Source organism: Sorghum bicolor, chromosome 9 (assembly GCF_000003195.3).
Source record: "Sorghum bicolor cultivar BTx623 chromosome 9, Sorghum_bicolor_NCBIv3, whole genome shotgun sequence".
Classification (NCBI taxonomy): Eukaryota; Viridiplantae; Streptophyta; class Magnoliopsida; order Poales; family Poaceae; genus Sorghum; species Sorghum bicolor.
The window spans coordinates 47,773,943-47,834,890 of NC_012878.2; the positions used below are offsets into that span (position 1 = coordinate 47,773,943).

The following is a 60,948-nucleotide window of genomic DNA, read 5'->3' on the forward strand; positions in this document are numbered from 1 at the left end:
TTAAATCTGACGAAAGTGGCATATAAGATAAAAGAGTTCGGAGTAGTGGCACCTATAAAGCTCAACTTTTTTAATAATTCGTAGGCAATTACCAACTTTTATAATAACATACACAAAGCCTCGTGATAAAAATGTCCCTCTCAGTACCGTTCTACAGTGTCAATACAGACGAGCCACCACGAGATTCCTCGAATGAAGGTGGACTGGGATAGTATCTAGGAGAGCTCCCGTGCGTACAGCCGTAAACACGGCAGGTGACGATGCAAACTCGCGTGAGAACACGCGCGGTACGGGCGATGGGAGGAAACTAGTGATGTTTAGTTCGCAAAAATTTTCAAAATTTCCCGTCGCATCGAATTTTTGGTCGCATGTATGAAATATTAAATATAGACGAAAATAAAAATTAACTGCACAGTTTACCTGTAATTTGTGAGATGAATTTTTTGAGCCTAGTTACTCCGTGATTGGACAATGTTTGTCAAATAAAAACGAAATGCTACAGTAGTCAAAAACAAAAAATTTTGCGAACTAAACAAGGTAGTTTGCCACCCAAAATTTTTTCATCCATCCCATCACATGCATGGAACATTAAATATACATAAAAAAAATAAACTAATTACACAGTTTGGTTGAAAATCGCGAGACGAATCTTTTAAGCCTAGTTACTCCATGATTAGTCTTAAGTGCTACAGTAACTCACATGTGCTAATGACAGCTTAATTATGCTTAATAGATTTGTCTTGCAATTTCCTGACGAGCTATGTAATTTGTTTTTTTTATTAGTTTCTAAAAACCCCTCCCGACATCCTTCCGACACATCCGATATGACATCCAAAAAATTTTTATCAGCAATCTAAACAGGGCCCAAGTTAAAATTGTTGAGAGAAATCTCTGGTTGCTACTGAATTCTATAACAGCTAGAAAAGAAGGGCGCGGTTTTGCCGCGCCAGTGTTAGATCAATTGGTTCTAACGGCCTGTTTCCGTTTTGATCTTGCTGTTTTTAATATGCTAACTAGGCATCCCTGCTAACTATTAGCACCTACTAGCCTCATTTCAGCTATTAAGATATGCTAATAAAGTTAAAGGTAAAAAGATGGTGTATTATCACATCTTGTTTGGATCCATGTTTGCTAATTTTAGCATGCTAGCTATCAGCATCAAGAATTCAAGAGGCAAATATGCCCTGCATAGCAATGTAGTTATATGGTGATGATCGGTGTCATGATTCTCGGTTTGTGAACATGACTGGGACTTTTACCTGAATTCCAAACAGTCAGCTACGATATATTAAAAAAGAGTATATTTTGATAATTCATTGACCCAGTTTACAAATTGTGGTTTTCCATTTCCCTCTCAACAGACATCTTCTTGTGCTCATGTGTTGGGTGCTGCCACCTGAAATGGATGCTGCCTTGGTGTATAGATACCTGTAAAGATAAACCACATAGTATATGTATGTACTTGCAGTTAGACATAGTGTAACGTCCCAAAAATTCACATTCAAAAATCACTCGCATTAAAAATTATTTTCAAAATATATTTTAAAAACTATAAAATAATTTGAGCTCATCTAATCCATCCATATTTTTTTCGTGCATAAATAACAGCGAGTACCAGCAAGCTTACATGCAAGAAAACATAGCAGTGCACCTACACGAATATATATCTCATGCATGCATGCAGGACATGCCACCGTCTATTTGCATGCACCTGCATGCAAGGACACGGTGATTAGGCACCGTCCATTTGCATGCATCGTGCATGCAAATTAGGCACCGACCATGCGCTACAGTAGCATTTTTAATGGCACGCAGCTGAGCGCTTTGGCCTATAAAAAGCCAGCCTCGGGTGCTCACTCTCACCACCCGAGAAGCACGTTCACTCACTCGCTCACTCGCTCTCACTTCGGTATACCGTATACGGCCATACGCACAAACCGAGCTCGACTGTCGTCGCAAGACGAGGTGAGCAGCTCATGAGCATCTCCTTGCTCTTCTCTGTCTTTCTGTAGTATTTTCCTGTATTTTTCCTTGTATTTATCTGTACCGATTCACTGCCAAGAACTCCACGAATAGAACCATGACATACAGAAAAGCTCTAATGACTCCTGCTAATTTCTCTCTAACCATGCATGCGTGGGCCATAAGCATTAACTCCACCAAATAGTACATGCATGCATGCACTACCAGCCAAGCAAATGCCCACGTGAAGCATCCATTTCTTAATCACCGTTATCCTTTTTCGCATGATTAAATTCCGGCCATTTCACAAATGCCACATGCTAACTCTGATTTCAATAATTCTTTTTCCTAAATTAATCTAAAATCATGATCTACCTCCCATATTAATTTCATGATTTTTGGAGCTCATTTGAATTTATGTGATTATTTATCTGTGCTTGTTGTCTGAGTCGATCGTCGCGTATTTTAGCTGACGGAGTGAAAGAGCCGGAAAACGAGAACGTTGGAGACGAGTACCGCGAGTTTGACGCCGAGGACCCGGACTGTCAGCAGGAGTTTGCCGGGGACGCCGACGGAGGCAAGTCCAACCGATCCCCTTTGATGCATATTGATCCTATTTTTAAACACAACCCGTAGAAGCCGTTTTAAATATTGCATGTACGAAGTATTTTCGCTGCTTAGTTAAAACCTGTTGAATAGTCATCCTTGAATTGATATTACTCGGTAATTGTCTTGTTCGAACCTAGGAACAAATAATATGCTATGACAGAAATATTATTATTTAGTATGCTTAGGACTCGTTACTCATCCTGGATACTCATCGCTATATTTTATTAAATATAATGATTTTAAAAGTAAAAGGTGTGAGTGGTGAAAATAAATTGTGGGTATTGTGAAAGGGTTAATGAACAAGTTATAGATGTGATTACTATGGAGATGGGGCGGATGAGATCTCTTTTGGGGATGCCCTGGTGTTGTGGCTTATACCTTGCGGGGTTAAGCGTGAAGATATACGCCTTGTCTCGATTAAGGACTGAGTTGATGATTCATCTTGCCTAACTCATTTATCGTACAACCACTCGCCTTGCATGGAAAAGTCTTAGTCTAAATCCCTCTAGTTAGTATGGCAATCACCTGGAGGCAGGTGTGCAACGGGACACTAAGTGATGTATGTGAAATTGTGGAAATATATGACAAGAGCTTTGTGAATTATTGTGGTATCATGAGATGTGGCCTTAGTGTTCCCGTGGTGAGCGCCATTACTTAGCTATGGAGGGTAATGACTTTGATGGATCTGTGCTTGCCCGACGGTGTAAGTTATGGTATCCTACTTGTGGGAAAAGTATACAACCCCTGCAGAGTGTAAATCTATCTGGATAGCCGTGTCCGCGGTCTCGGACGGGTTATGGTTTGGTTTCAACAACTAGATGGGTTGGTATGAGTGAAAGCATGTGAGAGAGTGTGATTTTGGAAATAAATGGTTGACTGCCATTGTGTTGTGGGAACAAGAGTTCAACAACACTTAAAATTGTGATCAAACCCCCATTTTCAGAAATACTATCATATGTGGAAAAAGAGGTCTTTTACAACAGTATTTGTGAAATGAAACATTGCATGTGTAAAAAGATAGCTTTATGCAAATAAAACTAAGCCTCATCCTTGATTTATCCATATGCATATATATTGTTAACCCCTTCCGTAGGGTAAGGTTGGATTTGCTGAGTACTTTGTACTCACCCTTGCTTTATTAAACAGAGGAAGATCCAGACTTCGATCCCGAAGTGGCGTTCGAGTAAGGTCGTGACTGCACCCAACTAAGCCTGTGGCATTGGGACTCGTCAGATGTTCGATTGTGATATCGTTTGTTTCTGGGTCCTTTGGACCTATGTTGTATTTTGGTGTCTTATTATTATAGCGTGTCTTCCTTGTCCACGCTTACCGAGACTACTGCGCTGAAACTTATCTGATGTAATAAATGTGTTACTAGCCTCCTAAAACTAGTATTGTATCACATTTGAGTTCCTGGTTTACCAGAGGCGCTTCACATAGCAGCCGAGCTCACTTCCTTATTACATTTATAATAATCTAGCAATGTAAAATAAGATGGGTGACGCAAAATTTCTGATAGATCAACATTAGTAAGATCAGCCGAAAAATATCCGAACTGTTAAACATATTTTACTCCTAGTCCCAGCAGCGGAATAATATGTAGTTAACAACGATCGTTTTATGTTTGTAGAGCAGTACCATAGAGCTGGAAAATTATCCTGGCACAATGTACACAAAAAAGGTCTTGTTTACAGATTGTTCAGAAGCTAAACATGTGTTGATCAATATGTAAAGTAGATCATTATAGTATCTTGTTTTATAGAGCACTTAAAAGTCGATACAAGTTATATCAAGCTTTCAGCAAATTAAAGGCACATTATGTTAATTTTTATTATAAGAACTTCCAGCAAGATAGGAACTGTAAATAAATTTCACCCTGCTTACTCTATAAAAGTAGGAAAAATATATACAGTACTCTGTAATAGCATTGAGGCCTTAATGCAATTAGCTAAATGACTCGACAGACAATTTGATTGATCGCTAGAGCTTGCTTCCCACTTTGTCCCATGTGCCTACCTTCAGTTTACACACGTGAGGTCATAAGTTTCAGAATCATTCAGATCACATAACGAGGTCATAAGGTTCAGAGAACAATATGGTTGACTACGTCTATCCATGCTTAATTGTTTCCAAGTAATATCATATTAATTCATAGGTTTGGCACTTCAAGCACAATTTTGAGTAAATAAACAGTAAGCAAGAATTCCGAATTCGAGTTTTGGAGTTAGTAATCTTGCTACTCATGGATTAAATTTATGACCAAAATAGATGATCCCATATGTCTCAGAAAATTTGCTACACCCAAACAAGCTTATGAGCTTCAAAGAAAAGTATGGTTGGCTCTATATGCAATTATGCAATTATGCGATTATGCAATTATGCATCCAATGATTTTAATCCATGACTAACTAGGCTAAAAAGATTCATCTCGTGATTTACAGGTAAACTGTATAATTAGTTTTTGTTTTTGACTATATTAATGTTTCATGCATGTGCCGCAAGATTCGATGTGATGGGGAATCTTGAAAAATTTTTGGTTTTTTGAGTGAACTAAACAAGGCCTGTCATGTGGGGACGCGTTTATACGTGTCGGACTCGGGCACGGGATGTGCGTCGCGCACGGGAACGCGCGGAACACGATCCTGAGCCAGGCCGCGAACCCTGGGTGGTGTTCAGCAACAGCCAACCGACAGGGGCTAAAGTTAGGAAGGATATTTAGTTTCTATTTATTGTTATCTATTCCTGAATTTTAGGGGATTTGTTACCCCTGTTAGTTGAGGCTAAGGCCTTATATTCTTGTAACCGTGAACTTTGGAAGATAAGCAAGATTATTATCCTACCTCTATCTCTAAACCCTAAGCCTGCGGTAGAAGGGCATAACCTCACCGGAGAAGACGGCCGATAACTCGGCCCTGCACGTCGGGGGTTCGATGCCCTTGACAACCTGGTATCACAAGTCAGCCGATCCTCTCACGCTCGTTCTGAGCCATCTACTGCTGTCGCACCTGACCACCACCAGCCGCCGCCACCATCTACCTCTGTCACACCCACCATGCAGCCCCCCATGGCCGAGCCAACCATCGCCGATCTCCTCAAGGAACTCAAGACCATGTCGACCGAGATCTCGGCACTGAAGACCAACGTGGCCTCCATCAAAGAGAAGGCCTCGACGGACGAAAGCAGCGAGAACCGCCGCCCTGAAGGACCGTGCGAGCAGGATTTCCACCCGAAGCATAAGAAGTGGGACTTTCCCCACTTCGACGGCATGACCGACCCGATGTTGTTCCTCAACAAATGCGAGGCCTACTTCCGCCAACATCGCACCATGGCGGAGGAGCGCGTGCGCATGGCGTCCTACCATCTGGACGATGCTGCACAGCTGTGGTTTATCCAACTACAGGAGGATGAAGGCACGCCGACATGGGTTAACTTCAAGGATCTCGTGAATTTGCGGTTCGGCCCTCCCCTCCGTTCCGCCCCAATGTTCGAGCTCGCGGAGTGCTGCCGTACAGGAACTATGGAGGAGTATGCCAACCGGTTCCAAGCCCTCCTACCCCGCGCCGGCAGACTCGACGAAGCGCAGCGGGTTCAGCTATTCACTTGCGGGCTCCGGCCACCGCTCAGCAACACCGTCCATCTCCATAACCTAGACTCCCTCGCCGCCGCCATCAGCTTGGCTCGCCAGGTCGAGTTGATGGAACTGGAGCGCCCGACGCCTGTTCCTCCACGAGCACCTCCATGCGGTCTGCCGGCGCCCGCGGCCAGGGCCGCCCTGCCACCCCCACCGCCTCTCTTGGCACTACCAGCGCCGGGGGCGGCTGCACAACCGGGCCATGTCGAAGGCAACCAGCGTCGCCTTACTCCCGAGGAGATGGCTGATCGCCGACGCCAAGGGCTGTGTTTCAACTGCAATGAGAAGTACTCCCGTGGCCACAACAGATTCTGCAGGCGTCTGTTGTTCCTCGAAGGCGTGGAGATTGACGACGCCATAGTTGAGGGGACCGATGCCGCAGCAGACATCGTGGCGCGGGAGGCGCGGATCTTCTCCCTGCACGCCGTGGCTGGCGTGTCTGTGGGACGGACCATGCAGGTCCGCGTCTTGGTGGGCTCAACCCCGCTCGTTGCCCTCCTCGACACAGGCAGCACCCACAACTTCATCGCTGAGACAGCAGCGGCGCGGTCTGGCTTGCCCATCCAGTCCCAGCCGCGCCTAACAGCCATGGTAGCCAATGGCGAGAAGGTCCCGTGCCCAGGAGTCATCAGGCATGCACCAATTGTGATCCACGACGCCGCTTTCACCGTCGACCTCTTTGTTATGCCTCTTGCAGGACATGACTTGGTGCTGGGGACACAGTGGATGGCCACGCTCGGCCGTTTGGTGTGGGACTTCGTCGATGGCTCCGTATCCTTCCAGCGTTAGGGCAGCACTGTCCGCTGGCCCAGAGTGGCGTCCACGAGTACACGGGAGACATGCGCCACGACGTCCAGCGCCCCCCTTCTCGATGAGCTCCTTGCAGAATTCGTCGACATCTTCGCCGAGCCCCACGGCATGCCACCCCAGCGCGCCCGCGATCACTCCATCACCCTCAAGCCTGGCGCGCAGCCAGTGGCGGTCAGGCCCTACAGATACCCTGCTGCCCACAAGGACGAATTGGAGAAGCAGTGCGAGACCATGCTGCAGCAAGGCATTATTCGGCGCAGCGACTCCGCTTTCTCCTCCCCGGTGCTCCTTGTCAAGAAGGCGGACGGCGGACGACGCTTCTGCATCGACTATAGGGCGTTGAACGCCCTCACCGTCAAGGACGCCTTCCCGATCCCCGTTGTCGACGAGTTGCTGGACGAGCTGCACGGCGCCCGCTTCTTTACCAAGCTCGACTTGCAGTCGGGATATCACCAAGTATGCATGCTGCCCGCCGACATCCACAAGAAGGCGTTTCGGACGCACAATGGACTCTATGAGTTCCTCGTCATGTCGTTCGGTCTCTGCAATGCTCTGGCCACGTTCCAGGCATTAATGAACGATGATCTCCGGCCATTCCTCCGACGGTTCGTGCTTGTCTTTTTTGACGACATCCTTATTTACAGCGAGACGTGGGTCGATCATCTTCGCCACCTTCGTGCTGTCTTCTCCGAGTTGCGGCGCCATCGGCTTTTCATCAAGCGCAGCAAGTGTGCCTTCGGCGAGGCCACGGTGTCCTACCTCGGCCACGTGATCTCTGCGAAGGGAGTCACCATGGACCCGACAAAGGTGCAGGCCGTCCGCGTCTGGCCTGTGCCTCGGTCGGTTCGTGCAGTGCGCGGTTTCCTCGGCCTCGCTGGCTACTACCGCAAGTTCGTCGTCAACTACGGTTCGATCGCCGCCCCGCTCACCGCACTCCTCAAGAAGGACGGCTTCGCGTGGACCGATGTCGCGGCCTCCGCCTTCGACGCTCTCAAGGTCGCGGTCATGTCAACACTTGACGGGCACCAAGCTGCAGATGACAACAGCCTTCCACCCTCAGTCGGATGGCCAATCGGAAGCTGCTAACCGAGTTATTATCATGTACTTGCACTGTCTCACAAGTGATCGTCCTCGGCAGTGGCTACGGTGGCTCCCGTGGGCGGAGTTTATCTTCAACACTGCCTACCAGTCCTCGCTCCGCGACACCCCCTTTCGCGTGGTGTATGGTCGGGACCCCCGTCGATTCGGTCGTATGAGCCTGGTGAGACCTGGGTTGCTGCCGTCGCCAAGACTCTCGAGGAACGTGAAGAATTCCTCGCTGACATCCGTTACCGCCTCGAACAGGCGCAGGCGGTCCAGAAGCGCTTCTACGACGCCGGCCACCGTCCCGTGGCCTATCGGGTGGGCGATTGGGCCCTTCTTCGCCTTCGCCAGCGTGCAGCATCCTCCTTGCAGCAGCAAACGAAGGGCAAGCTTAAGCCGCGTTTCTACGGGCCCTACCAAGTTGTGGAGCTCATCAATGAAGTCGCCGTTCGCCTCGCCTTGCCGCCCAACGCGCGCCTTCACGATGTTTTTCATGTAGGCCTGCTCAAAAAGTTCCAGGGTCCACCTCCGGCTGCTCCACCACCTCTACCGCAGGTGCACCATGGCGCCATCGCCCCTGAACCCGAGCGCGCTGTGCGCTATCGCCTGGCCAGAGGCGTTCGTCAAGTGCTGATCAAGTGGAAAGGAGAGTCCGCGGCCTCATCCACATGGGAAGACGTCGACACGTTCCGCGCCAAGCACCCTACTCTCAAGCTCGAGGACGAGCTGAACCTCGACGGGGGAGATGTCATGTGGGGACGCGTTTATACGCGTCGGACTCGGGCACGGGATGTGCGTCGCGCACGGGAACGCGCGGAACGCGATCATGAGCCAGGCCGCGAAGCCCTGGGTGGCGTTCAGCAGCAGCCAACCGACAGGGGCTAAAGTTAGGAAGGATATTTAGTTTCTATTTATTGTTATCTATTCCTGGATTTTAAGGGATTTGTTACCCCTGTTAGTTGAGGCTAAGGCCTTATATTCTTGTAACCGTGAACTTTGGAAGATAAGCAAGATTATTATCCTACCTCTATCTCTAAACCCTAAGCCTGCGGTAGAGGGGCATAACCTCACCGGAGAAGACGGCCGACGGCTACGAGTTACGTAGCCGAGGCCCTGCAAGTCGGGGGTTCGACGCCCTTGACAAGGCCTGAGCTAGCGGTGCACCAGGACGGTCATCTACGTTCGGCAATGGCGTGACCAGTTAGGGGACAATTGTTGTCTACTGGTGTCCTCCTTCGCACCTTAGGGTTTAGGGTTTCTAATTAGAATACCGTTACAACTTAAAAGGTGCTCAAAACAGGTAAGAAACTAGCATTTCAATTAGAAGTCTAAATTCAAGAAAGTAAATATTGGTTTAAAGTTGCTAATTTGTAGTGCTATTGTCTATTGGCTATATTTTAAGTGTATGAATTTGACTTTTTTTATAACGCGGAAGTGGGAATACCCAAAATTCAAATCATGGCTCCACCACGTTAAGGTGTTCGTAACATAGGATTAACTCCGTAAATGATGTTGATAACTAAATTTGGTCATTTTTTATAGTCTAGGCTTGATAGTTAGTTAGGTGATTTATTATGTTAGATTAATTAAATTCAAGTTTAATTTAGCTTAATTACTAAACTTAGTTGTTATTATTAAAACTCTCATGATTTGTAAAATAGTTAATAGGCTGGCCAGTATTGCTAGTGACTAATTAATCTAATTAGAAATTAATGATCATGATATATTTTGGATATACTCACGTGTTTAATAGACAAATAAAGTTGGTTATATATTAATTATGGCTGATATTACATTAATATTGGACAAATGAGAAATACAAACTCCAACTTTGTACGAATACTAAAATTATAATTGCTTTCGTATATTTGGCGCCTGTAACTTTGATTAGCATATATTAATAATCAATATAGGGACAGAAAAAGCTACCAGTGAGAATTTATATTATAATCAACAATCCTTGGTTGATCATTTTTTGTTCCTCATATTACTGTTGTATTTTGTTAGTTGGTGGTTACTGCCTACTACCTTAGATTTTTAAGAGATAAAAAATAGATAATGTGTACATAGAGATATAATGATTTAAATTTGAATTTAATTAATTCAGAAAATAAATTACCTAAGCAACTATCAAACCCAGACTATAAAAGATAATCAAATTTAGTTTTCTATAGTGTTTACGTAGTTAGTCCTATGCTACGAACATCTTGTAACGGTGTTCTGTTCTCTCGATGGTATTGAAGGGAACAAATTATCTATTTGGATGGTAACCAAGCGAGTAAAGCTTGATCACGCAACGGTAATGGCAATGAGGAGATCAAAAATTCTAAATGGATGGTAGTGAGAGAAATCTATATTTTTTTATAGAAGTGAGGGGATTGGTAGGCCATGTACAGTGCACAGGCTCTTACAAAAACGCTTAGAGGGAGAGAGAAAAAATTACTGCAGCAAGCGTCTCTCAGATAGCTAAACTTACAACGGAAAAAATAAAACAAAGGCGCTTAGCTCGTTCGGTACGAACCGTTTTGTGTGGCAATGAAGCCTGGGATCACGCAAGAGCCGGTCTAAGCGTCGCTGCTTTTCCGAGCGTTGGTGCCGTCTGTAAGCACCTGATTTGGATCAGGCTGGAGTACACGTTGGCAAAAAAGCAGCCCAACGGCCAATAACTGCCCATAAGCGTCGACCATTATACAGGCCACTATAGATTTTAGTGGCAATAAGGGAATTCTTTTAAAATTGTTTCGCACCCGAGAAATGATTTTGACATTTCTCTTTCTCTCTCTCATCATTCACTAGAGCTAGAGTTTTTTTTTTGAAAGTCTACAGCTAGAGCTTTTTGGTTTAGTTAGAAAAAATGGATTCAAATTTAGTTTAGCTCAATTATTATAGATTAGGACTAGGATTTGTCGCGAGGAAGAAGAAGCTTGAGCTTTTTTTCCTACTCGTGGGGTCAAGATGAAAGTAAAACGAAGATAGAGCTAGAGCTATAATTAAGCCATTCTACGGTGGGATTCACGTGAATCTATGATTAAGCTATTCTACGAATCTAAGATTCAGATTTATTTATTTTTTTATTTATTTTCACCCGTGGAGCTCTAATCCGAATACTCCGTATGCCGCGGCACTAGCTACGGACGCTAACGTAATAACTAGCCGTTCAGCCGTCACAGGGCACGAGCAGTTTATATTTTTTTTAAAAAACGTAGATACACATCAGAGGCCGTACAGCGTACTGGCGAGCGGGAATAGACACGGGCAGTCGGGCACGGCCACGGCCACGGCCACGAGAGGATTTCGAAACCCTGAATCGGCGCTCGCTCGCTGGCGGACTGGATCCAGCCATCCGCCGCGCGGCGTCGAACACGCGAACCTCGCACATGCACGGGTGTCGCTGCACCTGCACGGCTTCCTCCTCAGGTCTGGTTCAGTTTGGAAAAACTTTAGGTTTTTGGCACTGTATCACTTTCGTTTTTATTTGATAAATATTATTCAATCTTGGAGTAACTAGACTTAAAAGATTGATCTCGCGATTTACAGATAAACTGTACAATTAATTTTTATTTTTATATATATTTAATGCACCATATATATGCCGCAAGATTCGATGTGATGGAGAATCTTAAAAATTTTTTGGAACTAAACAAGGCCTCAGCCAGGCAGGCAGGCAGGCAGGCTCCACGAGCACGAGGGGGCCAACCTTTTGGATGAGCCTATCATGATGGCCCGCGGGGCGCGGCCGGTTGCCATGGTGCGTGGGCGGCAGGGACCGGGAATGCGGAGCGGAAGATGGCTGGCTGGCTGGCAGGCTGGGCCACTTGGTCGCTGCTCGGTCTCGGTCTCGGTCCTCGCCGTTTCCCCGTAGTCTTCTATCGTCTCGTGGCGCCACATGCGGACAAGCTGCGGTTCTTGGTCGTCACGCCGCTACAGCGCGCTGCCTGCCCCCAGGCCCCAGACCCCAGACCCCAGACCCCAGCAAAGGGCTTGACTGCCGAGCTGGATCTCGTGGGCAGCGTGGGGCCCATTCAACGGCTCTGTCCTCTTCTTCGGCTCTTGAGTCTTGACTTTTGACTCTTCATCTACCAGGCCGTACTTTTACCGCGAGTTTTCTTTCATGAGAGAAGCAAAGAATCGATAAAAAATGTTGCTATGGCCTTGTTTAGTTCATCTCGAAAACCAAAAAATTTTCAAGATTTCCCGTCACATCGAATATTTCGGCACATGCATGAAGCATTAAATATAAACAAAAATAAAAACTAATTGCACAGTTTACCTGTAAATCACGAGACAAATCTTTTGATCCTAGTTAGTCTACAATTAGATAATATTTGCCACAAACAGACGAAAGTGCTACAATACCGAAATCCAAAATCTTTTTGGAACTAAACAAGGCCTATGTTTGTCTACTTCACTCTAAAATCCATTTTTCAAAATTCTCAATTACATCCAATCTTCTAACATATACATAAAGCATTAAATGTAGATAAAAAATTTAACTAATTACATAGTTTATGTGTAATTTACGAGACAAATCTTTTAAAACTAGCTATTCCATAATTAAATAATAAAAATTGAATACAAACAAAAATACTATAATAATCAAACTAAAAAAATTTCACCAACTAAACCAGGCAAAACGGCGTTCGCTCATTTAGGGTGTGTTCAGATCTATTTTTTTTTGATTTGATACCGTAGCACTTTTATTTGTATTTGATAATTAGTGTTGAATTATAGACTAACTAGACTCAAAAGGTTTGTCTCACAATTTACAGGAAACTCGTGTAATTAGTTATTTTTTTATATATATTTAATACTTCATACATGCGTCTAAATATTCGATGTGACGAGAAATCTAGTAAACTTTTAAAATTTTGAAGGCATCTAAATATGCTCTTATTATTATGAGAGAAAAAATATTATTGACTAGAAAAAAAAGTACATAGGGCAGTCCCAATGTTGTAGTTTCTATATTTATTAATTTTTATAGACACTAGTATATAGAAATCATGATTTCAATGAATAGGTTTTGTGAATTTTTTTTTGGTCCAATCATATTGATTATCTCTCCATTTACAACCAATAACATCACTTCATGTCTTGGTTCCCATATAGACATAACTTCTATCTTAGACCGGGTTTCTATAGTTTTTGCTCTCTCTTCACTAATTAATCTACCAAATCAGCAAAACACTTAGGTGACAATACAATTAGGCCTTGTTTAGTTCCGAAAACTTTTTGGTTTTCGGGACCGTAGCATTTTTGTTTTTATTTGACAAACTTTGTCTAATTTTAGACTAACTAGGCTTAAAAGATTTATCTCGCGATTTACAGATAAACTGTGCAATTAGTTTTTATTCTCGTCTATATTTAGTGCTCCATGCATGTGCCGCAAGATTCGATGTGACGGGGAATCTTGAAAAGTTTTTGTTTTTTGGTGTGAACTAAACAAGGCTTTAATGTCCATAGAAATTATGATGATTTCGGTATTGAGAATGCCCTTATGAGCCAGTTTGCTTGACTTGTAAGACATACTTTTTCTATCCATCAATAATGTTTTTCTCTCATAATAAATCAATGAACAATATTTGTCGTTATTAGAGAAATATATAAATGAACCATACAAACATTATTATAGAAAAAATACATAATTCCTTTATATACAAACGGCTTTGTTATCATTTTCCAGGCTTGGCTGTGGGCACTACTGGCCCTAGCTTGCCGAATAAAAACAGGACACTGAAACCTCCTCTACACCTACAGAAATTTCTGATAAATAATTATATTATAATAAAAAACACTAGTTATATCATAATAAAAAATAGGCTGTTCGCAATCTTTTTCATTTAGGCCCTATTCATCCAAGCTTATATGCTAATTTTTTCTACTACCTAGTAATATTTTTCTTTCAAGATAAATTAGCAAACCGTAATTTTTATCATAGCTTTTCACATGCAAACACCCTGTCGCTCCACTGCATTCAAGCAGAACAAGAAACAATAAAAAGTATTTCCTTCATCGCATTAAAATTGTTTTTTTTTACTTTCGAACTTTTGACTGTTTATTTTTATTTAATTTTTTATAAGTAATAAAATAAATAAATTATTATTAAAGTATTTTATGATAAAAAATAAGTCATAACAGAATAAAAAATATTTATAGAAAAATTTGAATAAGACGCATAATTAAATAAAAATTTTGAAAGTTAAAAATAATATTAGAGCAAGGTCAATAATAGAGACAAGTGATTAACTATAAACCAAGTGATTAGAGCTAAGTTATACAGTAAGTTGTCTCATACTTGTCTCTAAGATATCTTCTCTTTTTTATTCATTCTCACAAAACTTGCTATTTAGACCCACCACTACCTATGCATCCGTGTCTAACTTAGTGTTTGCATAAGGTCATTCTCAGTGGGGGTTTCATCAGGATGTCATGCACATTTATTAGAGTGTCATGTCAGCAAAACTGCACTTTTTGCATGAAATGAAGAGGAGAGAGAAGAAAGTAGTTTCACCATGGTGAAACCCCGCGGGCGTTGTTTCCCACGCGGTGAAATGGGATGAAATGGCTAAATCGTTTCACCATCTTGCATGTGATCTAATCATTTTTGTAGTAATTAAATGCTTTGCCCAGCCTAAGAAACGTCAAGGTGAAAATCATGCATTGTGGAGGTTGTTTCATTATTCGTTTCATTGATGCCCTGTCAGCGGATTTGTTTTGGAAACAGTACATTGAAATTGGCCACTGAGACTGGCCTAAAGCCGGTCTCAATGCATAGTTTCATGACATAGTTATCAACTACATAACCGAGCCACATGAGTTTTATGAGATAAAACTTCTCTCTCATATGATGAAACTGCTTCATTTAATGACTCTGCCAAATCAACAATTTTGCTTATGTGGCACCATATCTAATGTGCATAACATTCTTATGAAACATGCATTAAGACTAGCCTAAAAGCTAAACTGTCATCTCTCTTATATCTTCTCTCTTCTACAGTAACATTAGCTTGGCTATAAATCTATTAGGCTAGTCTAAATGCATGTTTTATGACAGTGTCATACACATTAAATAGGGTGCAATATAAGTAAATTTGCTGACTTGACAGAGTCATTAAATAAAGAAGTTTCATCATGTGAGAGAGGAGTTTTATTTCCATAAAACTCATATAACTCGGTTAACTAGTTTATAGTTTTGGTAACTGTCCCATGAAACTATGCATTGAGACCGATCTTAGACCCTGTTTAGTTTCCCACCCAAAAATTTTTCATCCATCACATCGAATCTTTGCACACATGCATGAAATATTAAATGTAGATAAAAAAACAAACTAATTACACAATTTGGTTGAAAATCACGAGACGAATCTTTTAAGCCTAGTTAGTCCATGATTAGCCTTAAGTGCTACAGTAACCCACATGTGCTAATGATAGATTAATTATACTTAATAGATTTGTCTTGCAGTTTTCAGACGAGTTATATAATTTATTTTTTATTATAGTTTATAAATCTCTTTCGACATCTTTTCGACACATATAACGTGTCACTCAAAAAATTTTAATCTCCGATCTAAACAGGCCTCCTCTCTTGGGACGTTGGGAGGACGTAGATGCAAAGGATAATTTTTTAATGCAAGAAGTAAAGGACTGTCGCGGCGAACGAGGCCGCGTTATTGCGTACTCCTACATCAAACTCCACAAGGCAGGCAGTAGAGGACGCCATTATTATCGGGCTCTATTATCGGACGAGTAACCATCCAATCAAACAACATTCAAATCGACGCAAGGACGCATCGCATCGGGCAAATTTACCGAACCATCTCTCTCTCTTCTCTTCCTCCCTAGCGTACGTGTAGCCGAGCTACGCTAGCGTCTGAGGAAAGACGAAGGAAGCTACAGCGGCCGAGGTCCCCCATTCGCGCCCACCGAGGCGGCGAGGCGTCGCGCATGCGGCCACCCGCACCCAGGCGCCGTCGCGGGGGAGTGAGGCGTGCAGGCGGAGCAATGGCGAGCGGTCTGGGCCGATCCGTGGATCTGTAGGCGCGGGGGGTGTTGGCTGGTGCTGGTGCGTGATGGGATCTGGGAGCAGCAAGGCCACCACCACCTCCTCCTCCTCCTCCTCCTCCTCGTCATCGCGCACGTTGGCGGAGGCGGCGGGCGGCGAGGTTAAGAGGCCGAATGGGAGCGGGAAGGGGAGGAGGGGGAGGAGCCTTTTGCCGAGCTCCTCCTGCTTCCGTGGCTCCACGACGCCGCCGTGCGAAGGCGACGCTTCCGCAGCACCGGTGGACGTCGAGGTAAGGGTGTTTCATTTCCCTCTCGGTGCTTCGTGTTGGAATCCGCTGAATCGCCAAGGAAGGTTGTTTTCACAAATGGAATGGGGATACGTGGTAGATCTTGTCGCTGTCAATTTGTTGCTTCGTGAATCGAGCATCTAGCCTCGGTTTCTGAGCGAGCATTCCTGAGGGATTTGATATTGTTCGATGGCTTCGTAGTTTGGTTTTCAAATTTCAGAAACTCAGTTCTGAACTTCTGATTGGTTGGATGTGCCACGAAAATTTCTTTCCTTAATTTGTCCTGTTTGGTTTCGATCATGTCAAATATTTTTGAACTCCTTGTGTATGAACCATAAAGCACTAAAGTGTACTATGGTATATGAATGAATAGTACAACTTGTTGGAACTACATATGTTGCTGGGTTGGAATTCTGATTTCTGAAACTTCATCCATCTGTACTTTCCTGAATTGGGTTGCTGTTACAGTTTTAGATCAAAGGCTCCATTGCTGCTATAGTTAAATGATGATGCATTTGTATGTTTCTAGTGTAACAAGGGAGGGGAGACTGCAAGCCTGCCTTCACTCACTCACACTGCAAAGTCTGATGAAGATGTTCTTGCAATGCCTAAGTCTTATCCCGGCGAAGGGGTAGCAGTACCTTCATCAGATAGTGAAAGAGATCAAGATGATGATGTGCTACAGAATGCTGCTGCCACTAGCACATCAACAGCGGCCAATCAATTGCCAAATCCTTCTGGGAGGTCAAGGCCACGTTTTGGTGTCAACTTTGGGTTGAGTAGAGCTGTCAGCTTGGGATCATCAGCAGCCTGCTCTATTCTGTCATCTGGCCTCCCGACTTCTGCTAATCCAGGTGAAGGTCGGAGAGATGTGGATGACTCTTCTGATACAGGCATCTCCCAGCAGGGTACTGCACCGACTGCTGGGATTGATTCGACTCTGGATATGCTTAGAGATAGTGTCACGGCACAAGCTAGAGCAGCTCGTCAGGCTAGGAGAAATCTGCTAGAATCTGAAGATGCTAGCTTGAGGAGCTCCTACAGAAGGATGGGGTCTCAGGAACCTTTTGAAGGCAGTGTTCGGTTTAGCCGAACATTAAGTGTTGGGCGGCTTCGGGACAGAGTTCTCAGGCGGCCTCCATTCTCAGATGGGCTATTCACCCCTTCGCTTCTTTATGATAGGGCAGTATGGCCATCTGGAAACGCTAGTGCTAGGCAAGATTCAGCAGTAATGCAAAGGACTAATTCAGACAGGAGTTCAGAACCGCGATCTGATCCTTCAACCAACGATATGTACAACTTGAGCTCTGAGAGGCAGGCCAGTAATAGCGACCTACTGGAGCGCAGATCAGCTTTTCTTGAGAGGAGGAGGAGGATACGATCTCAGGTAGTTTGAAGTTCAACTTTATTTCAGCCTTGGTTATTACCTCTAAGAGTTATAAGTTTATAACTTTTGCTGTCTTAATAGGTCAGAGCTCTGCAAAGGTTGGGCAGCAGGTTTGAAAATTTATCAGGTCATGAGAGGTCCTGCATATTATCCGGTCAGCATAGAACAGGAAATTGCAACTGCAGAACAGGTAGTCGACAAGGCAATCCTGATGAAGAAACTAGCACAAGGGCTAGCATATCGAGAATTGTTATGTTAGCAGAAGCACTTTTTGAGGTATGTTTTTTAAATATACATACTCCTTCTGTCCAAAAAAGAATGTATGAGTCAATAATCTCATGTTTGATCAAATATATACAAAAAGTACTAATATTATGATGTATAATAAGTATCATTAGATCAATCATGGAATATATTTTAATAATAAAATTAGTTGGAGATACAAAAGTTTGACTTAGTCCAAATCTAGGACTACATTCTTTTTGGGTTGAAGGTAATATTTCTGTTCTTGATTGGAGAAGGATACTAACTTGCATCCTTATGGTTATGACTTTCAGGTTCTTGATGAAATTCACCACCAATCTGCTGCATTATCGTCATCAAGACCATCGTTTTCTTCAATTGGATCCGTTCCTGCTCCAAGGGAGATTGTTGAGCGTCTTCCTGCAAAAGTGTATAGGAAACCGTTGAAATACCAGAGCGATGAAGCTGCACAGTAAGACATTATGGCCTATTTAGAGTAATGTTAGGAAATTTGTTACGTAATTATGTGAATTTCAAACAGGTTTAGTCCTATGTTTCACTGTTTCATAAATAGGACAAGTTCTTTTCAGTGTGTTAAACTCCTTCCAGAGCAGCCACTATTATTTGCCCATAATGTTCAGTGTCTAAACTCAATCCTAACTTAAGCAAGCGATACATAGGCTAGATAAAGCATGGTTATACAGCATTCAGACGAAAGCACTTGGTTTGTGATCACATGGGAGATTGGAGGAGCCTAAGACTTCTCACTAGGCATGGCAAATTCCCAATTTTGCCTGCACCTTCATATATTTCAATCTACCATTCAAAGCCAAGTAAAATAATTATTTTATGTGTGGAAGGGCATGCATGAAAAGATTGCAGTGCACATGTGGTCTCCACACTTTACAATTGGCATTTAAGTTGGTGGTTCATTTCCAGCTGTACAGCACCTGTACGTTTTATGAGTGGGAGTGTGGGATTATTTTGTGGGCACTTGTCCTTGTAACCTTGCGACCACGTATTGTTGTACAACTTCTCATTTCTTTCATCTATGCAGATGCTATATTTGCCTTGTTGAATATGAAGAGGGAGATTGTCTCCGTATACTTCCATGCCATCATGAATTTCATCTAACATGTGTAGATAAATGGCTAAAGGAGATTCACAGGTATTCATCCTCTTATTTAACAACGAGGATTCTTTACGTTTGTGAAAAATGGGGTTCTTTTTAATCCACATCTAGGAAAAAGAAACTGGCAAACAGCAGAATCAGCATGCTATAATTATCTCCGTGTGATATTTGGAGACTATTGACATTATCTAACAGGAAATCCACATGCTCTGTAATGGTAAACCTGTTAGTTTCTTGCAAAGTATTTGGACTACATTTGGTGTAAAGTTGAATAATGAGCCTACATTTTGGACACCCCCAAATCTGAAATTTACTGCCAGTATGAAGTATGAACGGAGAGTTGAGATGCATTGGTGCTTAGTATCATCATTATGCTTCTTCGAGATTAGACTGGCATATATGCTAGAACTCATGTGGTTAGCGACAAACCATCAGTGTCTTTATTTTTCCTCTAGAGGCTAATGTTAACCATGTCTTCTCCTGAATATTTTATTATTTGAGGACCTCTTTAGAATGTTTGAACCGTAAGCAATTGTTGGATAATAGGATTACTTTTTCAATTTTCAGGGTAAAAAAAACTAAATAAGATGCTCAAATAGTTATGCCCGTGCTGTTTGAATTCTCCGTTGACCTTGTTACTGAAGTTTTACCCTTTTCTTCTGAAATTATTCCTGAGCTTCACTGAGCCTCAAAATTACAGAACAGATCTGCAATCATCTTGTTGGCTTAAGACTGAGAACCTAAGGCTTAGCTTCTGTACTCTTGAGTTGCTAAAAGAATTAGCTCCATAAAATATGCATTTATTGTATCATACAGTAAATATCAGCTGGCGCGGTTAATAACCTTTTTTGCTGATATGGATTTCTATCTTGTTTTCTAGGGTTTGTCCACTTTGTCGTGGCGATGTCTGCAGATCTGATGCACCGAGTAGAAAGGTCAGCTGATTCTGTCTCTTGAGAATGCAGCTCTTACAGAGAAAAGTGGAGCTCCTGGCATGGTTCTTTGATCCAATTCCGATAAAACCTGCAAAACTTCTGCAGATGTTATTTTCATTTCCCCCATCTCTTCTGGTCAGAACAGCGCAGGATGCTCCTGTATTCTATGGAAAATTCCCATCGCAGTCATCCTCATTGTGAAACTGATGACATGCTATGGTGAATTTAGGATTCTGTATGGGGCGAGTTTGTTGATATTGGATTGTTGGCTTCCGTTTCCTTATACCGATGTGATCATGTGACGTTTGAACAAAGTGGGGCGATTGATGTCGGGTGCAGCCATTCTGGACAACTGTCAAATCTATTGGTTGCACATGTACATGTTTCCTATTTGAACAAACCATCGTTTTCACTTTTCAGTCACCAGGGAAATTAGCACTTCCCGATCTGTTTGGCATGAAGGAATGGAAAACACAGAAATATATAAAAAAACCGCAGGAAAAGAAAGTAAGCATAGTGGTAAACTAAGGCCTTGTTTAGTTCACCTCAAAAACTAAAAAAAATTTAAGATTCTTCGTCACATCGAATTTTATGGCACATACATGAAACATTAAATATAGATGAAAACAAAAACTAATTGCACAATTTGTCTGTAAATCGTAAGATGAATCTTTTAAGTCTAGGCCTTGTTTAGTTCACCCCAAAAAGCAAAAAGTTTTCAAGATTCTCCGTCACATCGAATCTTGCGGCACATGCATGAAGCATTAAATATAGACGAAAGCAAAAATTAGTTACACAGTTTAGCTGGAAATTGCCAGACGAATCTTTTGATCCTAGTTAGTCTATAATTGGATAATATTTGTCACAAACAAACGAAAGTGCTACAGTACCGAAATCCGAAATCTTTTCGGAACTAAACAAGGCCCTAGTTACTACATGATTAGACCATGTTAAATAAAAATAAAAGTGCTACAATATCAAAATCCAAAAACTTTTCGCATCTAAGAAAAACAGCCTAAAAAAGGAGGGAACGCTTGGAACATAGAAATTTGTAATACAATGATTGCAAAGGATATATGATTGATAAAAGGCACTTAACACATAATGACATTGGAATTTCTAACACATGAATATGTTTTTATTCTTACTTTAAAGGGTAGGACCTGCTATCCATGAGCTAAGGTTAAGGGCACTCACAATGCATACTCTATCATAGAGTCTAAAGTTACTTATTACCTCGAACAATGTAGACTTAGAGTTTAAATAAGACTCTAAGTCTTATTTTTTCTACCTCTTTCTTCAATAAATATGCTGCCATATCAGCAAAATATCATAAATAATATGTATTTAATTGTTTTGGACTCTTTGATAGAGTCTTGCATTGTGAGTGCCCTAATAAAGTAGAGAGCAAAGCTAGCGTTGCATGGTGGTATGGCTTTGCTAATCATCTGCGGCCAACTATGTTAGCACCTTAATGGTAGTAGCAATGTAGCATGCTGCCTTGGACTTTTGCGAAGAGGAAAACCAGAGAATGGAGTGTATTTTTCCATTCATGTGAAATCATGAAGGGACTATCAAAGTGGGGGTGTTTTTCTGTGTTCCAAACAGCCCTAAAAAACCCTATGATCCATGGGTATAAGACTATCTCCAACAATACGACTTTAAATTCGAGACCCATTGCAAGATATGGGTAGCGCTTTGCACAAGGGTGGCATACCTAAAAGTTGTCTTCTCCAACAGCACACGCAAAAGAGAGCCAGAACCGCAGCTGCCGCTGTCCAGGTGCAGCACCGGCGCCCCCTCTCCTAGCCCCCAGGCAAAGGCGTCACCCTCTCCCCGGCCCCAAGCAGCAGCGGTGCCCTCTCCCCGGCCTCAGGCAGCGGCGCCGCCCCCTCCCCGGCCCCCAGGCAGCGGCGGCACGCCCTCTCCCGGCCCCAGGCAGTGGCGACGCGCCCTCTCCTAGCCCCAAACTGCGGCGGCACGCGGTTCCCAAGGAAGAAGGGCTGCCGGGGCTACGGACGAAGGTTGGTGGTGGCAGATCTGACTCCCATGCCACGTCTCCACCCCACCTCCTATAGGCCCACCATTATCGAAGTCGCTAGGTCACGAGGAAGAAAGCAGTCATATTTGGGTTTCCTCTCGCGTCGCACGTAAAATGGGTCATTCGTTTGCCTAGGCTGTTGGACCATGTTTTTCTCCTGTGCACGATCTATTTTGGGTTTAGGTAGCCTTATGGGTAAGCTGTTGGAGACAGTCTAATCTACCACTGTAGTGGTCCCACTCCACCAATTATGGCGTGGTCACCTGCAGGCTGCAGCCATAGCTCCCACAATTTCCTTCATGATCGTGGTAAGATGGATGGCGACAATAGTCAATGTTGGACGCTATGCCTAAAAGTCATTGCAGAAAAGCTATAGCTAAAAGTATTATTCATTAACTTGTTATGAAAGAAAAATACTATTGAATGATTGACAGTTGATAAATAAGCTCAAAGAGGCCCTCCTAAAGACTAGTTGGCGTGTTGGCATATAGAATCTATTTTTTATGAGCCCGCATAGCCACCTCGCGAGAATGCTGTTTGTGGCTGATGTGGCTCAGCTGCAAAGTTTTTGCAGTCCAGTCCACTCTACAAAATCCACAAGAGCGTGCATTGTCTCTGTTCACCGCGATGGTCCGCGAACCCTACTGCTAGCACTGCTGGTTCAACCATTGGTTGCTGCATTATTTTGTTGATAAATAATATTTATTCCCATGTGACCCAACACCAATAGTGTTGTTTCTTAATGAGCATGGTTGAAAGGTCCTTGTTTGGTTTTGGTAATTGAGTGACAACTTAGGTGGACTAATAGTGTTTATGTGAGATACACAGGAGATTAGTCTACAGGTGATGATGTGATGATTGAAAGCCCTAGTTTGGTTTTTGATAATTGATGAAACTCTAGTACTAACCTCTATGCTAAGTGTGTGTAGACATAATGCGGTTGGTACATGCCAAGTGTTGGAGCAAGAGATGATCATGGTGATGACCACAAAGTGATCAAGTGCTCAACTTGGAAAAGAAGAAAGAGAAAAACAAAACCCTATGGAGATCAAGGCAAAGGTATTACTTAGGGTTTTGGTTTTGGTGATCAAGACACCATAGAGGGTGTGATCACATTTAGGATAGATAGCCGTACTATAAAGAGGGGAATTCTTTGGCTAAGCGGTTATCAAGTGCCACTAGGTGTCATTGTTCATGTGCATGCATTTAGAACCTAGTGAGCTAACTTAACTCCTTCAAAGAAAATATTTGTGAAAATGCTAACACACGTGCACTTGTTGGTTCACACGTTGTGGTGTTGGCACACTTTGAGAAGGAGGTGGAGTTTCAAAGGTAGAGAGAGGTGGGTTTTGGCACACGTTGTGGTGTTTCGGCGCTTTTCGAGAAAATGAAGTGCATATTTTCTATTGCGCCGGTGGGAATTTTGGAGAAGTCGCGGGAGTGTTTCTCGCTGAGGAACACTCACCGGACGCTGGCTCAGAGGCACCGGACGCTGTGTCTGAGCGTCCGGTGTGCAGACAGTGCCTGGCCCAGTTAGGGTAAGGCACCGGACGATAGGCACCGGACGCTGGGTTGAGCGTCCGGTGGTGCGCGTCCGGTGTGCGGGCGTTTTGCGACCTTCTCTGCGCATGGGTCCGGTGAGCACCGGACGCTAAGGGTGCGTCCGGTGGCTTGCGTCCGGTGACCCTGCAAGTTTGCGGAACTCTCTGCGCATGAGTCCGGTGTGCACCGGACGCGTCCGGTGCTAACTTGCTCAGCGTCCGGTGCACTGCAGGTGACCGTTAGACTCTGACACGAGAAGTTCAAAAGGCAACACATGGCTGACGTTGGAGCACCGGACGCTGGTGCTGAGCGTCCGGTGCCCCTTTAAGAGCGTCCGGTGACCCCGCAGTTTGCCCAGTGAAAGAGCCAACGGCTCTATTTGTTTGCGGGGCTATATATACGTGTTTGGCCGGCTTGGGGCTCATACTCTTGGCATTCTAACATACTAGACATCCTTGTGAGCCTAAGCAAACACCTCCCACTCATCTCCTTCATAGATTATACATCTTTGTGAGATTGGGAGTGATTCCAAGTGCATTTGCTTGAGTGATTGCATCTAGTGGCACTTGGGGATCGTTCTAGCTGCGGTTTTCTTGTTACTCTTGGTGGTTGCCGCCACCTAGACGGCTTGGAGCAGTGGAGGAGGATTGGCACGAGTTGGTGATTGTTCGTGGCCATCTCCCGGTGATTGTGAGGGGTCTTGTACCTTCCCCAGCGGAGAGCCGAAAGGTAACTCTAGTGGATTGCTTGTGTCATTGAGTTACCTCACTTGTGGGTAGGTTCTTGTGGTGTCCTAGTGAGGATGAGGTTCGTGCTACACCTCTTAGCCACCGAACCACCAAGTGTTGGTCGACACAACGGGGACGTAGCGTGCCGGCAAGCACGTGAACTTCGGGAGAAAAATTGCTTGTCTCCATTGTGTTTGTTGATTGGTTTTCTCCTGGTGTTTGGACTTCATATTACTGATTGGTTCATCCCCTCTACGCGGCGGTATAAAAATCAAACCATCTCCTTTTACATTCCCGCAAACTAGAGTAGCTTTCTTACTTGTATAGAAACTTTAGGTAGCTCTCTAGTGTAAGTAGTGACATAGCTCTTGTGTGCCTAGAGATTATATCAACTAGAATTGTTGGATAGGTGGCTTGCAAACACCCCTTTTAGAGCTAGAGCAAAAAGCTTCGCTTTGTTATTTACTAACCTCTTGCTCTAGTGTTTTTTGTAGAATTTTTAAATAGGCTATTCATCCCCCCTCTAGCCATATTAGGACCTTTCAATGATGGAGGAGCTCATTGCACATGAGACATGACATGGAGTCATGTGACCAAGATGGAGAAGATCAAGATGAGGCTTGGTTCGATAGACCGGTTGCAAGAGTGAAGGGCAAGTCAAAGGCTTTGAAGCGAGGGACCGCGTGTGACGGTGAAGCTTGAGCAAGACTTCGCGCCGATGGACCGAGGCAACGGTGAAGAGCAAGTGAGGTCAAGATCGATGAACTAATACGGTCACGTGATGATATGAAGTGGATCATATCATTTGGTGATTGGTTGGTGCATGTGTTGCATCAACATTGGAGGAGATGAAATGGAAAGCGCAAGGCAAAGGTATAACCTAGGGCATTTCCATTTCACCAGTCATAGGTGTGTAGAGAAGTTTATGACCGGATTTAGGATAGATGGCCGTACTATCCAGAGGGGCAAACTTGTTTGCATATCAGTCATCTAGTGCCACTTGAGCGATCTAACTTTGCATACGTGTTAGGATCGAGTGGCGTGGCAAGTTGAGAAGCTAACTCTCTTGGAAAAATGTTTGTGAAAATGCTAACACACTTGCACTTGGTGGTGTACTCTTGGTGGTGTTGGCACATTTGCAAAGGAGGTGGAGTTCCTAGGGTTGAGAGGGGTGTGGGTTCCTCTCGGCGGGATTCGGCGCTTTTGAGAAAATTAAATGTATATTTTCTATTGCGCCGGTGAGAAATTTGGAGAAGTCGCGGGAGTGTTTTCTCGCTGAGTAACACTCACCGGACGCTGGTGTTGGTAGCACCGGACGCTGGTCCAGAGCGCCCGATGTGGTGTCAGTCTGTGGTTCTGGTGTGCAGAGTGCACCGGACGCTGGCACCGGACGCTGGGTGGTTACTGTTTGCGCGTCCGGTGTGGAGTGACGTCAGCAAGAGCGCGCGAGAGTTTCTGACTGGAGAGCACCGGACGCTCAGGGTGCGTCCGGTGGCTTGCGTTCGGTGACCCTGCGAGTTTGCGGAGCTCTCTGCGCATGGGTTCGGTGTGCACCGGACGCGTCCGGTGTGGACTAGTTGAGCGTCTGGTGGTGCTGTGTCAGGCGCAAGCACGTGGTAGCCGTTGGCGGCAACGGTCGAGTTCAAACGGCTAGTGACACGTGGCTGACGCCTGAGCACCGGACGCTAGGGGTTGAGCGTCCGGTGGCTCCCTGTGAGCGTCCGGTGCCCACGTGTTTTGTCCAGTGAAGGGCCAACGGCTAGTTTAGCCCTTGGGGCTATAAATAGAAGTGGTGGCCGGCCTTGGCTGGCGCTGAGCACCCTTGGGACTTAGTGTCCATGCTTGGGAGTGCTAGTGAAGCCTCTAACTCACATATGCTTGATAGTGATCATCCGATTATGTGAGTGAGCGATTCTAGTGCGTTGCATTGAGAGATTGCATCGAGTGGCACTAGGTGTTCGTGTTGCAAGCGGGTGGTGCTTGTTACTCTTGGAGGTTGCCACCTCCTAGACGGCTTGACGGCTTGTGACTCTATCGAAGCACGTAAGGAGATTGTGCGGTGCTCCGGAGAAGAGATTGTGAGGGGTACGGTGCTCACCCCACGGGGATCGCGAAGAGCAACTCTAGTTGAGCGAGACGTGAAGAGCGACAAGTGGTCCGGCCAGGTCAAGTGCTAGAGCTTGTGGTAAGCACTCCACGTGGGAGAGTGTGACTTGCGGGTCACCACTAGCAAGAGGACCGGTGACAACCTTGGAGCTTGTCTCAACAGGGACGTCGTAGCTTGGTGGAAACCAAGTGAACCTCGGGAGAAAATCATCGTGTCAACATTGTTCTTCCTGTTGGTTTGCAAGTCCCTAACACAAGCTTGTTCTTACATTTATATACTTGTGCTTGTGTAGTTGCTCTTGTAATTAGTTAGCTTGTGTAGCTTGCTAGTTATCTTCTTGCTTGTGTAGCTAGAAGTAGTTCCCTTGCGTGACTAATTTGGTTTGTGTAACCTTGTTAGTCACATTACTTAGTTTGTGTAGCTAAGTGATTTGCGCTCTCTAATTTGGCATTGGTTGCCTTGTTATTGAGCTTGCTAGTGAGCTTAGGCTTTGTGCGCTTTGCCTCACTAGTTTGTGTAGGAGCTCCCCGGTTTGCAAAGTACTAGTTGCATAGGTTTGTGTGACCTTGCTCCTAGAATTGATTAGGTGAGCTCTTGCTAAGGTAGCACCTTGTTTGCTTGTTTAAGATCTTTTACAAGGTGCTAGAGAACTTAGATAGAGGGGTGCAGTCTTGGCTAGACCGATAGTTTTAATTCCGTATTTGTTTCGGTTAGCCGGTGCGTTAAGTTTTAGAAAGGACTATTCACCCTCCTATCTCGACCCTTCAATGGTTGAGTTACCATTGTCAAGAATAAAAGTGTTTTTTATGAGTGTTCTGCAACTTATGATTCTATATTGGTCATGTTTAGATCCATAGGTTAGAGTTAGATTTAGCTATTTAGGGCTCAAATAGCCCTAAAGTATCCAATCATGAGGGTTAGGTTGGGGTTATTTGCATTTAACCCACCCAAAAAACTATCCCCAAAGAGATGCTTATTTGGGCTATTTGGAGCTATTTGAGGCGGGGCCCACAGGGAAAAGGATTGGCTGTGTCGCACGGGATCCCCACTCGCAATGCCTCCCAGCCATGATCCCTCCCGGTTACTAGCACCGCCGCCTCCCAGCTCGCCTCGCTGCCGCCTCTCAACCGCGCCGCCACCTCCAAGCCGCGTCGCCGCCTCCCAACAATGGCAAAACAGCCCGCAAGGTACTATATGGAGCAATGGCAAAATGGCCCACCGCCAGTAATGGCAAAACGATACGCAAGGTACCATGTGGAGCAATATCATTTGTGAGCGGGAGGAGACCACACAACAGCCGGCCACACCAAATCTAGCTGGAAAGGAGCCAAATGAATGAGAAAGAACATTTATTGTCAATCTAACCCTTGCATCCAAACACCTCTTTGGCTAGAGTTAGTTGAGGACTAGTCATGAGCTAGAGAATAGCTCTAACCTCTAACTTAGTTAGAGTATCCAAACAAGGCCATTGTCAACTTGATCTTAATTTAGAAGTGTTAATTATTAATAATCGAATAGCTGGTTTACGCAGCGCAAGTCCAATACTTAACTGAACTTTCTGATGCTACCTGAAACAAAAATGAACCAGCCGTAAGTGTACATTCCAATACACTGATATTAGTTCAATTTTGTGTTGAATCTTAGTGGAACAAGTGATTTACTCATGTGTAAAGACATTGAAGATACTCTTTTAATAGTACTAGAACATCAGACAATGATTTGAAAAAAAAACAATATATAATCAATAGATATGGCTAAGACATTAAGCATAAATATTACCATAGCACAAGAGCAAAGATATCATATCACCTGATACGTAGCACAAACCATGAGACATTCACAAACAACACGAGTTGTATCGTCATGGCAACCATTATGGTTTTGTTCAACCATATATTACATGATCTTTCACTATATGTATCAGAGCCGTAGCCATTATTTGGTTATCCGGCCATACATTACATATTCATCAATTAAAGTTCACAATCAGAATTCATGACTACCAAACACTATACAGTCGGTAGCTCTGAATGTCCATCAAAATATACAGCTACCATTAGAGTATAGTATATAATGCCACAGACAAACTAAAAGAGCAGTAAAATTCGGTTACAAATGAGGTTTCATATACATGTAAAACATCACTCCAGCAACCGATAGAGGCAAAAGCACCTTGACCTACCTTTTGTTGATTAGTTATCTTCGACTACACTGCAAACAAGAGAGGTCAAGAGTTAATATGTTTAAAGGGGCCAAGAAAATCAGGTACACATGTAAGGTCAACAAGTTTCAACTTGTCTAAGCGTGTGACTGTGTGAGGCAGGGTGCAACCAAGAAAATTCATATACACATGTAAGGTCAATGATTTTCAACTTATCTAAGTGTGTGAGGCAGAGAGCGGTAGCAACCCAAAAGAAAAAAAATGTAGAGTAAGAAACCATGAATGCCTAATCTATGAAATTAATGGTGCTTAGGAAAATGAGTGTATCAACCTAAAAACAATCTATTTTTATGCATACAGTTTAAGTTTGATTCAGTTTAGCTTGGTTCATCTCTGGTGGGGAGCTCTCTTCCTCTCTGTTTACAATTTTAAAAAGGGAGTTATTTACTGAAGCTTCGTGTCACTGAAATTTTTGTCGCCCTCTTGTAATTTTGGCACACATTTGTATCGTCAGTTATGGAATGAAAGTGTGCATGCAGGATGTGGGTAACTAACTCTTAGCTTTATCCTCTTAAAAAAAACTCTTAGCTTTATGTGCAGTTACTGCCAGTTTTGTTTGAATGGCATCTCTAAGGAAACATACTCCATATATGGTAGTTATTTGGAGATGAAAACAAACCCTACAGAAACATAGAGATAAAAGATAGAATTCTAGATATTGATGAGCAATTTCATTTAGACTCTTACTGAAACTGAGTTTCAGCTAGCTCGCTTGGGTCTTAAATATGCCAAATCAGACACACGAGCTTCAACTGTTGTAGGAATATTCCATCTACATCTATTAGTTGTTGCTGGTTACAGTAGCATTTAATTGGTGTATGCATGAACATACAGTCATAAACTGAAGCACGAAGGTACCTCCTACAGTAACAGCAACACTGTCCACACACCCATCAGCATTGTCATCTGTGGTTCTTATTAGCAAAGTACGACCTTCAACAACAAATTCTACAATTAGTTTGTTCAGCAGGCAGTCCACTCATTAAACAACCCAGACTACATGTTCTATTTCCCTCTTGCACTGATCAGAAGGGATGCCCAAAATTTGCATTTACAGCTTTTTAGGAAAAGAAAAACAGAGGTGTCATCACCTCTAATCAACCCAACCTTAAACTATAAATGGCAACAGGAAAATCATCAAATCAAAACAAAGTCTAATCAACATCACCTGGAGACACGGATGTTGGTGCCTCTAGTCCTGTGATGTTCCTCCTAAAGAAAAGAAATCCTGATGTCAATTTCTGCACAAGAAAGTTGACAGGCCAACAATGCCACGAGCAAACAAGACATGAATCATTACACCAGAAAAACAGACTAATCACATAGCAAGTGTATTAGCAGATCGGCCAAGTAAAACTATACAGACCACAACATGACTCATGCATTGAGAAAACGACATCTTCCCAGAAAAGATAAAATCCTAGACCACATATGCAGGTAAAGCAAGACAACATGATATTAAGTAGTATAAATCACAGAGCAAATCTTTGTTTTTCATGACCCCTTAGACAAATCTTATAGGAACTCATTTCCCATTAGACATGTTAAGCGCCATAAAAATTAACAGGAAGTCTATCATCTCAACCATTGCCAACGAATAGGTCGTCGCGGCCGTTTTATATTACAGACTGATAGTAAGAGCAGAACTATGTGACTGAACAGAGCCCAAAGAGAATTAGTCGTCCATAAGATACTGTTGGTGCTCATCCAACCCAAATTCACATATTGTTGTGCAAATCTAGAGAAGTTAGATGGCATAAGGCACTACACTTAGCGAATCAAAGAAAAGAGTTGTGTCCGGTAATGAAGCTAGGAACATAAATGAGTCGATAGGAGAGGAGGGCTCATAAGGTATCTCACATCTTCCAAAAAAAGTCACTGGCAAATTCATCACCATTATCATATACTTACATCAACAGAGATTTCAGGCTGCATTCTATTACTCTATAATCATATTAATCTGATAGTTGTAAACTAAGATACTGTCACTTTTATGTGCTATTATCTAGTCTGCAGCATCCACTTATGATGGTAAAAGAAAGCAAACACTTGAAGTTAGAGATAACCTGGGGCACGCATGAGGAATGCATCTTGGACTTTTTTCCACAACATCTTGGACTTAACAATATACATTTCACCCTAGGAGTTGGATTACTATTTCACCCGCATCAGCAAGATCAGAGTGTGCAGATTCCATACAGACATACATGCAGCATCCCCAATCTGTAGAAGGAAATACATTTTTATGTGAGTCAAAGAATGTGCAAAATTAGACTGCGAGGAAAGAATTTGTGCTTGCTGATAGCTCATATTGAAAGGGGAAGTAGCAGCACTGGCGCAAGCAGTCCAACCATAAGCTACAGATTTAATACCTGACTAGTAAAAATGCCCGTGCGTTGCAACGGGAGCATGAGACATATAATTTATTGTTTTCTCTTAAAATTTGGAGATGAGTTAATTTATATACCGGACAATATTACTTACTTTAACAGTGTTTAAACAAATATTTAACTATAATAGGAAATTATAAGCACTGAAAATAAATTATATTGAGACTTTGTTTGCTTATTTTAATTTGAATCTTGAAAATAGATCTTTATGGCCTTTCAGCCTGCAGAACGGCTGCAAAGGTCTTAAGCATGGTTACCAGGGCCTGGGCCATACACCCGCACTGGGTCACGTAGGTCCACCGGTCTGATAAGGCTTGGCTCAATCTGAGCCATCTAATCCATTTGATGGTCGAGGACACGCCTGTGCAGAACAAAACTTTAGGCTCCCCAAAATCTTAGCTCATTTCTTTTCCTTTTCCTTCATGTTTCTCGCACCAGTCGCCGGAGAGAGGAGCACCGACGCTGGTGGTCACTGTCGGCTTCGAGGCACGTGGGACCGTAGTGGCATTCGGGCCTCTCGGCGGTCGGGAGTGGCGAGACCGGGTGCTTCGGCGGCCATGTGGCTCGCATCCTTGGTGGCCACACAGGAGGCTTCGTCGAGCTGCCCTACAATGGCGCTCAAGCGTCCTGGCGATCGAGTGGCCGCGTCTCTCATGGTCGCATGCACCCCACGGATCCATGCCAGCTCACGCGCAGCAGTGTCCCTACCGATCCATGCCAGCTCGCGTGTAGCGATGGTCACATGCGGCTCCATCAAGGCACCCTACAAGTGGCAATTAGGAATCCCGCGGTCGCGAGCAAGGAGCTCAAGTGCTCTGGCAACCGCGTGGCCTGCGTCCCTGGTGGCCGCACGGGCAGCGAGCCTCCCTGCTCAAGATGGCAATACACACCTGAAACCCGAGTAACGGATAGATTTTACCCAATAAGAACGCGGGTATAGAATGATATCATCACCCATGGGTCTTATAATGGGCAAAAATCTCTACTTATTAGATAAGCGGGTGCGGGTATGACTACATAGTACCCATACCCGCATATCTACAGTGGGCACTGTAGGAACGAATGCATAATATCCATACCTGAAGGTAAATTTTACCCAGCAACTCTGTATGCATTTTATATCATTTCAGCCCCAAAACACTCTTGGCCCAGCCCATCTACCAAGCAATATATATTGGGAAACTAAACCCTAATCTCATTCAGATCTTCCCGTCCTCCCACTCCTCCTGGTAGCCGCCGCGCGCTGCTTCACAGTTCACAGTTCACACCACCAGTCGGGAATCAAGACACACACGGCCTGTTGCCTCTCGTGTTTCCATCCGCAGGCGGCGACTCCAACACAATGTCTTGTGAAGCCAACCTATTCTCTAACGGCTAGCTGCTGCTACTCTCGCCAAGGCTGGAACCAGAACCTTCGTCTCTTCCTTGGTGCTATATCTAAGTTAGCTGGTTAGCTTTCCCTGTCTTTACTGCTAGATCTGATGTTAGCAAATAAAATTGGTTGAGCACGGCTTGTTTCTTCCTAGATTTATGCGATTGTACATTGCTTCTCATATAGAGTATTTATTACCTATAATTTCTTTTTTTATCACATGCACCTTGTGTTACGGATTTGGGAATTTTTTGCCGTGTTGGCTCCAACTCTGCTGCTTTCTAATTTGACTGAGAGATTTTTTTTGGATTCAATTTGGTTGCGATTAAATATTAGGGCCCAGATTTGCTCTTTTTATATTTTGGGAAATTTACGATTCCATGTTGTAGTGCCTCTAATTATCTATCTTTATACGCTTTCCTCTGTATTTGGATTTGATTTTAGATGTAGTTGGACTTGATGCGGATTCTATGCCTCTGATTATGGATCTTTATGCGTTTTCTCTAGCTAATGGGATAGTCATATACGGACCGGATACGATGGACTGGATTTCAACTGGGTGGACAGAACGGACATGACTCGGAGACATGGTGGCAGAAAAAAAATCTATTGGCAGACTGAAATTTTGGCTCTTTATAGATAGGTATAGAATAGGAGATCGCATATTAATTTGGATAGAACCCTCCGTTGACCTTCTCCGCTGCCACTGGGCTCAAGTGGTGGAGGCTAGCCAAATCCGTAGTCGACGCATCAGGATCCCATCGGATCCACTCGTAGGATGCGCTCTTGGGTCCTCCAGACATGGGAGCTCCTCCACAGGTGAGGCCCGTGGACACCTCAATGCCAGTGATGAACCTAGGTCAAGAGGATAAGATGAAGGGAGAGGGAAGAGGCGGAGGAAATGGAGAAGGGGAGTTGGAGGAGGAGCACCTAGGTCCACGACAGGGAAGGTGGAAGCGATAGCCATGGTGGTGGCGCCATGGATGAGGTCGCGCTATGCCGACGCGAGAAGTTCACCGAGCTCCCCCTGTCGATGTTGCGCAGCTTCACATGCTGGCACACCCACGGCATAAGCGGGAAGGCGCGCGCGCTGAGCACCATGGTGCGGCGGCGGCGGTGGAAAGAATAGAGAGGGGACAAACTGAGGAAGAGATGGGGATGGGGGGTTTGCGCTAGGGTTGGGCTGGAGCGGCCTTGCGGGTTGTCGCCAGATAAAGAAGGCACGGGACAGGTGTCGAGCCAAGAAGAGGACAACAATGCTTCGATTTTTTTTTTTTTTTGACGATACAATGCTTCGATTCATGTGGTGTGAGCAAAAGGCAGTGGTCTTTAATCAACCCTGATTTCTTCATCGAGTTGATACTTAATGGTAGCACATACTCCCTCCATACCCGTAAAGAAAATCGTTTAGGACAACGATATGGTCTCCAAAACCTAACATTGACCCCTTAATTTTATAAAAGTATTTTTTCAAAAGATGGTATATGTATATTTTTATGAAAATATTTTTAAAGACAAATCTATTCAAATGGTTCTCACATTTCTAAACTTAACAACTTAAAAGTTATTCATGATTTATATTCCCAATATTTGACTCAAACCTTGTCCAAAACAAATTTCGTATAGAGGGAGTAGAAACTAATAGACATTTTCTTATTTCAGACCATACAGAGGATACATGTGATGGAGAGGATTATTTGGAATAAAAATTACAAGTTGTTTGCTAGACTGCTATATCTTGTAATGTCTGCACCCTATAATAACAACGATTTTGGTTTAGTATAATGAAGGGTTCATTACAATAGGTGAACTTAATTGGTTGGATTCTATTATGTTCTTGTTCGAATCGAAGAGTTTATACAATGATTTTGGTTGGATACCATTATATTCTTGTTCTTAACTAGTGCTACATGTTATTTAATTATCTATTATCCGACAAATATTGTTCAATCAAGTGGTGAACTTGATTGGGCATTTCAAACCATTTTTTAATACATTACCATATTGGTGTTTTCTGTAGGCCTTGTTTAGTTTCTAAAAAATTTTGTAAAATTTTTCAAATTCCTCATCACATCGAATCTTTAGACGCATGCATGGAGTATTAAATATAGACAAAAATAAAAACCAATTGCACAGTTTGGTCGGAATTGACGAGACAAATCTTTTGAGTCTAGTTAGTCCATGATTGGACAATATTTATCAACTACAAATGAAAGTGCTACAGTGTCGATTTTCCAAAATTTTTTGGAACTAAACAAGGCCTTAATCTATATTTTATAACTATATTTTCTTAAATATATTAGCTGAATCTCATTGAGATGTAAGTGCTACATAGTTGTCTGCATGTGTGTTTGCTATATACTATCCTGCTTGCGACCGTTAGGCATTGTTTACTTCCAATTTTTTTTTACAAAATATGAATAGTGATATTTTTGTTTGTATTTGACAAATATTGTCTAATCATGGACTAACTAGGGTCAAAAGATTCGTCTCGTCAATTTCGACCAAACTGTGCAATTAGTTTTTATTTTTGTCTATATTTAATACTCCATGAAGATTCGATGTGACGGGAAATCTGAAAAATTTTGCAAATTTTTTTAGGAACTAAACAAGGCCTTAGTGGGCTTTAAACGTTTGCCCACCAGTTCCACTGGCTGTTTGCGGCGATAGTCTTATGTCCAACGGACTTTTGTATAAGGGCACTCACAATGCAGACTCTATCATAGAGTCTAAAGTTATTTATTACCTCGAACAATGTGAATTTGGAGTCTAAATAAGACTTGAAGTCTTATTTTTTCTACCTCTTTCTTCAATAAATATGCTGCCACATCAGCAAAATACCATAAATAATATGTAATTAAGTGTCTTGGACTCTGTGATAGAGTCTTGCATTGTGAGTGCCCTAAGAGCATTCACAATGTAACTTTATTATAAAGTCTAAAATTAGGCCTTGTTTAGTTCGCAAAAATTTTCAAGATTTCTCGTCACATTGAATCTTTGGTCCCATGCATGGAGCATTAAATATAGATGAAAATAAAAACTAATTGCATAGTTTACCTGTAATTTGTGAGATGAATCTTTTGATCCTAGTTACTCCATGATTGGATAATGTTTGTCAAATAAAAACGAAAGTGCTACAGTAGTCAAAACCCAAAAATTTTGCAAACTAAACAAGGCCTTATTTATTACCTCGAACAATGAACTTAGAGTCTAAATAAGACTTGGAGTGTTATTTTTTTTCTATCTCCTTCTTTAATAAATATGCTACCACACATTAGCAAAATACCTTAAATAATATGTAACTAATTGTCTTGGACTTTATGATAGAGTCTTGCATTGTGAGTGCCCTAACCCTTAATAGCTTGGTGGCCAGTTTAGTGGCTGGTGGACAGTCTGCAAGGCTACGTTCATACTTTGTTAACAAGGGTGTAATAATAATAATGGGCTACAAAACAAAATTTGCAAAGATCATAAAATGTTATTTTTAGTTATATAAATACGATGCACATATAAACTATAATTATCATGAAGTTATTATTATTTTTATATTTCTTGTTATAATGCATGAGTATAAACAAAAAGAAAAGGACCAACTCAGTCACGAAAATTGAGTCTAAATTTTAGCCTTCATATGGGCTCTAGTCAGGCTCGAGCCTGCCAGTGCCGAGAAACCTTCTTGCTAAGGTCTAACTTGTTTATACTCAAAAAATTTTCACCCCATCAAATTGAATATTTGAATATATACAAAGCTTAAATATAGATTAAAAAAATAACTAATTGCATAGTTTGTATATATTTTACGAGATGAATTTTTAAACGTAGTTAATTTATGATTGCATACTAATTGTTATAGTTATCAATAGTATTTTTTTTGAACTTAGGCCTTGTTTAGATGCAAAAAGTTTTTGGATTTTGACACTGTAGCATTTTTGTTTTTATTTGACAAACATTGTCTAATTATGGAGTAACTATGCTTAAAAGATTCGTCTCGTGATTTACAGTTAAACTGTGCAATTAGTTATTATTTTTATCTATATTTAATACTTCATGCATGTGTCGCAAGATTCGATGTGACGGGAATCTTGTAAAGTTTTGTGTTTTTGGGTGGGCATAAGGCCAGTCTCAATGCAAGTTTCATGAGAGTGTCATGCACATTAAATAGGGTGCCATATAAGCAAAATTGCTGACTTGGCAGGATCATTAAATGAAGGAGTTTCATCAGATGAGAGAGGAGTTTCATCCTCATAAAACTCTTGTGGCTCGGTTACCTAGTTTACAGTCTTGGTAACTGTGCCATGAAACTATGCATTGAGACTAGCCTAAACCCGACGCAAACCGGCTAACCGTGTTTCCGACTCGGCTTGAAACTTGAAAGCACACGTTCCGTTAATTTTGCCGTTATCGACCTGTCCCTTCTCTTCCTCGTTCTTTCCCTTTTTGCGTGGCAGGTTCCGCCCCCAAACCCAATCCTCGCGTCCCCCCCAAACCCTAGTGCATTGCAAAGCACCGGAATCCATGGCGGTCGCGGGGCCGGGGCAGCTCAACCTCGACGAGTCGCCGTCATGGGGATCCCGTAGCGTTGACTGCTTCGAGAAACTCGAGCAGATCGGGGAGGGCACCTACGGGTACGCGCGTCTCAAAATCTTCCCTCAATTCCTCAATCCCGCGCGGCCGCACGCCGCCTACGCCTCGGCGCAGTTTGTTTGTGCCGCCGCGTTGACTCGTCATAGTGAATTGTTTCTAGGCAAGTCTTCATGGCGAAGGAGACGGAGACGAAGGAAATCGTGGCGCTGAAGAAGATCCGAATGGACAACGAGCGGGAGGGCGTAAGTATTCCCCTTCCCCTTCTCATGCCTCGCGTTGTAAAATTCGTTACTTGTCGTGGCTTTCAACTCGTTTGAATTGATTGAATCCGGCGCAGTTCCCTATCACGGCCATCCGCGAGATTAAAATCCTGAAGAAGCTGCACCACCAGAACGTCATCAATCTCAAAGAGATTGTCACCTCGCCAGGTTTGACAAATATACTACGATTTTTTTTTTGTCAATGAAAATTTACCACGAGTCAGGGCATTGTTCCTGCGAATTGTTTTCGGACAGTCTATTATTGGCTACTGTTCATTGTTTCAGGGCCAGAGAGAGATGGGCAGGGGAAGCAAAGTATGTTTCTTAACAAAAGTACTATTGTTTTTTTTTTGTGCTTTATTATTTCATAATTTTGATCTTCTTGTTGCGATATTGGATAGTTGAAGGCAACAAGTACAAAGGGAGCATTTACATGGTCTTTGAGTACATGGATCATGACTTGACCGGGCTGTCAGACAGGCCTGCAATGCGGTTCAGCATACCACAGGTTAAGGTAAAAACCATCCATATGTGTGATGGTTCTTGGTTGCCATGAGGTGTTGTTCGTGATCTAATGATAGCAATATGTCTGGTATGTTATGTACCAGTGCTACATGAGACAACTCCTTATGGGTCTACACTATTGTCATATCAATCAAGTTCTGCATCGAGATATTAAAGGTATATGGAACACACTAGTTCCTTTTCTAGGGTCTATGTTATGGCTTGCTTGTCTTTTTCACTAACATTGTAATTAAACATATATTCACTTTCAGGATCTAATCTCTTGATAGACAATCATGGTATCTTAAAGCTTGCTGATTTTGGCCTGGCGAGATCATTTTCAAATGATCACCATGCAAACCTTACTAACCGTGTTATCACCTTGTGGTACAGGTAGATTTTCTATTAGTAGACTACTATCATCATTGTACGCAAGCTATATACTGTATTACTTAGTTGTATATTATTCTGATTTTGTTGGATTAATGATTTGCAGACCCCCAGAGTTGTTGTTGGGAAGCACACAATATGGGCCAGCAGTTGACATGTGGTCTGTGGGTTGTATTTTTGCAGAGCTTCTTTATGGAAAGCCTATATTGCCTGGAAAGAATGAGGTATGGTTTCTTGTAATCTCTGAACCACCAACTTAGTTATGCTAGCAATTCCTATCAACTGTAATAAGTTTGTTGTTGGTCTGAGTGTCTGCCATAAGCCCATAAAGTAAGCAAGCCTAGAAATATTCTGGTATCTGCCTTGTTTGGACTTGTCTATTTTAAAATTAGGTAGGCAGCACTTTCTGATATGTATTATTTTGCTAACTCATCCTAGAAAACCTATGATGCTACCTCTTATTTGACTGAAGGAAACTTTAGATACTATTTTTTGTCACAGTTCTCATACAAACATTTTATGTTTTGAATGCCATGTACTCCCCTACTTATTATTTTTTGTCTTAACTGATAACTGAAGTGTGTGTGGATGGGTTTTGATGATAAACAAAAAACTTGGAATGTATGAGAAACTAGAGCATGTATGCTATCAGAAACAAACTTTATGTGACAGGTGTGGTAGTAATAGAAAAGGAAGATTCTATTTTATAAAGTCATGTTAACTTGATTAGATGGGAAGCCTACTCATGTAGGCATGTAGCCTAGTCATGACGATTTTCAATCACATTTGGATATGTTTGAAGATTGAGTAATCAAAATGAAGGCTTGTGTGCTTGCCAATAGAAACATCAATGCATCTAAGTGGCCATTGTCTATCAAATTCTTGCCCGAAATCTGCTTCAGGATCATCCTGGTTTTCTTATGATCAGATATAATCATATACATCATTATTGCAATATGTTCCGTTCCATCTAGCACAGCAGTCCTCTCTTAATAGTATGCATGCCCAATCAGTTTCTGCAACCATTCACACACCAAAAAAAAAATCAGTTTCTGCAATCATTTCCATTACTAGTGTACTCCCAAACATTGTTTTTTTTTCATTATAGTTATAGTTATGATTAACAGACCTGCACCCATTAGTTCCATTTTGAAGCTCATACTTATAAATATGAACCTTGTTGTTTTCTGTTTTTGTGATGCAGCCAGAGCAGCTGACAAAAATATTTGAGCTTTGTGGTACACCTGATGAGTTCAACTGGCCAGGCGTCATGAAATTGCCATGGTATAATAATTTAAAGCCTCCTCGAGTAATTACAAGACGTGTTAAGGAGGTTTTTAAGCAGTAAGTATTACACTTTGTATTCACCATGTTGTAGCTTGCCCTGCTACCTGTGTGTTTCCTCACATGTTTGTGATCCCAGTTTTGACCCACATGCTCTGGATCTGCTTGAGAAGATGTTAACACTGGATCCATCACAGGTACAATTGCTTCTTACTGTTTCCTAGCATCAATATGTATTTGCCATGTGAATTGACTAAAATCTTGAGACCTGAATTGGCATGCCTTTACACTTTTCAGAGGATATCGGCAAAAGATGCACTTGATGCAGATTACTTTTGGACTGATCCCCCGCCAGCTGAGCCTCACACGTATGGTTCATTGCTTTTTTTTTACTCGCAAAGCTTTGTGTCATAATAAGTTGTTCTAACTTCAAAGTCAATTTAATTGTGCTTTTATCTATTCTTTCCTAAGTTAATTGTATATATTTAATGTTTGCAAATGTAGCTTGCCCAAGTATGAATCATCACATGAATTCCAGACTAAGAAAAAACGTCAACAGCAGCGGCAAGCTGAAGAAGCGGCAAAGCGGCAAAAGGTTCAGCATCCTCATCCACATACTCGTTTGCCACCAATTCAACACCCGGGCCAACAACATTCACAGATCAGGTCAGGGCAACCTATGGGCAACCCTCATGCTCCAATGGCATCTGGGCCAAGCCATAACTACACAAAACCCCGAGGTACAGGAGGGCCAAACAGATATCCACAGGGTGGAAACCAAGGTGGAGGATACCAAAATCGTGGTGGGCAAGGTGGCGGCTACAGCAGTGGCTCGTATCCGCAACAAGGCCGAGGGCCACCGCCATACCCTGGTGGTGGGATGGGTGGAACAGGTGGCCCAAGGGGTGGAAATGGCAGTGGCTATGGAGTTGGCAGACCAAATTATCAGCAGGTTGGCCCTTATGGCGTGTCTGGCCCAGGCAGAGGGTCAAACTATCCCCAACAAGGTGGTTCTCGCAATCAGCAGCAGCATGGAAACTGGCAGTAACATTTTAACACTACCTTTTTCGTTTCTTTTTTTTTAGATTTGATCATTTCAGATGGTCCTAAATCAGATAGATTTATCGAATTGTAGGTTGATTTAGTCTGGTAATAAATATCCATTGACTATAACTACAGTTAGTTACGAATGAACTATCGACATCTAGTATAACTTGGTGATTGCCCATACTTTGCAATGGTCAACAAAAAATTGCACGAGATGAATGATGCATGCTTGCTTGTAACATAATCTACGTAGTCACTGCCAACCGCTTTTGGTCCCAAATCTTTTAACCCAATTCAAGCTGAAGAAACTTGGAATTTAACTCTTTTAACCCAAATAATATAAGGTAGTCGTTTGAACATATAATTTAAGGCCTTGTTTAGTTCACTCCAAAAACCAAAAAGTTTTCAAGATTCTCCGTCACATCGAATCTTACGGTACATACATGAAGCATCAAATATAAACGAAAACAAATACTAATTACACAATTTGTCTCTAAATCGTGAGACAAATCTTTTGACCCTGTTTAGGCCTTGTTTGGATGTAGTCGGATTCACATCAATCTACATGTGTTGAGGTAGATTGGAGTGGAACTTGAACTAAATTCCACCCCAATCTACATCAACACACATGGATTGAAATGAATCCGACAACATTCAAACAAGGCCTTAGTCTATGATTAAACAATATTTGCCACAAACAAACGAAAATAATACAGTAGCGAAATCAAAAAAAAATTCATATCTAAACAAAGCCTAACTCTTTTAACCCAACTCAAGCTCAAGAAACTTATTCAATGGTCACTGCCAATCGGCTTGTGGACTGAAATCTTTAGTGTTGCTTTTTTAAATAATAATGCTTTTAGTCCCAAATATTTTGTGTTGTTTTTTTCCCCAATAAATGTTTGTCATATTTATATTTCTTTATGCTATATGTATCTGTCACAGGTTTATAGATGAGTGCTACGGGCCTATGATTTCGTTTCCCAGAGAATCCTTGTAATTTCAATTTAACTCCAAATAAGAAAAATAAGAAAGGGTGCAATAGGCCCGTATCACTGTTTTACCTTAATTAGAGTTTTGTATTTTTAGTCATAGACGTATATGTATAAGATCTAAATTCAACCACGGCCGGCTGCGGAATTCTGGAAAGATAAAATAATTGTAAAATTAAAGCATGACTGTTTATCGTCTTTTACTTTCACATGGAGTTCCATTAGATACTATAGACATCTATCTATTTTGGCGAGAAAACTACCAAGGTTCTAAAGACTTCTAAATATAATTAAAAGCAGCGGAATCCTAATACTTCTCATACAAAGAAACGGAGGGAGGGAATTTTGATGCTCCATTGTGCGTAGTATACATGCTACTGGGAAGACGAGAACAATATATGAAGTGCTCCAGAAACCCCAATTTTTTTTATGAGAGAGTTTGTAGTTGTAGATGAGTACGTGAAACAATGCAAAAATCGGCTTCTCAGTCTCGGCTACTACTAGGCTAGGCCGTTGCACTCTGCAAATGGGCTTTGGCCTTCTTCTTCGGCTCAGGCGTTTCGAGGTTTTTGTCCTGGTAGTAGTGCGGCGCGATCTCCAGCAGCCACTCCGGCTTAAGCTCCGTCACCTGCCTCATGTACTCCTTGGTCGTCTCCACCAGCTCGTGGTACAGCACCCAACGCGGGGCAGGTTCCACCCGCGCCATCCCGGAGCTCGGGTGCAGGAACACCGTCCGCCAGCTCTTGACGGTCCGGTACGACCCGTCCTGCCGCCGCAGCTGCGCGGTGTTGCGGAAAAACCCCGCCGTGATGGCCTTCCTCACCGCGTCGAGGTCGCCGGCGCTTGACCGGCGCTCGATCTCCACCCGCTCCAGCAGCGCCTCCAGCTGCTCCCGGACGTCCCGCGCGCGCCGCATGGTGCGTGGCTGCACGAAGTGATCGAGGCACCACTGCGCCGAGTGCCCGGACTCCTCCCACTCGGTGTACACGTTGAGCAGCGCGATGTGGTCGCCGACGCCGCCCGCGTTGAACCGCTGCCGCGCCGCGTCGGCGACCAGCGCCTTGTCCCTCGGCCGGTAGAAGACGGCGTTCCCGGCCGACAGCATGGCCGCGATGGTGACCACCTCCTCGGAGCACCCGTACCGCTCCGACGCCACGATCGCCTTGGCCATCATGGGGTCCAGCGGGAGCTCCGCCATCCGCCGCCCGGTCTTGGTCAGCTCGCCGCGGCTGTTGAGCGCGCCGAGCGCGAAGAGATCCTCGAGCGCCTTGAGCAGCGCCTCCGACGCCGGCGGGTCCATGAAGTCGAAGCTTACCAGGTCGTTGATCCCCAGCGCCTTGAGCGAGAGCACCACGTTTGCCAGGTTGCTCCGCCGGATCTCTGCAACCGTCTCGTCCTCCATGTCCTTGTTGTAGCTGTACTCCGTGAAGAGGCGGAAGCACTTGCCCGGGCCAGTGCGCCCCGACCGGCCGGCCCGCTGGTCGGCCGACGCCTTGGAGATTGGGTGGACGAGCAGCGACTCCGTCCCCGTGCGCGGCCTGTACAGCTTCACCTTGCAGAATCCCGGGTCGACCACGTAGCTGATGCCGTCGATTGTCAGCGACGTCTCGGCGATGTTGGTGGCGAGCACCACCTTCCGAGCTCCCGGCGGCGCTGGCTCGAAGATCTTGGCCTGGAGCTCGGTGGGCAGGTTCGCGTAGATGGGGCAGATCACCAGCTCCGCGATCTTGGATCCCAGTCCCCTCGTCCGGCGCCGGAGGATCTCCTCCACCGTCTCGATCTCCTCCTGCCCCGTGAGGAACACCAGGATGTCGCCGGGGGGCTGCGTCACGTGCAGCTGCAGCACCGTGGCCACGGCCGCGTCGACGTAGTCGGCTTCCGGCGCCACCGTGTAGTGGATGTCCACCTTGTACCTCCTCCCGGGGATCTTGAACACGGGTGCCATGTCGAAGTAGTCGCTGAACTTCTCCGCGTTGAGCGTCGCGCTGGAGATTAGCAGCTTGAGGTCCGGGCGAAACCGCGCGACGTCCTTGACGAGGCCGAGCAGGATGTCGGTGGTGAGCGTGCGCTCGTGCGCCTCGTCCACGATCACCACGCCGTAGCTGGCCAGGTCCGGCTCGCCGAGGAACTCACGCAGGAGCGTCCCGTCGGTCATGTACTTGACCACCGTCTTCTCCGACGTGCAGTCCTCGAACCGGATGGAGTACCCCACCTCGTGGCCGAGCTTGACGCCCATCTCCTGCGCGACCCTCGCCGCCACGCTCATGGCGGCCACGCGGCGTGGCTGCGTGCACGCGATCTTCAGGCCATTGGCCGTGTACCCTGCCTCGTGAAGATACTGCGGTATCTGCGTCGTCTTGCCGGAGCCCGTCTCTCCGACCACGACGATGATCTGGTGCTCGGCGATGGCCTTGAGCAGCTCGTCCTTGAACTTGTACACGGGGAGAGTCTTCCTCTCGTCTTGGAGCTCCCTTTGCAGCGTGACCTTGGCATCGATTTCGTCGGCCAGTTCGTCCGTCTCTTCGTCCAGCTCCGTGCCCGCCATCGCCGCTGCCGACTTGACGAACTCGACGGCATCGTCGAACACGAGCTCGTATTCATCGCTGGCGCCGCTGCGATCCTTGGATCCAAACTGCAGACAAGACTTCCGGATCTGCTGTTCTTCCCAGGACTCCTGCTCCGAGAAAGCCTTCCCCTTGGCGCCTCTGGCTTCGCGGTCATCGTCGTCGTGCCGCCGTCTCGCCACGGAGAACCTACTCGACTGGTCCACGTTCGCGGCGTCGTCGTAGGCGTCAGGCATGCGGTAGTAGTCCGCTGCGCCTTCGTCTTGATCGGCGCGGCGGTCCTGGACAATAAGGTTGTAGATTTCCTTCTTGTGCTGTAACTCCCTCTCCTCGGCGTCCGTCAGCCTTACGCCGTCGAAGAGGAACTCGTTGTCGTCGATCACGCGCTGCAGCTCCCCCATCTTCTCCTCCTTCCGCTTCTTCAGGTACTCGTAACGAGAGTGACGCCTGAGCTCCGAGGTGTCGCCCCTGTCCATCGCCTCGGATCGTCGAGCTTGCTCCTCCTGCTCGTGCCTGGACGGCTTCCGATCCATCAGTTTCCTCGTGTTGGCCTCATCGCGTTCCCGGATATTCCGTTCGAGCTGCGCCTTCTCAGCCTGATCGCGCCTCATCTCTTCCTCCTCATCACCGAGATCGTCGGCGTCCTCGTCCGATTCCGGGCACCGCCGCCGCCGCCGCCGCTGGTCCCGTCCAGAATCGGAGAGTGCGGCCGCTTCTTCGTCATCCTGTTGGGGCACGGGCACCCCCTTCTTCCTGAAACGCTTCCTGCTTTTACAGGACGACGCGGCGACGCCAGCCGCCTCGCCGTCGTCGTCGGCGAGTAACTTGAACTCGCTCTGCTTCTTCGCCAACGCCGCCGCTTCCTGCATCTGCCTCTGGTACTCGCTGCCCACGGCGCCGGCGCCGGCGGCCGTGCCCTGTTTGCGAGGAATCCTGCCGTAGACGTCCTCCGCGAAGGCGACAGTGTCTGGGGAGGAGGGGAAACCGCCAAGATCGACGAGCCGTGCCGCGAGTTCGCCCGCGGAGGCGCAGTCCTGCGCGAGCCGGACCACGAGCTGCACTACGATGCCCTGGGAATAGCCGAGCAGCGCCATGAGCCGGTCCGAGACCCACGTCTTGAGCTGCCTCTCGCCGCTCTCCATGGTCATCTCGCATGGCCCCCCCTTGGCTTCCCGCGTGGATGTGCGATGGAGAGATTATTCGTGGACGTTGGCGTTGGCGGCGTAGCGAGAGACGGTGGGTGCGACGAGGGCACGCGCTGTGGCGAGGACGCGTGTGCATTCGCTCACGTGGGGACCACTTTTATTCGTGGATGGACGGATCCGAGGCGGCATCGTTTGGTTTGACCGAGTCGAACTTGCTGAGGCGGTTTCGGTATGTCGGTTCGGAACTTGGGATGGTTCGTCCCGCGCCGCGAACCGGCGTGACCGGCAAGTCAGCTCTAGGAAAGAAATCCGAAGGTGCTGATTTTGGTTGGCAAATGTTAATGAAAAATCGGATCAAGGTATGTATCTTGGTATAATCTACTTGCTAAATTAATAAATATACCAAGTTAATAAAAAATAGCAATTTTAAATTTTGTCCTTCTTCGACTGTAACATATAATAGCTTTTTAAAATTTAAAAAATTATAGTAGGGTCCATATCTATTTGTTTTTTAATTTACTAGAGCCGATCATGTCTTTTACGAGGGATAGGGAATTCTTTCCGCTTCGCAAACTTATGAGTTGGATAATTTATAATTTTTTACCTTTAAGTACCTCTTTTACTACACCATTGAAGAAGTTTTTTTTGCAAAAAAATTAAGATAGGAGGTTATTTTACCAAACTCCTCGAGCCACATAAGTACTAAGCCCTTGTTTAATTCTAAAAAAATTGCAAAATTTTTCATAATCCCCGTCACATCAAATTTTGCGGCACATGCATGAAGCATAGATAAAAGAAATAACTAATTGTACAATTTACCTATAATTTGTGAGACAAATTTTTGGAGCCTAGTTAATTCATGACTAAACAATATTTATCAAATACAAACGAAAGTGTTACAGTGGCCCTGTTTGGATCCATGGATTAGAGTTAGATTTAGCTATTTAGTACTTAAATAGCCTAAAGCATCCAAACATGAGGGTTAGATTGGGGTTATTTTTATCTGACCCACACAAAAAACTATCCTCCCAAAGAGATGCTTATTTGGGCTACTTGGGGCTATTTGAGGTGGGGCCCACAGGAAAAGCGTTGTTTTGTCGCACGGGATCAGCTCCCGTCACGCAACCGGTTCCTCTTCATCCCCACGCACGACACGAACCCGCAGCTGCGCCGCCGCCTCCCAGGAACCAGTGCTACCGTCATAAGCTCGCCTCGCCGCTGCCTCTCATCGATGGCCGGTGATGGCTTCGACATGTGGGGCTCACAGCTGTCATTGAGTGGCCCTGGACTCGTGGATCTCAACCTCAACTCGCAAGCGCCGACGGTGGAGGGGTTCCCAGGGCTTGGACTTTTACGGAGCCATCCTCTAGGGCGATGGCGATGAGCTCCTCCCTGGACGTGTGAAGGGCTCCGGCCTCCCTCTATATCGCCCACCGTGAGCCGAAGCCATGAGCGGGAGGAGGCCACACAACAGCCGGCCACACCAAATTTGGCTGGAAAAGAGCTAAATGATTAGAAAAATACATTAACCCTTGCATCCAAACATCTCTTTGACTAGAGTTAGTTGAGGGCTAGTCATGAGTTAGAGAATAACTCTAACATCTAACTTAGTTAGAGTATCCAAACAGGGCCCGTGCCTATTTTGTTGGGATATCTATATCCCTATCTCTATCCAAACGTCCTTTAAAATTAGCTAGCTTTAATTTTTAGCCAAGGGGGAGGGTATGTTTGTGTGCTTGGATCCACATATGCTAAATTGCTAATAGATGTATGGACTGTGAGTTCAAAAGGTGTGTATGTATGAGCCATATATTAGCACCTATTAGCATCTCGAAATCTGCTTAAGGAACTTATAGTTATCCATCTAATAAGAGGTTGCTAATTATTAGTTGGAGGGCTACTAACTATTAGTTCCATTAGTAGATTTAGAGTTGCTAATAAGTGCTAATATACCAACCCACCATCCAACCACCTATTAATATTACTACTAGGTGGATTTAAACAACCCCTGCTAAAAAATAGCTAGCTAGCTAATTTTAATGATAATGAATCCAAATAGACTCTAATTAACATATTTATTAGAGCAACTCCGACAGCTTAGCTAAAATTAGTTGTCAAATTGCATTGCTTAACCATTTTATAAAATAGAAAAGTTGTTAAAAAAGAAGAGATCCTTGTTATTTTATAAAATCAGATAGCAAGTGTCCGTGATTGGCTATATATGGCCACCGAAAACTAAGGAATAACCAGCTTACTATTTTACAAAATAAGATAGCACATATGTCGGAGCTTATTTTTTGCTATACAAATGCTAAAATAGCATCTACAATAAAAATAACCAAACTCTAAGAGTTGCTCTTAGTAATCTGTTTGGATCTACTAACACTAATTTTATTTGCTAATTTTAGTGCTAAAGAATCCAATACACCGACATTGTAACAGTGCCATGTTCTTCGAATGGATCTCATAATTGTTTAGGTTTCCAAAGTACACTATATAGTCATACCCAATAAATTTTACAAGTCAACTAGACATTGAGATGGTGATTAAAGTTATTGTTTTCATTTTTACAAGGGACCAATAAAAATATCCTGTTCCCAAACAAATGAATTCAATTCTCGATTCAAGAACAAACTGTAGTATGAGGAAGGGAATCTACATGTTTTTTTCTTTTAGGATCAGTTAGGGTTCTGTTCTTCGGCACTAGTAAGCGAAGAAATTATTTTTCTCTCATAAAAAATCAATATAAGTCAAATTTCAGCGAAATGAACACGAATTAGCCTAAATTAGTTAGAGTTGATTAAGTACCTCGACATACAGCAAGAGAGAAAAACTAAAATCACGACCATCGGACATCTTTCTCGCACGAACCTTAGTATTCTGACTCCGTTGACTGATACATACTTACTACTGTACTAGTAAATTACCGTCTGATAATTGTTTCAAAAAAAGATTACCATCTGATAATTGGATAATAACTAATGAGCCCAGTTTTATCAGCCCAATTGGTCGATTCCTGATGTCACCAAACTGGGCTTCTATCATGTACTCAATCCATACATTTAACTTTTTTGACACCAACTTTCACCACTCGTTTTATTTAAAAATTTGTGCAAAATATTACTTCTTTTGTCGTGGTTTGGTTTATTGATAAAAGTTCTTCAAGAATGATTTTAATTTAACTTCGTTTGCACACATTTTTTAAATAAGACGAGTAGTCAAACTTAGAGTAAAAAAAGTCAAACATTTTATAGTTTGGAATGGAGGGAATAATATAGAACTATAGTAGCCCACCCATAAAAGAGGTGGAAAATTAGATGCAAAACTCATGTCCTCTTGCAGGATTGTTACAATTAGTAAAATTAAATGATCATATCACCAATTTGATAAACTCAATCATCGTTGATAATAATAATAATAGTTATTGTATATATATATATATATATATATATATATATATATGAAAAATAGTTTGAAGTAACCGCTGAATTATATCTGGATGTGCACAGGCGCACCTCTATCACCGTAGAAAAATAATCTAAAGTGACCCTCTTCTAAATCTTCGTCTAAATTGCCCATCTATGTAAATTATGAAAAATGGTATGAAGGAACCTTAAGTTTATATACCCATCTTTACCATTATTAAGAATACTAATCTAAAGCAAGTGTCTCATTATTAATATTTATCTAAACTAACTTACGTCTTCAGTAATAGAAAACAATTATACTTACCTTTGTTGTTATAAAAAAAATAATCAGATTACTCATATGTGTGTTCCTAAATTACCCACATTTTAAATACTACTCATGTATGTGCCCCACCTTACCTCTCAGCTCCTTATCTGTTAACTCTGTTATCATCTATATAATATCATTAACATGATTCATTTATGTCATTAGACTAAACCTAAAGGTATATCAAACAACAGGTACAAGAGAGAGAGGGCTAACATATATATAGGTGAGAGAAGAATAAAAACCAAAAAAAAAAATACAGCACTAAATTCTAATGGCATATGAAAACACGAGCGCCATGAAGAGGGTTGTTGGTTCCCATATGTGGCTTTGAGTTGTGTATGAGACAATCTCACCTCCTTTTCTGCTTATAATGGGTTGATTGGTAGTACACCTTAATAGCCAGCAGACAAGTAAGTCAATCAAGAATGCTCCTAGGCGATTAATGAGGGGCATGTTGGACTTTCGCCTCGCTATTAGTCCTAAATTTGCTACCTGTATTTAGGGACGGATCGGAGTGACAATTTTTCAAATCAAAGACGTGATCTTCCGGCGCTGCAGAACAAGTTTCTAGTACGAATTAGTAAGTGTCGATGTCACTCTAGGTAGATCAAGTGTGGCGACAATTAGACTTGCTCTTAGTAGCGGATCACCGAGTGAGACGGCTCAGCTGGTTTCGCGACCTTGTCGCCGAGAGATGATCACACCAACGGCGTGTGTGTGTGGGTACGTCGAGCTCGTGCACTGTGCACAGCGAGCGTGCCGCCGCCCACTGTTCCAGTGTGCGTCGTCTTCGTCCGGGGAATCCTCTCCTCTCCAACCGCCGGCGGTCGGCCTATAAATTGGGGCTTCCGCGCGCACCAGCCAGCCAGGCTCCCTCCTCGCCTCTCTCTCGCATTGAGATAGCTAGCAACGACCGTACTATCCGTCATCCGTGTCTCTCTCGTGCAACGAAGCAAGCAAGAAAAGCTTGGTTCCACCATGGCTAAGGCCAGCACCAGCAGGCTGCTCTTCTCCCTCTCGCTCGTCGTCCTCCTGCTCCTCGTGGAGGTGAGAGCACGTACAGACACGAGCTTGCATTGGTTAATTAACTAAAGCGCTTCTCTTCTGATCGATGCTTAAGCACGCAATTCGTGCTAATTGGTTTGGGTTTCTTGGCGTTGTGCACTGCAGACCACTGCTCCCCATGGACAGGCTGACGCCATCGGTAAGCAAGCCCCTGCTGCATTACATTCGTGTGACTCTAGCTAGCATATATATATGTCTCTTCTTGCTCTGCACATGCATGCATGCATCATGCATCATGCTGATCACAATATTAGTATATATTGATGTTTGTTGGGTGAACGCAAGCAGACTGCGGCGCGAGCTGCTCGTACCGGTGCAGCAATTCGGGGCGGCCCAAGATGTGCCTGAGGGCGTGCGGCACCTGCTGCCAGCGCTGCGGCTGCGTCCCGCCGGGCACCTCCGGCAACGAGGACGTCGTCGTCTGCCCCTGCTACGCCAACATGACAACCCACGACGGCAAGCACAAGTGCCCGTGAACCACCCGTGTGCATCCCACGCACACTCCCAGCGCAGATCAGCCTACCAAGACATGCATGCATGATACTGCTTCATCGATCCTACCTATATATAGCTACTGCTACGCCATCCGTAAGTCGTCCATCATCAGTGTTCAATGTGTACGCGTGTATGCTTTCAGCCTATATGTAGTACTATGCTCCATGCCATTACTCTGAATTACGCAAAATCCAAGCTCTGTATTCCGATCATACGTACGTACATTAATAAACAGAAGATATATATATATATATATATATATATATATATATATATATATATATATATATATATATATATATATATATATATATATATATATATATATATATATATATATATATATATATATATATATATATACTAAGAGCATCTCCAAAAGACTAGGTAAAATTATATTCTAAACTACAAGATTTAGCCATTGTGTAAAATAAAAAACTCACTCAAAACATAAAGTTCTACAACAGCCTTTGTATAGGATAGCTAGTGAGGACGACATGCTATATATGACAAGCAAAAGTTTAGGAATAGCAAACTTGCTATTTTAGCAAATCAGATAGCACACCTGTTGGACTTTAATTTTTGCTCTAAAATTGTAAAAGTAGCCTAGATAACATAAATAGCATATCTGTTGGAGTTGCTCTAATATAAACTAGTATGAGAATGTGGTGTCCGCTTGGATTGTGGAACGAACGCTGTACTGCACGATAATCTCTAGCGAACAAGCTTTTTATCATTATCCCTGTATGTGCAAAAGGCGACGAAGCCTTATACAACGTTTCTCCTCTTGTTTAGCCATTCGGCTTCTAGCTATATATGTTTGTGTGGCAAAGTTGCTCGATCGAGCTGAGCTTATGTGCAGATGCATGATCTGGGTATCTCTCGATCGAGTCTCGACGTTAACTTGAGTCTCTCCACAACTCGTAAGCAGCCCGCCACCGATCGATCGATCGCTCACTCCAACTGACGCCGCCGTAAGCTCATGCATCGAATCGAGCCAAACAAGCCGACGTGCATGTACAGTACGTATTAATAAGGGCGCACGACTCTTCTTTTTATGGAAACGCTGCTAGTCTACTACAGCCCAACTACAGGGTAGGCATATAGTATATACCACACGACAAAATGGTTGCCACTTGCCAGTGGCGTTTTCCCTGCCCACCAAAATCTTACACATATCATAACACAAAACGTCGTATCGATACAAAACCTACAGTATTGTTCTTGTTATTTTTTAAATTAGGCAACAAAAGTTCTAACAATGTTTTTCAAGTTTTTTTCCCATGATTCCACCAAATAGATGTTTTACGTCGAATATTTTTCTTTAATGGATCGTCCTGCTTGCCATTCAACCATAGTTTTTTAGACAAGCAAACGGGCTTTCGATGGCACTTACAATCGTGAAAACCCATAACAAAACATTCTCGTAAAGTGAAACAAAAACAAGCCAAAACTTTGCACATCACTAATTGCAAAACTTGAGATGCAAAATTGATATAAAAAAATTGATATGAAAATGACAAACTTTGAATGTGTCCTGTACTAGTGCACACATATATGGACTTTGTCATTTTCATACAAATTTTGTAGATCGATTTCACTTTTGTATCACAGCTTTTGCGACAACATAGAAATGGGCCAATAGGTAAGAGGGTCAATGGCTCTCTCTTTTATGGGCCAATACTTTTTTCGAAAAGTCAATCTCTTGATGGAGATCAACACCGTATATAGGCCACAATTCATTTTGTATATGATCCAAAGTCTAGTTGTGAGAAAAAAACAGTGCTAAATGGCTGACTAATTCAGCTGATAAGCTCAAGCGAACATGACGAACAAGCTGGAACGGCTTGTTCGCTTGAGCTTATCAGTATTTTTTCTCACAACAAATGAACCATCGCTTCTACCGATAATTATTTTCTTTCTACCAACAAATTGTCCTAAGAAAACTCATTTTAGGTTTGATGAATTCTATTAAAACATTATCAAGTTCTATAAGTATACGTACTCATAAAACTTGATATTTTTTAATAGTTTCATCCTAAATATTAATGAAACTTTATTTTGATTATATTAGGATAAATGTATAGTGACTTCTTTTTTTGGGCGACGGCGGCGGCGAAGGCAGTAGCTGTCACTGTGCGTGCTGATGGCAACCGAGCTATGGACAGTGTCAAGGCCACTTCTATCTCTAATATCGTTGTATATCATGAGCCAATATAGATAGATAAAGTCCCTACAAACGTATACTTGCGGGTCTAATTTGTACTATTTCCGAACTAGCTAGAGAAAGAGACGATTTCGATACACGACTACATGAGCCTCTACCGAATTGCCATGAACTTCATCAGTGTCCAGTATGCCATGTGTGGTGATTAATTCTTTCTACACACAATGAATCGGAGAGTACGTAACACCAATAATAATACACGTTCAGATCACACATGACATATGATGGATCGAGAGATAAGATCCCATGCGTATTTATTTCATTTCAGCTCCGCCGCGGCTAGCTAGCTTTGCATGTCAGTGCGGCGGCACGGCATCATATCATCACGAACAACAACTGGTGTCCCCGGCCGGGGCGGTGACGGTGAGAGAGCTATAGCTATATATAGTAGCTAAGGTTCATGCATGTGCTTTGGCTTATGAGAATGCATGTCGTCCTGGCCGTAACGACGGTGGTGGTGCTGCTTGTTGTGACCGTGGTCGTGGTCGTAGTCGTGGTCGTGGTCGTGGTCGTCGAGGTGGCAGCCGTGGCGGTCGGGCTGGACCCATCGGCCGTCGGGGCCGCGGACCATGCCCTTGTTGTGGTCCTGGCGCCAGCAGGGGGGCACGCCGTGGTGGTCCTTGAGGAAGTCGCACGCCTTGTTCACCAGCGCCGGGTCGCGCCCGCTCGCCAGCACGAACCGCTCACCGCGCCCGTGGTACCTGCACAACACTCACTTAATTTTATTTACGGGAGAATCAGTGTGGATGACGATGGATCAGACGCTGAGGCACATGCTTCGGTAATAAATTTGCGGCAGCCTGTCCAATCTGCCATGCCGATAATGATCGGACTCGTACCACGCCGGTACGGGGTACGTTTGGGTGTACTATGCTTGACCTTTTCCGGCCATTCCGTAGCATTTTTATTTCACAATAAATTAGAAAATAATATTTTAAATTATAACTTTTCAGCTAAGCGAATAAGCTTTATATCTATTTATAAACACAAATCTGCTGAGGTCTACACTAAAACTTTTACTTCCTCGGTAAAAAAAATGCACTTTGCAAGTTTTTAACTTAATTTTTTAACAAAAATTAACTGCATACATTATCTGTAAATCGTGAGATAAATCTTTTAAACTTAGTTATTTTATGATTAGATAATGTTTGTCAAGTAAAAACGAAACTGCTAAAAAATTTCGCAACTAAATATAGCCGTAGTACCATTTTTTAGAAGGAAGAGGAGTTACCTTCCGTCAGCCTGGCTGTCTGCCTGTCTGTACCGGATCCACGAGATCCGCAGCAGACGCCAGTCGCCAGACGGCTGTTTTTTTTAAGGTAAGGGTACCAAGACGTGGCTGATGATAGGAGTACATGAAGTATTTGAATACGAACAACGAGGCGTCGTTTAGTCTCAAGATTACGCATGGTCCCGTCCAACTTCAATTGATAATTTCACTCACAGCCTGGAATCTCTCTAAACAATTGTGTGTCCAGCTTTGTCGCGCGCGTTGTGCTTGTTGAACCAGCTACGTACTGTAGCGTCTTGCACGGATCGGTTGGGAGGTGGGGTACGACTACGACCGGATCAGATCCTTTGTTCATCCTTTCTGTGCAAAATCTGATGACTAGGCTGTCATATCTGTTACTACTCTGTTAGTTGCGACCATGTAGGCTCCCCTCCGATCCCCCATGATTCGATTCGATGATCGTCTCTACTCTATTAATTTGATACTAGTATAATCTACACGGCACGCATGTAGGCTGGAACATCGCATGCACACATTTAATTTGTCTCCAAACTAAACCTAATCACTTTTTTTATTTGAAAAAAATCATTGCACAGCCCAAAGGCGCGCGCACGTTTCTATCAAAAAAAAAAAAACTCGAGTCATCATCTCATAGAAAAATGGAGGTCAGGGTCAGGCCAAAGCCAATTGCTAGGTGCCCTGTCCTTTGCACGCACTTAACAGTGACTAGCATGCATGTATCGCCGTCTAATCACACGAATTAATTTCATTCATCTTACGTGTCCTCTGGGCTGGCGGCCTGATGATATCATGATAGCCTGTCTCAAGATCCCACCCCCAAACCTAATTTCTTGTGTCAAATGTCCATCGAGCAATCAAGCGACGATGGCGACGCTGTCTAGTGTTAGTAGGTACGTACGTACTACGATGGAGTAGCTAGAGAGAGAGAGATCGAGAAGGTTACCACCCCAGCGGCAGCAGGTTACAGCTAGCTTACCCGTCGATGAGGTGCAGGTGCGCCTCCAGGTCGTGGTAGCACGCCGGGTCCAGCGTGTCCTTGAGGAACGGCGACCGCTTGTGGTCCAGCCGCAGCTCCACGCCGACGTGGGTGTAGCACCATGGCAGCCGCAGCATCCCTTCCGCCACGCGCCGCACCACCTCCGGCGCCCCCTCGTTCAGCAGGATCCCCGGCATCCGCGTCACGTTGTCGTGCACGTTCACCACCCGCAGCGCCTTCACCCCGAGCTCCGTCTCGAACCGCCGCTTGAACGCCGCGTTGCCCACCCGCGGACCCCCAAACGAGTACACGCACACCGGCGCGGCGGTGCCCACGCCGCCCACGCCCACGCCGACGTTCGCGCCGGTCTCCGCGATGTCGTAGGCGCTGAGCATGGCCAGCGCGCTGCCGAGGCTGTGCCCGGTGACCGTGATGCTCACGTCCTCGCCCGCCGCGGCGTACCGCGCCACGAGGCGGCGGACCTCCGCCAGCACCTGCTGGCGCGCCGAGTACTTGCAGAACCGGCACCCGGGGTCCCTGTCCGTGTACAGGTCCACGAACCCGGCCAGCACCTTCACCTCCGGGTCGTCGCACGGGATGCCTTCCTCGGCGACGGGGCGGAGGAAGTCCATGAGGTCCGACACCCACTCGAGGCGCGTCACGGTGCCGCGCCACGCGATGGCGATGTCGCGCCGCCCCAGCAGCGCGGTCTCGGCGTCCGTGGACACGGCCACGTACCCGATCCAGTTGGCGCTCTGGCTCCAGATCCGGGCGCCCGCGCGGGACTGCGGGAAGAAGTTGGGGAACCGGATGTTGGACGTCGCGAACAGGTACCGGGACACGGCGTACCCGCGCGCCGCGTCCGGCATGCCCAGCCGCGAGAAGAGCTCGCGCCGAGGGTACTTGCAGCTGCCGCAGTACCGGGAGGAGGGGTCGTAGTCGAAGGCGTCGTAGCAGGCCTGCGCCAGCTCGCCGTACCGGATCAGCTCCGACCGCAGCAGCGGGTCCATGGGGTCCAGGAGACCCGCCCAGTCGTCGCACCCGTGGATCTCGCGCCACCGCCTGCGCAGCTCCTCGTGTTCCAGCTGGTGGTGCTTCTTCCCCGCGCCGCGGCGCCGAGCGGCGGCGTCATTGTCTTCTTCTTCCTCCTCCTCCTCCTCCTCCTCTTCGTCTTCTTCTTCGAGCAGAACGTCGTCGCGGTGGTACTGGGCGTTCGCGACGTCGTGTTCCAGCCGGCCCACGAGGGAGGCGACCGCCGCGTCGTCCTTCGTGGCCGCCAAGGGGAGCCGCAGTTTGTCTGCGGTGGTGAGTGATGATCGCCATCGGCGAGGGGCTGGGCCGCATAGGAAGGGGAGCTGTGTGTGGGTGGTGGTGGCACGGCGGGGGAGAGTTGGGAGCCGAGCGGCCGGAAGGTCGCGGCAGGAGAGGGGCGCCATTGGAAGGCGGGTGAGGTCGTCGTCGTCTGCTGGATGCTGAGGAGGGCAACTGAGGGCGACCCCGGTTTTGTGCTTGTGCCCACCAGCGACCAGCGAGGCAAGAACTGGACGTCAACGCAGCGGGGTAGCTCAGTGATGCATACAACTACTATACTAGTGCTGGTTGCCGTCATATTTGGTGGAAATCGGTCGCACTCGAAGCTTTCATCTTGACTTGCTCCATACAAGGAGGTATCTACCGGTCGTCAAAATCAATAGCTTTCATGTTATCAATTGTCATATGCTCACCTATTTTATTGGACTGTCGTCGATACAAAGAGAAAGAGGTATCTATTAGTCGTCTCGAGATTTATTAATCTAACTCAATTATTCAAAAGTCTTTATACAAATAAGATGTATGTACATACGTTCGTTTATAAATGTAAATACGTGCTTATATATGTGACCTTCTTTGGTCCTGTTTAGTTTTAAAAAATTATAAAAAAAAATTCTATGTCACATCAAATCTTTAAATACATATACAAAACATTAAATATAGATAAATAAACTAATTGCAAAGTTTGTCTGTAATGTTCGAGATAAATCTTTTAAGCCTAGTTAGTTCATAATTAAACAATAATTATTAAATACAAATAAAAATATTATAATAGACAAACCTAAAATTTTTCACCAACTAAATAAGGCCTTTGTCTGGGTCTCAGAAAAAATCAGTAGCTTACTGTTTAGGTCATGTTTCATATTATGACATAACAACAAAAATGAAATCGTTAGTGGCCGTGATTTGAACAAGCTACATGAGAAAATGCGAACGAGAGGTTGAGTAATATGTTCACATGGTTTGGCTGATAAGCTATAGTAGAAAGTATTGGTTGATTTATTGTGATTGAAAAACATTGTTGAATGACTGGCAGATTTGGCTGATAAGCCCAAACGAAAGTCTTTGGCTCTGTTCACTGTTTTCCATCCTCTCTCATGCTGTCAACCAACGAGTTTTTTTTCTTAGGCCTTGTTCACCCAAAAACCAAAAACTTTTCAAGATTCCCTGTTACATCAAATCTTGCGGCATATGCATGGAGCATTAAATATAGATGAAAACAAAAGCTAACTACACAGTTTGCTTGTAAATCACGAGATGAATCTTTTAAACCTAGTTAGTCCATAATTGAACAATATTTACCACAAACAAAAAAGTGTTACAGTGTTCAAAAACTTTTCATTTTGCAACTAAACAAGGCCTTAATTTTATTTGCTCGCATCGCCATGTCATACGGGGATTTGAAATGCTGAACACATTATCTCCACCATGATGACAATTCAATAAACGTTACTATTCATACCCCAATCGCCCTATCGCTATACATGGCCATGTAGCTCGTGGCTCGGTGTCCCGGCTCTTGTCCCGACGATTTGGTCTGGCCTGAGCACGGCCCATGGGACCAGGCCGTGTCTGGGCCATCACCCAGGCACGCGGCACGATACGGGCACGACCCATAGTGGCCACGTGAAAATAAACTATTGGTGTAGTTGTAATTTGTATATATATATAATGTTAATTGTTATATTTATGAAAATAGTGAACAATTGGTGAAAATGATGAAATGCTTTAGCATTTGGTGAAAATGTTGATAAAAATAAGTTGTTGTCGGCTTGATGGGTCGTGGACCGATACAACATGGCAAGACACGGCCATACATCCGGTGAGCTTCTGAATGTCCTTGACATTCTTGGGTGGTCGCATATCGAGCACTGCTTTGACTTTTGAGGGATTCGGTCGTATGCCGTCGCGGCTGACGACGTTGCCGAGTAGTAGACCAGAAGGGACCCCAAAGATGCACTTTTTGGGGTTAAGCTTCCACTTGTATTTGTTTAGTGCCTTAAAGGTTCGGTCTAAGTTGTCGATTAGGGTGCTTGCGTCTCTTGTTTTGACGACGACGTCGTCTACATAAGCCTCGACGAGGTCATCACGAATCTCGTCGTGGAGGCATTGCTGGATGGCCCGTTGATAGGTGGCTCCGGCGTTTTTGAGTCCGAAGGACATGGTCGTGTAGCAGTATGCGCCGAAAGGAGTAATGAAAGACGTTTTGATCTGATCATCTTCCTTTAGCGAGATCTGGTGATAACCAGAGTAGCAGTATAGGAAAGAGAGGAGTTCGCATCCGGCCGTTCAATCGACCACCTCGTCGATGCGAGGGAGACCAAAAGGATCTTTAGGACAGTGTTTATTGAGATCAGTGTAATCAACGCACATTCTCCATTCATTATTCTTTTTGCGTACAAGAACCGGATTGGCGAGCCAATCGGGATGATACACTTCTTTTATGAATCCGGCTGCTAGAAGCCGTGTTATTTCTGTCCTAATAGCCTCCTTTTTGTCACGAGCGAACCGTCGCAGCTTTTGCTTGATGGGTCTTGCGGTCTTCGAGACATTTAAGGAGTGCTCGATGAGGTTTTGTGGGACGCCGGGCATGTCTGCGGGTTTCCATGCGAAAACGCTCACGTTGTCCCTTAGAAACCTGACGAGCGCGTCTTCCTATTTGGGATCCAGGTTGGCCCCGATGAGGGCCGTCTTCTCGGGGCTGCCTTCAACCAGCTGTACTTCCTTGTACTCCTTGGATTTTGAATTCTTCCTGGCGGTCTCCTGCTCGGGTAGTCGGAGCTGGTCGGGAGGAACCTGTGCAGCTTGGGCTGCTATTTCTGCCATGCGAATTGAAAGATCAATTGCTTCAGTGATCTTGAAGCTCTCCTCCTCGCAAGTATATGCAGTGTAGACATTGCCTCTGACGGTTAGGACGCCCTTCTCTGTAGGCATTTGGAGGACCAGGTATGAATAATGTGGAACTGCCATGAACTTTGTCAACGATGGTCGGCCCAGTATAGCGTGGTAAGTCCCATCAAAGTCGGCGACCACAAAGTTGACGAACTCTGTTCGAAAGTGGTCGGACGTGCCGAATTGGACAGGCAGTGTTATCTGTCCGAGGGGCACTGAACTCTGACCTGGCAAGACTCCCCAGAATTGAGCGTCGTAGGGTTTTAGCTGTGCCGGAGATATCTTGAGGACGGGCAAGCTGTTGCGAAAGAGGATGTCAATGGAACTTCCTCCGTCCACGAGCACGAGCTCCAATCTGATGCTGTTGATGCAAGGGTCCAAGATTAGAGGGAAGCGACCTGGCTCCGGGATAGCAGCCCACTGATCCTTCCTGCTGAAGGAGATTTCCCTGTGCGACCAGGAAGGAAATTTTGGATCGGCGATCAGGGCATCCGTGCTGTCTATGTCGAGGCAGACTCTCTTTAAGAGCTTTCTTTCTCGTTTAGACTCGATGGAGACCTTGCCCCCGAAGATGGAGTGGACCACGTCAGTAGGACTAACATACTGGTGTCGTGGGTCCCTATCCTGGTCTTCGTCCTCGTCTTCGTGATCGCGCCCGTCTTGTTTCCCGTTTTCTTGGCGGGGTCGTCTTGAGCAGCCCGCCGCGTATAGATGCTTTTGAGGACGCGGCACTCTTCCATGGTGTGGTTGGACTTTGGATGCAGTTGGCATGGTCCCTTCAACGTCTTGTTGTAGTCTTCTTGGTAGTCCCGCCGCCCGTTGGGGCGCTTGACTATATTCACCTCGTGGTCGTGGTCGCGGGGGCGCTTTCCTCTGAAGTCATCGCGATTATCGCGCCGCCTGTCCCAACCTTCCCTGTGATCGCGGTTGTCGGGGCGACGATGGTTCTTGTTGTCGAAGCGACCACGACTATCGTCTCGTCGAGGAGGCTGCTCGGGTCCTCTCGCATCATCCCGAATGAGTTTTTCTGCGTCGTCGGCGTCGACGTAGTTTTTAGCCGTGGCAAGAAGCTCGACCATCGTTGTTGGTCTTTTGCGCAGCAGCTTGTTCCTTAGTGCTTCATGGAAGCGCAGCCCTTTGATGAAAGCAGATATGGCCTCGTCGTGGAAAATTTTTGGGATCTTAAGGCGCATATCCGAGAATCGTCGGATGTAGTCGCGCAGAGGCTCGTTTTTCCCGTCCCTTATCCTTTCGAGGTCGTACTTGTTCCCAGGCTGCTCGCAGGTGGCGATGAAGTTGTCGATGAAAGCTTAGCGAAGTTCTTCCCAGGAGTCGAAAGAGTCCTCGGGCAGGCCTAGGAGCCACTGGTGACCAGCCTGGTCGAGGACTACTGGGAAGTAGTTGGCCATGACGTGCTCATCTCCTGCTGCTGATCGGACAGCGATCTCGTAAAGAGTGATCCAGTTCTCTGGGTTTTCCTTGCTGTCGTATTTTTTGAGTTTCTCGACCTTGAAATTACGGGGCCACACGACCTGGCGGAGGTGTGAAGAGAATTGTCTCAAGCCCGGAGGACCGTGCGTTGCATCGTACTCAATGCGACGCAGGTTTTCGTGAACTGCTCTTTCCGTGGCGCGCCTGTTGATGCGGTTCCGGGTGTCTTTGGGAGGGATATTGTATCGGAGATCCCTGTACTGGTTTACTTCCTGACCACGCCTGCGATTCTGTTTGCGGTAGCCGCCAG

At 44.6% G+C, this 60,948-nt stretch overlaps 5 protein-coding genes and 2 long non-coding RNA genes across 9 annotated transcripts; 4 read left to right on the forward strand and 3 right to left on the reverse strand.

The window, feature by feature from the left end:
• LOC8085078 (E3 ubiquitin-protein ligase RLIM) lies at positions 15,897 to 20,499 on the forward strand. The gene is made up of 6 exons (XM_002439691.2): positions 15,897 to 16,386; positions 16,913 to 17,770; positions 17,852 to 18,046; positions 18,328 to 18,485; positions 19,071 to 19,181; positions 20,026 to 20,499. Exons 1-6 carry the CDS (start codon positions 16,165 to 16,167, stop codon positions 20,087 to 20,089), a joined length of 1,608 nt encoding a protein of 535 aa, XP_002439736.1. The 5' UTR covers positions 15,897 to 16,164; the 3' UTR covers positions 20,090 to 20,499.
• Positions 28,292 to 33,671, reverse strand: LOC110430377. 3 transcript variants are annotated; one of them, XR_002447830.1, is made up of 5 exons: positions 33,412 to 33,671; positions 33,174 to 33,336; positions 30,786 to 30,942; positions 29,578 to 29,931; positions 28,292 to 28,709 (listed from the first exon to the last, which is right to left on the reverse strand). It is a non-coding gene; the product is annotated as an uncharacterized LOC110430377 (long non-coding RNA). The 3 variants fall into 3 exon arrangements; XR_002447828.1 differs by having other exon boundaries at positions 33,174 to 33,671; XR_002447829.1 differs by lacking the exon at positions 33,174 to 33,336 and having other exon boundaries at positions 33,412 to 33,670.
• On the forward strand, positions 32,332 to 33,086 carry LOC110430378. The gene is made up of 2 exons (XR_002447831.1): positions 32,332 to 32,558; positions 32,989 to 33,086. It is a non-coding gene; the product is annotated as an uncharacterized LOC110430378 (long non-coding RNA).
• On the forward strand, positions 36,872 to 40,733 carry LOC8076846 (cyclin-dependent kinase C-2). Its single transcript, XM_002439692.2, has 12 exons — positions 36,872 to 37,106; positions 37,226 to 37,307; positions 37,403 to 37,493; positions 37,611 to 37,640; positions 37,727 to 37,839; positions 37,934 to 38,006; positions 38,102 to 38,222; positions 38,326 to 38,443; positions 39,424 to 39,563; positions 39,643 to 39,700; positions 39,801 to 39,871; positions 40,008 to 40,733. Exons 1-12 carry the CDS (start codon positions 36,997 to 36,999, stop codon positions 40,549 to 40,551), a joined length of 1,551 nt encoding a protein of 516 aa, XP_002439737.1. The 5' UTR covers positions 36,872 to 36,996; the 3' UTR covers positions 40,552 to 40,733.
• Positions 41,947 to 45,303, reverse strand: LOC8076847 (pre-mRNA-splicing factor ATP-dependent RNA helicase DEAH1). The gene has a single exon (XM_021448330.1). The coding sequence runs from the start codon at positions 45,252 to 45,254 to the stop codon at positions 42,048 to 42,050; it is 3,207 nt and encodes a 1,068-aa protein (XP_021304005.1). The 5' UTR covers positions 45,255 to 45,303; the 3' UTR covers positions 41,947 to 42,047.
• Positions 49,858 to 50,761, forward strand: LOC8085079 (snakin-2). The gene is made up of 3 exons (XM_021448331.1): positions 49,858 to 50,036; positions 50,160 to 50,193; positions 50,343 to 50,761. The coding sequence occupies exons 1-3, from the start codon at positions 49,968 to 49,970 to the stop codon at positions 50,528 to 50,530; spliced, it is 291 nt and encodes a 96-aa protein (XP_021304006.1). The 5' UTR covers positions 49,858 to 49,967; the 3' UTR covers positions 50,531 to 50,761.
• On the reverse strand, positions 52,914 to 56,590 carry LOC8085080 (phospholipase A1-Igamma1, chloroplastic). Its single transcript, XM_002440997.2, has 2 exons — positions 55,005 to 56,590; positions 52,914 to 53,477 (listed from the first exon to the last, which is right to left on the reverse strand). Exons 1-2 carry the CDS (start codon positions 56,438 to 56,440, stop codon positions 53,168 to 53,170), a joined length of 1,746 nt encoding a protein of 581 aa, XP_002441042.2. The 5' UTR covers positions 56,441 to 56,590; the 3' UTR covers positions 52,914 to 53,167.

What these genes read in the sequence shown, in the direction of transcription:
- LOC8085078 (XM_002439691.2), top strand. Translation starts at nt 16,165, where the DNA reads ATGGGATCTGGGAGCAGCAAGGCCACCACCACCTCCTCCTCCTCCTCC. An exon ending in CAGCACCGGTGGACGTCGAG is followed by an intron (nt 16,387 to 16,912) that starts GTAAGGGTGTTT and finishes GTATGTTTCTAG; the next exon opens with TGTAACAAGGGAGGGGAGAC. An exon ending in GGAGGAGGATACGATCTCAG is followed by an intron (nt 17,771 to 17,851) that starts GTAGTTTGAAGT and finishes CTGTCTTAATAG; the next exon opens with GTCAGAGCTCTGCAAAGGTT.
- LOC8076846 (XM_002439692.2), top strand. Translation starts at nt 36,997, where the DNA reads ATGGCGGTCGCGGGGCCGGGGCAGCTCAACCTCGACGAGTCGCCGTCA. An exon ending in GTTATCACCTTGTGGTACAG is followed by an intron (nt 38,223 to 38,325) that starts GTAGATTTTCTA and finishes AATGATTTGCAG; the next exon opens with ACCCCCAGAGTTGTTGTTGG. An exon ending in TAACACTGGATCCATCACAG is followed by an intron (nt 39,701 to 39,800) that starts GTACAATTGCTT and finishes TACACTTTTCAG; the next exon opens with AGGATATCGGCAAAAGATGC.
- LOC8076847 (XM_021448330.1), bottom strand. Translation starts at nt 45,254, where the DNA reads ATGACCATGGAGAGCGGCGAGAGGCAGCTCAAGACGTGGGTCTCGGAC.
- LOC8085079 (XM_021448331.1), top strand. Translation starts at nt 49,968, where the DNA reads ATGGCTAAGGCCAGCACCAGCAGGCTGCTCTTCTCCCTCTCGCTCGTC. An exon ending in TCCTCCTGCTCCTCGTGGAG is followed by an intron (nt 50,037 to 50,159) that starts GTGAGAGCACGT and finishes TGTGCACTGCAG; the next exon opens with ACCACTGCTCCCCATGGACA. An exon ending in TGGACAGGCTGACGCCATCG is followed by an intron (nt 50,194 to 50,342) that starts GTAAGCAAGCCC and finishes GAACGCAAGCAG; the next exon opens with ACTGCGGCGCGAGCTGCTCG.
- LOC8085080 (XM_002440997.2), bottom strand. Translation starts at nt 56,440, where the DNA reads ATGGCGCCCCTCTCCTGCCGCGACCTTCCGGCCGCTCGGCTCCCAACT. An exon ending in CACCTGCACCTCATCGACGG is followed by an intron (nt 53,478 to 55,004) that starts GTAAGCTAGCTG and finishes AGTGTTGTGCAG; the next exon opens with GTACCACGGGCGCGGTGAGC.